The sequence below is a fragment of the Panicum virgatum genome, chromosome 3N (assembly GCF_016808335.1).
Source record: "Panicum virgatum strain AP13 chromosome 3N, P.virgatum_v5, whole genome shotgun sequence".
Classification (NCBI taxonomy): domain Eukaryota; kingdom Viridiplantae; phylum Streptophyta; class Magnoliopsida; order Poales; family Poaceae; genus Panicum; species Panicum virgatum.
The window spans coordinates 52,577,590-52,638,537 of record NC_053147.1 but is presented as its reverse complement, the minus strand read 5'-3'; the positions used below and the strand labels follow the sequence as shown (position 1 = coordinate 52,638,537).

The following is a 60,948-nucleotide window of genomic DNA, read 5'->3' as shown; positions in this document are numbered from 1 at the left end:
TGATGGTTAGCGCACTTGAGCCAGATTAATTCGGGCGGTTCTGCCACACATAAACACTGTGATTGATATGCTTTATTTGAGAGTTTTCACATGTCATGCTTTGCTGGTTAGCACTAGTTTCATGTTTATGATGACTTTGATGATGAATTTCTTTGATAAGCACATATATGATATCATGATCATGTATTTCTTGTTTGCGTCATATTTATAAAATAAATTAAACATGAAATTGCCTAGATTTCTAACACGATGAGGTTCTTTTTTATAGATCCAGGAGGAAGATGAATCGGCCGAACGAAGGTGGAGCATGACGCCCTTGGGTTTAATGGGAAGGTAAGGGCAAGGGTGAAAAGACAGAAGTTGGTGCGTCGCGTTGCAAACGAGTGGAAAGGAAAGTGATGAGTTAGGGACATGGATGGAATTTGACTTGCCTGCACAAAGCGCGAGGAGCTGGCTGCATTGAATACCTATGACGCCCACACAAGAAGGACAAGGACCGTCTGGATTCAAAAACTTCGGACTAGAATTATATTTTATTCTAAAATTGGATGGTATGTGTTGAAACCCTTTTTTGGTACGTGTCTATCTAAAAGTGTGAAGCAGGCAGCCGGTGGAAGCAAGCTGACCCTGGGAAAGAAAGAAGGATGAAACATGTTGGGCCGATGGGCCATGGAGGTGTTGTAGCTGGTGGAGCAGAATTGGGCTGGCAAATCTTGTCAGCGAGTTATCGTGTTAAGTATAGGTTTAATATGTTTTAGAAAATTTATTTTCTTGTGAGTCAAGTTGTAAACTCATCGTGATCGACATGGAGTCCTAGTTTGGGCTATAAATAGCAGACTTATGGGTTTTGTAAATTTGATCAACCACATCCAATACAACCTTTACATTACGCATTTACTTTTCTGTTAGTGACTTCACCAAACCCTAGGTGAAATAGGTTTTCTTTTTACAAGTTCTTCCTAGCAAGTGGGGATGGGGGATGCATCGGCTCCCATCTCCAGTTTGTTGGTAAGTTCCGAGTTGAGTTACGTAAACAAGCCTAAGATTGACGGTGCATCACTTCTTCCTCTATTTATAGTGCTCAAGTTATTGAATATCTTAGATCTTAGGTTTGTTGTGCATTGCTTTTACCTAGATTTAATTCATGAGTTATCAGTAATTGCATAATTATTGTTAGATAATCTGTTTAATCTAGTTCATTTTATGATTTTATCACAAATTGTCCAGCTTAAATTTACTTCCCTATCGGCAGGAATGATTCCATCACTCTAGTCGATTGGATCTACATCTAGGTCTTGTTCTCGAGCTGTGTTGCTTTAACCGCAGCTTGTACCCCTAGTTCAGCTGCCCTTGGCCCATTGTTGATGTATTCCTATCGGAACACCCGCCGATATGTTTCGAAATTTAACGTTTAGCTTCCCATGTTAATTACAGGTGAAATTGACTAGCACTTATACCACGAATGTGGCATCAAGTGGGTTTTGTACTATCGAGTGAAGCAGATCTCCCAGGCTCTAGTGTACGTGAACGTGAAGATCGGATCGACATATTTTTATGTCAACAAATATTTTTACTAGTGATTTCCATATATATTATATGAATTTCTGTAAGAGTAATATGAAGAACATTAAGAAAAAATATTATATAAATAAATTTCCATATATATATGGATTGAGTTCATGAACTTGAATTCCGATAAAAAAATATAATCAAAATGAAAAAGAAATAAATAGAAAGGGCAGAGAAAAAAACCTAGAATTCCGGTTGGTAACACTAACTTGATTAGGACTAAGGGGTGCCTACCACCCCAGATCTGGCAACCCTTTTAATCCCAGCCGATTGGTATTAAACAAAGGTGCTTGTTGTCCCAGCTGGCTGGGACTAGAGGTCCGGATTGGCGGTCCCATGGTGGGGATTAAAAGCGTATATCCTGTTTTGATTGACTAACTGGGACTCGGACCAAGAGCAACTCTAGCAATAGCCCCTACTCAAGATCCCTACTTTCTTGAGTAGAGGCTCTTCCTACTTTTTGGGGCTGTGATTGCTACCATCAACTCCAGCAATACCCCCTAATCCCAACCCTTACTTTTTCTGACATGTCGACCAGAAGCTCCCTGACTGCATGAGGCCGGTGGATCTGGACATGGGCGAGACGCCGCCGCAACGGGTTCCACTTTTCCTTGCCCCCTGGGTGCAAGAGGCTCGCTCCCTTTCCCCTGGTGACGGCCATGCCAAGACCGGGGCCAGGTTCAGAAGCTCTGGCGCCAATCCCATCGACACGAAGGCCACCGCAGGCACGAGGGGACGAAGAGGATCGGTGCCGGCAGCAAGGTCGACAGCTTCTTGGTGTCCAAGATTTGGCAGTGGCCGTGGAACGGCAAAGGGAAGCTGCCCGTGCTCACGTCTGACTACTCGTCGGCGAAGGGCCAGAGGGCTAGCCCTGGTGGAGGGCCAAAAGGACGAGATAGCGCCACGGCTATGGCCGTAGTCGTGGCTGCGTGAGCCAAAGAGGTGGGGATGCGGGCGCCAGCGACGGACAGGTGGGGGAGCGCGAGCGCCAAACAGCGGCGGCGGCGCCGGTTTGGCTGCTCGGGGGCAGCGAGCTCGAACTCGGTCTCGGCGGCGGATTGGCTGGAAGGGATATTTAGATGCCTCTCTACTCTAGGGATTTTAGTAGGGGAATTGTTTTTTTATCCTTAACCCCTACTTTAAAATTAGGGGAGTGGGGTTTTTGATCATTGACTCTTAAAATTAGAGATCCAAATAGAAATACTGTTGGAGTTGTTGGAGTTGCTCAAAAGAGTGCCTACTATCCTAGGTCTGGCAATCTCTTTAGAATCTACTTTAAAAGTAGGGATCTAAGTAAAAACCCTACTGGAGTTGCTCTAAGGGCTGCCTATCACCCTAGGTCTGGCGACGCAATGATGAATCTGCGGGTGACCGTAAACTCACCAACTCACGGTCGACGACCGACCCATTTGACGGACCTCACTCGCTCTCTCTGCTGATCCGATGAGATCTCTCTCCTCTCCCCGCTCTCTTCTCTCTCTTCCTTTTTTCTCCTGGATCTCGGAGCTCCCCATGGCGACCGCGCCTCTTCCATCCCCTTTCCCCTTCCCCCGTCCCCTTCCTTCCCCCTTCCTCTCCTCCATGGCCGGCCTTCCTCCTCCCCATCCCTTTCCTCTGCCTCCCCCTTCCTCTCTCTCTCTCCCTCCCTTCCTCTGCTCCATGGCCGGCCCTCCTCCTCCCCCTCCCTTTTTTCTCTGCTCCATGGCTGGCGGTGGGGGAGGAGAGGTGGGGCGGGGCCCCTCTGCTCCGTGCCCGACGGCGGGGGAGGGGAGGCGCGGCGGGGCTCTCTCTACTCCATGGCCGGCGGCGGGGGAGGAGAGGCGGGCGGGGCCCCTCTGCTCCGTGGCCGGTGGCGGGGGAGGGGAGGCGCGGCGGGCCTCTCTCTGCTCCATGGCCGTGTGGCAGTACCGCCTAAATTAATCCGGCTCAAGTGCGCTAACCATCACCTTAAAGGTAATCCCGGCTAACACGCACTTCAAACGGAGTAATCCGGCAGGGCTGTCGGGTAAAGTCCCGAAGAATCCACCTGAGCGTCGATCGAACCCAAAGCTTACATGTAACCCACACGAAGGTGAGTCCAGAGAGTACAACCAATCACAGATACATTACATGACAGAGTCTTAACTTAATTATTACAAACCAGTTCGAAATCTCTGAAAGGTACTTGAAGTTCGAATTTAAAGTAGTTCAGAGTTCACTGTAGCGGAAAATAAAACGAGTTCTAAACGACGATACATGATGTCATGATGAAGCCCGTACATGACATCACTCGGCATTGCCATCGCTGGCCGGAGTCGTATCCCACTCCACCGACCAACCAGGAGGCAGAGTACACGGCCACGTCAAACTAGCAATCATGTCCTCAAAAGTATCACCTGAAACAAAATTTAGCCACAAGCAAGACTGAGTATACTAATACTCAACAAGGCTTACCCGACTAGAATATAACTAGCCCTCTAACTAGACATGCAAGGCTTTTGGCTTGAGGGGTTTGTCTTTGCCGGGAAGCAATAAAGAGTGAGTCCTTATTCTCCGATTTTAGCTCTCAAGTTCTAGTTTGATTAACCATTCTACATTAGCATCTATCCTAAAGCATACATGGTGAGAAACAATTATTTTCATCATTCAATCATATTTCTCATCATCATTGTTCCACTTCTTACTCTATGTGGTAAAAGGGTTAAGCAGTCTCAATATCCGTGAGAGACGGACGATTCGAATCGAATTTGTTAACCTGGCCAGGCAGACCTAAACACACGCATGAGGAATGCAATCACCCACGCGACTTTTCCCCTTTTTCCCCGGGCATGAAACAGGCCCACCGTCCTAGGGTGCCCTGCACCCGTGCGTGACCATAGACCAGACAGTGGGGAGTATGTTCCACGGCCGGTTCCATCAGGTACTTAAGCTTACCGATTACCATATTCTCGGCATGTGGTTAGTACGTTCAAATGCTTAACCACCACTACCACACACCGCGGCCTTATCCATTTTGACTAAACGGACGGGGTATCACAAGCACAACAACCCCGCCCGTAAACCTTATATTGCAGTGTGTAGCAAGCATTCATCTCCTATGAGCTCGCGAGTGACAGGAAATCACTCGACTTCTACCGAACCATTAGCATAGCCAACTAGCGACCTACACATACTAGTGTTCAAGCATAGGTACCTAGGATCATGCAACTAAGGTTCCAAACAATTCCTGCAACTTAAATGCATAATAAACAGGAATACAAATAGTTGCATAAATTAAAATAGGTAGGACATGCTCCGGGGCTTGCCTTCCTGAGCGGAGCTAGCCTTGGGCTCTTCTGAACTCTGGTTCAGGTCTTCAGTGGCTTCAGTTAGATTCACTTGAGCTTCACGCTGCTCACTCTCGGACTCCGGCACCAACTCGTACGTACCGTCAGGGAGAGTAGTCGAATCTATATGAAATGCATATGCGTGAGTTATATTAGTGATACGAATTAATCAATTCTTTACTATAGAGTTGTAATCCAACACAAACTCAAGATGATTTGCAAAGGATTATGTTACATCATTTTGGACAATCCTTTATAGAGTAATAATCATTATAACTGACTCCACAAAGTAACTAGGGTGGATTGTACCTTTTATCCTTATGCAGCAAAAGAAAGGATTTTTCTCATTTATTACTAGGTTACGCATGTCCTTATCACAAATAATGTTAAACAGAGATTCTGGGTTTGAAATGTTTATGCAAGATACACCTCTGAGTAAAATGCTTACTGTGAAATTTTCAGCCCATTTCATGCAGCCCATTAACCATGAAAAATAAAATAACCAGCTACTGCTAGAAGCAAAAATGAATTTTACAGGTCAAACTGTGAAAGTACTGGTAATGAAATTTTAACTGAGGGTTGTATACCTAAATATAAATTTACCATAAATTATTCAGAATTAAATAAGCATTTTACAGGGCATGAAAAATAGCACAATGCATTGCTGCATGGATCAAAATTAAATTCCACAGACTTTTACAGCAAGTTCCAGAGCCTCATATTTTACCAACATGGTTATAAACTAAATTTTATCCCTTAAAAAAATTATCAGATTTTTCTATGTAAAGAAACTATTTTTCTTGATTTAGTGTAAATATCTCTACTATTAATTAGTTGGACTGGTTTCACCCATCTAAAATTTCTCAAAATTTTTGTACAGTAACTAAACATTAAGTTAAAGGAACTGTAAAAGTTTGAGCTCAGTAAACCAAGTTAAAAGTATGTACAAACAAACTAATTTAAACTAGGCATAAACCAAGTTTTAAATAAACCGATAGCTAGGCATATCAAAAGTCTATGAAACTTTTACAAAAGGTTATACATCTAGCATTTAATCCACTGACCAAAAATGGCTAATATATCATGCTTGTAAATTGAGATCTAATATAAAGTACATTTTCTTTGTATTTTAAATGAAATAAAAACTATTGAGGAAATGAAAAAGTGCATGTAACAAAAGTTGTAGATCTAGCCACAAGGAACTCAGAACAGTTGAGTTTACATTTTTCCGATTTTTCTACGAATTTATATATATTTTGCAAGTTCGCTGTTTTGAAAACAAAAGAAAACCAAAACCGACTCTCGCATATATGCCCCTGGGAGGTTTTGGGGAATTGCAAATAGGTCCCTGCCAGAGTTAACAGGGGAGGGGCGGACCTTGGGGGCCGAAATCCGGCGAGGTCACTCGCCGGCGGCGAAGGGGAAGTGGGGGAATAGAATCAGGGGTTCAAGATGAACACGTAGGTGGTCTCGGTGTGCGCTGGGGCGGGCCGTGGCGCACCGGCCACGGTGAGCAGGGGCAGGCGGCGGGCGGCTGTGGCGGCGGCGGCGCTCCGGCGAGGGAGGGGCGGCGAGGTCCGGCCGGGGAGGTTCACTGGGACATGTGGAAGCGGATGGAGCCTTTCTTTTGGGGAGGGAGCGGCCGGAGCATAGGCCTCCGCGGAGGGGCGGCGGCCATGGCGCGTCGAGCGGCGACGGCCGCGTTCTGTGCCGAGGAGGGGCGCCGGGCAGCAATGGGGGGTTCGTTGAGCTGCCGGGGAAGGTGTGGAAGCTAGCTAGAGCGTGTGCGCGGGTGGAGGAGGGCCGGGAGCAGGGGCTCCACGGTGAGGTGTTTGCGGCGGCAAGGGCGGCCGCGGCCGGTTTCTGGGCAGGGCGCAGGGGAGCGCTCGGCTCTGGGCACGGCTTGGGGCAGCGTGGGAGGAAGGGGAGGGGGCAGGGATGGGTGCGCCTGTGAAATGGGATGGGGAGAGTAGCAGGGACGGGCGCAGGGAGAAGAGACGCCGACGACCGTGCGCATGGTCGTGCGGCAATGGCAGAGGCGGACGACCGCGTGGCGTGCGCGAGCAGGACCGTGGCAGCAGCGCGGGGCGGTCGCTGAGGCGAGCGGTGGCGTGTGCGCGCGCGGCATTGATGGCCGGCCGCGGTCAGCAGCTCAGGCAGCGCACGGCCGGCCCGTTTGGGCGCCACGGCGGCGAGGCGGCGCATCGCCGTGCTCTTGTCGCGGCGTGTGCGTCAACGGGCAGGGCGCGGCGAGGACGGCGTGCGCGCTCAAGTGGGGTGGGGCGTCAGCGGCGCGCGGCCAGGCAGCAGGGCAGCGAGCGGGGCCGGTAGCGGCGCAGCGCGGCAGCGGGCGCACGCGCGGCGTGCTTGAACGCCTGCGCGCGCAGAGAGGGGAGAGTCAGCGAGGGAGAGAGAGAGGAGAGAGAAAAAGGGAGTGGAGAGAGAGAAAAGAAAGTCCACGGTTTGACTTAGCCAAAACTCGAAATTTTCAATGGAAACTCGAAAAATTTTGAACACGAAAGTTGTTCAAAATTCCATTTCCTACAACTTTCCTTTTAGGCAAAAATTCATTTGAGCGATGGTTTGAAAGTTTAAAATTTGAATTCAAGTTTAATGATCCCGCTTGTTTTTCGGGGTTAATTCAAATTTTCATGTTAGAACTTGAAAAACTTTGAACATGAAAGTTGTTTATTTTGTCAAACTCTACAACTTTCATTTTGGGCAAAAGTTCATTTGAGCAAAAGTGCGAGAGTTGACTTTTTGGCGTGTTTAAACTGAATTTCGGCTTTGCAGTAATTGAGAATTTGGGGAGGGTTTAACGTGTCATTGCATGTTAATTGCTTGTTTTATATAGTGCTAAACACTGGAGGTGTTACAGGCCGGCGGCGGGGGAGGGGAGGCGCGGCGGTCCGGCGGCAAGGAGGTGAGGGGTGGCGTGGCGTGGCGGCGGCAGGGACGGGAGGCGCGGCATGGAGGGGAGGCGGCGGGGTGGGGAGGAGGCGCCGCCGCCGCGCCAGATCCAGTTTTTTTTTTTGCAAAAAATTTTCAACAATATTTTTTTGAATTCCTTTGATTTTTTCAGATGAATATTTTTTTAATGATAATAAAATTTTCTTGAATTTTTTCTGCTCTCCAAATTTTTTTTCTTGAATTTTTTTCCGCTCTCCTTTTTTTTGCTTGAAATTTTTTTGGTCTCCAAAATTTTTCGTCAAAAAATTATTTCTCTCCAAAATTTCTCTTACACAAAAATTTCCAAAACCGGAAAACGACAAAAAAATTACTAAAAATGAAAAAAAAACGGTCGGGAGATCGACCGTAGGGAGCCCCTCCCTACGGTCAACCGTAAATTAGCGAGACCCGTCTAGCGACCCCTTTGATCCCAGCAGGTTTGTATCACCCTGTTGTCCCAGTTTGCTGCGACTAAAGGTCCGGATTGGCGGTCCCATGGGGATTAGAAGCCCGTATTAGCTGTTTCGATTGGGTAACCAGACAATAACGATTTCACGTTATTTCACCGGTTACACTTCCATGAATTCCAGCTCGTGAAACTGCCAGACAGACCTTATATTAATTGTTTATAGGATTTTTAGTGTGCGACATGTTAATAGGACTCATTTTTACCATGGAAGGACACAATTTTATTTTTCACAAGATCACATCGGAAATAAACACACTAAGAACTACACACGTACAAGATTTTACTCAGAACAAGGAAATTCAAGGTAGCTAGGTACAGCGCAGACACACATATATATACCAGTACAGACAGAGCTGCCGCTTTATTCTTGGTCAATTTTATTCTGTACTTCACACGACAAACTTGGGAGGCGAGTGGGATCTTGCTCAGTGCTGGCCGGGGAGCTTCTCCTTGATCTTATCCATGAAGCCCTTCTTCTCGTGCGTCCCCTCCGTGGTCGTCCCGTATGTGTCGGTGGTTCCCGTGCGGCCGGGCCCGTAACCGCCGGTCGCCGTGGTGTGGTGCCGGTCGCCGTCCTTGTGGCCGCCCGGGAGCTTCTCCTTGATCTTCTCCATCATGCCCTTATTCTCACCGGTGGCGCCGGTGCCGGTCGACCCAGCATACCCTGTCGTGCCGCCGTACGCTCCGGGGGCCGTCGCGTGCTGGCCCTGGTTGTCCTTGTGCCCTCCGGGCATTTTCTCCTTGATCTTCTCCTTGAGGCCCTTCTTCCTTCGACCGCCCATCCCGTCATCCTCAGATGACTGCAAAGTTAAGATTGTTGTGTTTTGGTTAAAAGAACTCATCAAACATACCGGAACACTGTTTTTTCTCGAACGCGCAGGAGTTCTGCGTGTCAATATATTAAAAAGGAAAACATACAGGAACCAGGTAGATCGATCAGATGTGTACACGGCGGAGTGCAGAAGCACCAAAATTGAAGGAAGGAAGCAAGCAACGCACCGAGCTGGAGCTGGAGGAGCTGCCGGAGCGGCGGAGGATTCCGCCCGTCTTGTGCTCAGCTCCGTGAGGGAACGCGGCGCCGTGGGTTCCAGTCACTCCTTGTGCGCCGTGACCGGTGCCATGGGTCCCCATCCCCGTGGCTCCGGGCACGCCGCCGGTGTGCCCACCGGTGCCGTGCATTCCGAAACCTGGCTGACCAGCGCCGCCATAGCCCCCGACGTCGTGCGTACCGGTGCCGGTGGGGCCATACCCGGCCTGCTGGCCGCCGTATCCCCCGGCGTCGTAGCCGCCGGCGGTGCCCGTGGTGCCGTACCCGCCGGCCTGCCCCTGAATACCGTGGCCACCAGGAATCGGGTTGCCGTACTCGTCGACGGCGCGGGTGGTCGGCTGCCCCTGCTGGTAGTGCGCCATTGCTCTCTCTCTCTCTGGCTTTGTGCGTCACTCTTAAATTTTGGATAACTTTGCTGAGCTCAGTTGTCAAACTTCACAGCTACAGAATCGAGATGGGACAAAGCCGAGGCCGTCTTGGCTTTTTATAGAGTTGTGTGTCGCTGTGTGAGATCAACGTGTTGGGGTCGGCAGTTCGACACGTCGCAAGCTACGTGTGCGCGCATGCAGCAAGTTGGGTGTCTGGCGCATAGGATGCCGAGTGGACGCGTGGGGTGGGGTGGTGGGCTGGCAGGCTGCGTCGTGACCGTATACGTTTTGGGTTCATGTATTCTATATCTGGAAACGGCAACCCCGCGCGGCCGGCGGCCGGCCAAGAGGCGCGGTGGTGCCTCGCGATGGGACTGGACTCTTGGGCATGGAAACTAATGCGAGGACTGCTTGATGAGTAGTACATGACACTTCTTCGTCCAGTAAAAACGGTTGGTTTCGCCTTCAAATTTTCTATATACTATAAAAGTTGAAACAATTAAAACTCTTTCTCACTAAGATTAGGCCTATCGTACCCTTCAAGGAGGTCCCACTTGTCAGCCCAAAGAATTGACGAAAGAGAGTGTAGACCCACGAAATTAATAGAAGAAAAATGTTTCCACCAAAATCCTAATACTTTTTACACCAAACACTTTTACCTACCCACCTTTGTACCCACTTGTTACTTTCCATCGTATAGAGATGAGGCAACCATAATTTTGGTAAGACATCCTAAAATCTCTCCTTTTAATTCCTTATTGTTGTGAGCTGATTAACTCTCTTTTGTTTATCTTGCTTTTGTGTTGTGCGCTGGTTGATTGAGTGCCAAACCTTCCATTTGTCTTGTGCGCTGGTTGATAGAGGACTTTTTGTGCTCCGTCAGGTGCACCGCTCCCACGCTCGACCGAGATTAGCTCGCAGGCAGCCGTTACACTATCGCCGGGCCGCCTTCGCGAGCACCCACTGCAACATGCTGTCGTCGCGATGGCCGACTACCCCAGGCAAGTGCCGACCTTCATCTTTGATCTTGGATTCATTAAATCAACGGTGAGGATGCCACCCCCTCCCCTCTTTGCACATTGGCCATGGTGCATGTTTTCTCCATGGCGTCTAGAGATTTGTCTAGCGATGTTTGTTTTTTGTTTTGCTAACTGCCGTCGAGATCGCTGACCTCCATCTTTGTTCTTTGTTTCATTAAATCAGGGCACTGTCAGGATCCACCTATGTTTCCCATCAGATCCTGACCCCATGTTGCATGTTGTATCAAGGTATTTATTTTCTCCATGGCGTAGGACATCAAGCAACATCGATCATCTAGGGGCTTTATTTAACAATGTTTGTTTTTTAATTTGCTTGCATGCGTCAGGCGATGAATTCTTAAAGCACATATCGGCAAGCTTTTTAGCACCAATCCCCAGGGTATAATTTTTTTTTGTGAAATTAGATGTGTTATTATATGTGCCCAAGCTGTTATCCATCATTCTTGGAGAAGTTCACTGCAGATGTGATGCCTATGAACTTAAGGGTGGTGGTGAATCGGAATGCCGTGACCAGTCGGGTCCAGAAACAGCAATTGAGTTTGCTCTCGCTTTGGTGGAGCGTCTATATGGCAAAGAGAAGATGGAGGAGGTTGATGGGCCTTTGGTAAGCTGTAAGTCATAAAACTCCTCTGTTTCTCTTTATTGTGTTATTCCATTATGCAACAAATGATATTTTTTAGTAGTAGTTCGATGCAATCCAATTACTTTTAAACCATTTGACTTTAAACACATGTCTGGGGCACGTACATATCCACTAGTATACTACAAAGACAGTTTATTTAGATTATAGTAAAATCTATCTAACTAAAACAAGAGAAATTTTACAATGATTGAAAAAATAGAAGCCGTCCATCTGATAAAATTCTACGATGGTGAAGATAGAAAGTATCTAGAAGTACCTAGGATAAAGTACCTGGTACTTCCAAAATATAGGACCAAGTACCAAAAAATGGGACCAAATACTAATTTAAATTAATTTAATTTTTATAAATACTTTTCATAGATGAACGGCTAGAAAAAAGTTCAACGTAAAAATACCTGAAAGTATCTATTGGAACTTTACCATCATTGTAAAAGAACTCTTAAAACAACATCAAATTCCAAAAAATAATTGGAGACAGAAGAGAACAATGCCAATTAAATTTTTAAGTAGACTAGTGGATATGTACGTGCCACATGCACGTGTTTAAAGTCAAATAGTTTAAAAGTAATTGGATTGCATCGAACTACTACTAAAAAATATCACTTGTTGCGTGATGGAATAACACAACAAAGAGAAACAGAGGAGTTTTATGACTTACAGCTTACCAAAGGCCCATCAACCTCCTCCATCTTCTCTCTGCCATATAGACACTCCACCAAAGCGAGAGCAAACTCAATTATTATTTCTGGACCCCGGCTTGACACGGCATTCTGATTCACCACCACTTTTATGTTCATAGGCATCACATCTACAGTGAACTTCTCCACGAATGATGGATAACAGCTTGAGCACATATAATTACACCTCTAATTTCACCAAAAAATATACCCTTTGGCTTTGTGCTAAAAAGCTTGCCGATATGTGCTCTAAGAATTCATCGCCTGACTCATGCAAGCAAATTAAAAAAACCAACATTATTAAATAAAGTCTCTAGACGATCGATATTCCTTGATGCTCTACGCCATGGAGAAAATAAATACCATATGTGGTCTTCCAACTGTTATAGGTTCTGCAATTTTTCATGAGGCATTTTAACTTATAATAAACACTTGATTGGTCACAGTCAGATTCCGGCAGTTTACAAATGACTTTGGGAATGCTTTTGTCAACCCACACACGGAGCACACAGGATAAGTGCAAGCAGATGAACTGAGCTGCAGCTCTTCCTCTTCCTAGTGCATAGTACTACACTGCACACACACACGGAGACTTTCCCTTGCGAAGTCACGTGGTAACAGGACGCGGACTCGGTGATGCCTTAGAACCTCAGAGGACGCACAAGACCTTGGTGGTGTATATGATGGTGTCGCTGCCGTCGGGTAGAAGAAGCCGAAGGTGTGGCCCAGGTCTTCGACGGCGGCCGCGTCGCCCGCGACACTTCGTCCGGAATGATGAAGCCGCCCCATCCTCGACTCGGGTAAAACTGTCTTTCTCGACTCGGGTACCCCATCCCTCCTCGCCCTAGAAAATAGAATCCCCGTGGCGGCGTGTACTATTCTACTCCGTGCGAGAGAGATCTGCTTGAAAGGATTGGCTGCAGCAGCCGCCACAGTAGACGAACAGGATAGTAATTGGGAGCAACTCTAGCGCAGAGCATCTCTCAGCGGCTCATCTCATCGCCTATTCCTGGGCCATGTTTGGTTGGAGGGTGGAAAAATTTTGATCCATGTTTGGTTGGAGGGTGGAAAAGTTTTGATGAGAGAGAAACGATGCTTTGACTACTAATTAGAGATATTAAATAAAGTTTAATTACAAAATTAACTCCACAACTGTTGTACTGTAGCAGTTGCTCTAGTTAATGAGGTCTTTGACCGCATAATTAGAGGATGATTGAGCGCAGGTACTGTAGCATCACTGTAACCAATCATGATGAAGCTTGGCTCATTAGATTCGTCTCGAAAAATTACACCCATTCCTAAAAAGATTTTGTAAATAAATTTTGTTTAGTACTTCAATGCATGCATTCGTTTTTTTTGCAAAAGTTTTCGTAGATTCATCCAAACACGGCCAGCATGACAAACCACTGTAACGCCTATCGGCGACTCTACTGCCAAACCAGTACGGAGCGCTCCTCCGTTTGTCCTTTGGCATTGCGTAGACTGCCCACTAGCGGCCTGACCGGGTCCGCAGCTCGAGTTCGCAGCAGCAGCATACTACAACAGTACCGGACATGCGGCGCGAGGGCGGCACGGCACTGCCGCGCCCGCACGGTCAGGTCGCATGCATCCAGGAGCCCACTCATAACATCGAGTCTCCTGGCTGGTCACTCGTCAGTCCCGCTTTGACCCTATAGTAGGACTCCGACTGGTCTCCTCCTGCCTACTCCCTCCATCCAAATTTTATTCAAAATTTTTATGAATATCATGTATCTTGTTATGACTTATTTTATTATTAAAAATATTCTATTAGTAATTTATTTATTTTACAGTATGTACATAATTTTAAACGACAAATGGTCAAACGTGTTTAAAAGTAAAACAGAATGGTGTTTTTTGACGGAGGGAGGGTGGTAGGAGTAGTAAAACCACAAGGACCCAGTCCATGGCATGGAAACCTCGAAGCGCGCATCGCGGCATTCTGACACGGACGTGTGAGCTAGCCGCCACCATTCGCCATGCCTAAGTCTCTGTTTGGATGAACTAGGACCAGTGATTTTCTAGAACTAGTGATTAGTTCAGTCCAGTTTGGATCCATGGACTAACAACTAGCAATATCTTAATATTTAGACTTATTTGCCCCCTAAGTGACTTGCTATGCATGCGCATGGGTGAGGGACCAGGGGTAATAGGTGTCTTGTTTCCTATCTGGTAGAATCACTAGTCCAAATAGTTGGATTTTATGGACTAGTGAACTAACAACTACTAAAAAATATCATTTTTAATAATCTTCGTGCACATATATGGAGATGTGGCAACATGTTGGTCTCTAGATCCAATTCTCATTAGCTTCAGAATCAAAAACACCAAAGCAAACTGGATACATCTATCCAATTATGTCCATCAATAGCCGTTGTACTAGCCAATTGTCCCTTGAACTTGCCTGTCATGAATGTGCTATCTATTGCTAAATGTAGTTGCCTGTCATGAATGTGCTATCTATTGCTAAATGTAGTCTGCAACCATAGAAACCCGTCTGCGCAAGGTTTTAAAGCAAAGAATAGTTTTTCTAAATCTGATCTTACTATTTGTTATATGATGAACAATAACCACTAAACTACCAGGACAACAGCTCTCAACTTGGGCCTTAAATCGACACAAGTTGTCAAAACTACTGTCCCAATTACCATAGAGTTGTTTCAGTGGTAGATCCTTACCCATATTTACTCTTTTGTAGTTGATACTGACCCTGCGGTCTTCTTTAAGCTTCTGTTGCAACACCTTTTGCTTGATGTCCTACGCCACGGAGAAAATAAATACCTGGATAGAACATGGAACTTGGGGGTTATTATCTGATGGGAAACACAGGTGGATCCTGACAGTTCCCTGATTTAATGAAACAAAGAACAAAGATGGAGGTCAGCGATCTCGACGACAGTTAGCAAAACAAAAAACAAACTTCGCTACACAAGTCCCTGGACGCCATGGAGAAAACATGCACCATGGCCAAGGTGCAACGGGGGGAGGGGGTGGCATCCTCACCGCTGATTTAATGAACGCAAGATCAAAGATGAAGGTCGGCACTTGCCTGGGGCAGTCGGCCATCGCGATGACAATATGTTGCAGTCAAATGGTTTAAAAGTAATTGGATTGCATCGAACTACTACTAAAAAATATCAGTTGTTGTGTGATGGAATAAAAAAACAAAGAGAAACAGAAGAGTTTTATGACTTACATCTTACCAAAGGCCCATCAACCTCCTCCATCTTCTCTTTGCCATATAGACGCTCCACCAAAGCGAGAGCAAACTCAATAGCTATTTCTAGACCCCGGCTGGTCACGGCATTCTGATTCACTACCACCCTTAAGTTCATAGGCATCACATCTGCAGTGAACTTCTCCACGAATGATGGATAACAACTTGGGCACATATAATTACACATCTAATTTCACCAAGAAAATATACCCTGTGGCTTGGTGCTAAAAAGGTTGCCGATATGTGCTCTAAGAATTCATCGCTGACGCATGCAAGCAAATTAAAAAAAACAAACATTGTTAAATAAAGTCCCTAGACGATCGATGTTGCTTGATGTCCAACGCCATGGAGAAAATAAATACCCTATGTGGTCTTCCAACAGTTATAGGTTCTGCAATTTTTCAAGAGGCATTTTAACTTATAATAAACACTTGATTGGTCACAGTCAGATTCCGGCAGTTTACAAATGGCTTTGGGAATGCTTTTGTCAACCCACACACGGAGCACACAGGATAAGTGCAAGCAGATGAATTGAGCTGCAGCTCTTCCTCTTCCTAGTGCATCGTACTACACTGCGCGCGCGCGCGCACACACACACGGAGACTTTCCCTTGGGAAATCACGTGGTAACAGGACGCGGACTCGGTGATGCCTCAGAGCCTCAGAGGACGAGCACGACCTTGGTGGTGTATATGATGGTGTTGTCGCCGTCGGGTCGAAGAAGCCGAAGGTGTGGCCCAGGTCTTCGACGGTGGCCGCGTTGCCCGCGACAGTGACGTTGAGCACCGCGAACTCGTCCGGGCTGATGAAGCCGCCCCATCCTCGACTCGGGTAAAACTGTCTTTCTTGACTCGGGTCCCCCATCCCTCTTCGTCCTAGAAACTAGAATCCCCGTGGTGGCGTGTACTATTCTACTCCGTGCGAGAGAGATTTGCTTGAAAGGTTTGGCTGCAGGAGCCGCCGCAGTAGACGAACAGGACAGTAATTGGGTGCAACTCCAGTGCAGAGCATCTCTCAGCAGCTCATCTCATCGCCTATTCTGAACAGCCTGACAAACCACTGTATCGCCTATCGGCGACTCTCCTGCCAAACCAGTACGGATCGCTCCTCCGTTTGTCCTTTGGCATTGCGTAGACAGCCCACTAGCGGCCTGACCAGGTCCGCAGCTCGAGTTCGCAGTAGCAGCATATTACAACAGTACCGGACATGCGGCGCGAGGGCGGCACGGCACTGCCGCGCCCGCACGGTCAGGTCCCATGCATCCAGGAGCCCACTCGTAACATCGAGTCTCCTGGCTGGTCACGCGTCGGTCCCGCTTTGACCATATAGTAGGACTCCCACTGGTCTCCTCCTGCCTACTCCCTCCATCCAAATTTTTATTCAAATTTTTTATAAATATCATGTATCTTGTTATGACTTATTTTATTATTAAAAATATTCTAATAGTAATTTATTTATTTTACAATATGTACATAATTTTAAACGACAAATGGTCAAACATGTTTAAAAGTAAAAAAGAATGGTGTTTTTTGACGGAGGGAGGGTGGTAGGAGTAGTAAAACCACAAGGACCCAGTCCATGGCATGGAAACCTCGAAGCGCGCATCGCGGTATTCTGACACGGACGTGTGAGCTAGCCGCCACCATTCGCCACGCCTAAGTGTGATGAGGCCATCTCAACTAAACCAGATGTAAATCAAGCGCATGATATGGGATGTCAACCAACCAAGGGAACAAGTGAACATTGGACCAATTACACGAAGCCGAGCTAAGAAACTCCAACAAGAGGTGAACGTGCTACTTTGTGAAATTCATTTTAATATTAATGAGAATTATATACTGCCTAATTCGTGCACATTGTTATTGCTCAGGTTCACTAAGGAGGATGACAAGAACACAGAAGGAGAAGATTATAGAGAAGGGCCACACTCGAACCCGACCAGTGCTGTAGAACAGTCCAAAAGAATCAGTCATAACTCTTGATTCCCAAAAGCTATAATTGTCAATGAGGACATTTTGGAAAGCTTATCAAGTCTACTTTCCAAATGGCATACTTGCAGAGTACTTTGGATTATCCATAAATGAGATCTGAGTACTTTAGTGAAGACTGGTCAGAAGGTCAACAATCTGCCAGACGTTCAACTTCCCATGCAAAACTGTGCCACTGTACAATATTTTGTGCTTCATGCTGCACATGGTTGGAAAGATTATCACATTATCTTTCCAACGCAACAAACCTCATATCATTTAGACTTTCCAATATGGAGTTATGGCCAATTTAGTGAAGATTGCATAGAAGACCAACAGCCACGCAAGGCTCCTCGGGTTTTCAGTTCGTGGTGACTTTTGAGTTACCATAACCCCGGAAACTCCAAGAGTCATTCACACCCAACAAGGAGGGTTGTTTCTTGTATAAGTACTCCATGTATCTTAGAGATGAAGGAAGACTTTGATAATGAAATAGAACCCCTTTTGTTCAGCTGTGTGCTAACAAATTCAGAGAGTGATCTCTACCCCTTTGCTCTTGTGATTTCCCTTGGAATTATAGAAGCGGCCGCTTCATCGGCACCCAATCCGTGCTCCTGCTACTTCGTGCGCAGGTTGCGTAGGTTGGTTCTTTGAGAGTATGATTGGGCGAATCCTTGGTTCAGGCTGCCGTATAGAGACGGTGGTTGACTCCTTGTGCGTGTCGTTAGGTTGCACTAGTTACCCGGCTGCTTGCAGCTAGTTACATTGGCTGAGATTTCAGCTAGTTAGCTTGTTCAAGATCCTGCGTTGTGAAGATCGGGACCGAGACTTATCATCTGGTATCAAGAGCTGTGTTGCCACGGTAGGATTCTTTACCCTTGGCTACATATATTTTTTGTCTTCGTCCTATCCACCATAAAGCTATAAAAAAATTATGTCATAGCCTTTTATCTCAATTTGTTTATCTAGTGAGTTTGGTTAAGTTTCAGTCCATTAGAGTCTTTGTTTAGTTTTTAATCACATCATTCTTTGCGTGTCCTTTTGTGCCTTTCATATCTCTGAAAAAAATTCCCACAAAAAAAAGAGTAAACCACTTCTATCCTTTGCGTAAACTTTTATCCTATCAACATATATAGCTGCTGGTTGCATGAGTTTCTACCTTTAATTTTTGCAAGTATTATATCTGATCTTGTCTTAGTATTGTTAAAAAAAATAGTAAAAAAAAGAGGAAAGAAAAGTTGCAGAAAAAAAATTGTTGTGCTGAGAAAGTTGGAAAAGAAAGAAGGGAGATCAGATTGTTGGTATGCACAAGTGCTGAATTTTCATATCAAGTGTGTAACCAGTTTGCTATCTTCCTTTGGTGCAATTTTTGCTAGGAGATTCCTTGTGAACCATCCATCCCTAGCATAATCCTTATTTGCATCAAGTCTGAAATTTCTTTTGTGCGCGTGTTGCATCCATTACATCAGTCATATCTTGTGATCAGCACTAGGCATTGGATCTCTAATTTGGATTGCTATTTAACTTTACAACGACTAGAATTCAGGTTGCCCCTTGTGTATTACCCTTACCAAGCTCCACATAAAAACCATAGTGTACGGTTTGCTTGATCTTGTATTCGCTCAATTATCACTACTCTTTACCACCACATGGATTACTTCTGTGATCTATAGGAAAACATAAGAGCTTCGGTTGGTAAGAAAAGGTGAGATTGTGAGAGTTCCACATATTATCCTATACCACATATAAGCTTGTTGTTGCATATGCATTAACCATGGCAGGCCGGAGATAGACCAATCTTCCATTCTATGGAAGTACTGATCCGGAAGAGTTTCTTGATTGGCAAGAGAAAATGGAGATTGAACTTGAAGTTCAAGGTTTTCCAGAATCCAAGAAGATAACATGAGCTGTACTTGAGTTTGAAGATTATGCTCTTGATTGGTGGAAGCAATATCCACAGAAGTGTCTCGTCAAGAATTGGAAAGATTTGAAGAAGGCCATGAGAAAAGAATTTGTTTCAAGAAAATATGGGATGATTTTGTTTTGTCGTTTGGAGAATTTGAAGCAAGGTACACTACTACAGAACATCAATGTTGTCCCGGTTGGGAAACCCTTTTTGTCCCGGTTTCCCAACCGGGAACGCCAGGCCGGGACAAATGGGGGTGCTCTTTTGTCCTGGGTCTGGCAACCGGGACAAAAAGCAATACCAACCGGGACTAAAGGGTCTGCCAGTGCCACGTGGCTGGCGCACCATTTTGTCCCGGTTGGTGTTACCAACTGGGACAAAAGGTCTATTTTTTTTCCTGTTTCTCTTTTCTCAATTCTTTTTCTATTTCAATTATACTTTTGCATTTCAATTAAACTTATGTATTGGAATTCAGTGTATAAGATCTCCACTAATATATACATATATATAGTTACTTATATAATATTTATCCTAGATAGTTTCCATATATAAACATATATATTATTGGAGGGCTTAAATATATAATACATACATACTCATAAATAGAAATATAATACAAGCACACACACACACATATATATATATATATTTACATAGGTATATTCGTTCTTAATTACATATATATGCGTATATTATCATATTTGCTGCGATTGTCAATGTGAGATTGTCCATCATAGTAGAATTCGTCTTTTGGATCGAGGACTTGCTCAACAATAAATCTAGACAATTGTTCTTGAATCTCCATAATCTTTTCCTCCGGTATGAGTTTATCGCGCATCTCCTCGACCTATGGAAAAGGGGATAATTAATTTTGACTAATTAAAATACGAGTTCAAACATTAACAAGTTTTTTACTTACTTCCTCCTCCCAATCTGCCAAGGCCCTTCGAGGACCTACCAGACCGTGGATGTTCTCGCATACATAGTATGCGTATAAATTAGTGCCTTGTTTCTGCCTCATACACTTTAAGAGAGAAGAAATTATCAGGTATTTACATGAATATATAATAAAACTAATGAAACATGCAATGAATCATCCAAGTATGTACCGCAACAATATCATTTGCTTGTTATGATGAACGCTTATGTACTTGAACAAGTTTTGGAATATCTCATCGGAATTGTCACGTAAAAGCCTCCAATTACAAGTAATTGGGTCGATGAAGCCGAGGTGAGAGTATCCCTTTCTCCTGCAAGTTTGTATCTCCATTCTACATGATACCGAATAAATCAAGGGATCAGTATGTTGAGATCATGCAAAACAATACGTAAGGAGAGTAAAATACTTACAGAACCCACAAGCCGACCATAGAGATGTCGAGGTTCTCCTGATGGAATAGTTGGTAAACTTCTTCCCAGTTTATCCATATAATGGCCTCCCCCCGTAAGAAATTATCATCTTTAATCTTTGCGCCCTGCATGAAGATGCAATCGGCCATCGCACGCATGTAGTGCTGGTGCAGCTTATACATTTGCGTTGGAAGCACGGACTCTACTTCGGGGGTACAAGAGATTTGCCCAGCTCATACGTCCATTTGACGACCACATCGGCCATTGGAATATCTTCTCCCCGGCAATCTGAGCCGCCGTCAGGTTTGCTTCTTTCAAAAATGTAACAAAGCCTTGTTGCGTCATCTGTCCCACTACGAGAGGCTCTATTGATTGTTTCTTTTGGGCTCCGAGCTGTGGAATGTCGGACGACGACTTTGATTGTCTCTTCTTTTTCTCAGTAGTTTTGATAATTGTGCGGTCGTAGTTAGAAGGGGGATCTCTCAGAATGAATTTTCTCTTATTTGCTTCGCACATTCCCTTAAAAAATTTCAAATCTCCCATATTTATCACTTTCTCGGGCTCTGGCTTTGGTTTCAGCTTGAAGTGCTCTTTAACTCTTTCTTGAGTTATCCGATCGCATTCTTCAAGGCTCATGTCCCAGGGTTTAATAGGAGCCTGCTTGGTTTTTTTCTTCTTTTCCTTCTTCTTTGGAGGCTCCTTAGCCAGTGCAGCTACCTTCTTTGCCGGTGGCTGTTTCTGTTTCTTTGCCGGCGGCGGAGGGGGGTGACCAAGGAGGTGACGGTGACGCTTGAGTGTTCATCGGCACATGAGATGATGGTGATGGAGAATGTGCCGGTGAACCTTGCCGAGACAGTGCTGCCCTTGGGGAGTTTTGCGGAGATGCCGGCCTTGGAGAGGCATGCTGAGATGCCAGTCTTGGTGTTCGATCATCCGACTTTAGGACGATGTAGTGCTTATCCCATAGGATGTAGCCATGAATGGCTTCTGCTAGTGTCCTCTCCCCATCGCCTCCAGGAATATCAAGCTCGAGCGTCTCCCAACCCTGGCACACCTGCTCCACGCCAACTCTTGTGTATCCTACCGGAATTTGCTGCCCGTGGTACACGTTGCCTAGTTAGGTTGGCATGGCGGTACCGTACGCAACAGTGAACATTAAGTTCTTAATGGCAGTCTGCAGGTCACAAGGTGTCCGCTGGGTGATCTCATCCACTGGAAATCGCTGCGGTGCCGTCGCTTCAACTGCGGCTTGGATCACTATTGTCTCAACGGCGACGTCTGTGGAAGCAAAACCGCTTTTCCGCTGAGATAGATGATCGGCAGCGACATTAGGCTCTGCAGGCACCGGTTGCTCTTGCTGTTGCTGGCTCATTGCTATGGCCACTTGGCGTTGAACCTCTTCCTCTAGTCTTTGATCGTGTGACATGAGCCGTTCCTCTAGCCTTCGCAAGTGCTCCTGCTCATCATTCTTTCTTCTTTGCCGACTTCTATAAGATTCAATGTAATCCCTGAACCCATACTTCCACGGAACCACGCCTTTGCCTCTTGTACGGCCCGGATGTTCTGGATTCCCAATGGCATAAGTCAACTCGTCCCTCTCTCTATCCGGCTAGAATGTTCCCTCGGCCGCTGCTTTTATGGCCTCCTGTAGTCAATGGGTCCAAGCTTCCCCTATGACCATAAAACTAGGTCCTTGACCTTTTAGGCTAGTTCATGGTCGCAGGTTGGATGCCTCTATCAAGCAGATCCTGCTCCATCTTCTCCCATTTGGGTATTGCAAGCTTGTAGCCTTCTTGCCCTAGAGTGTGATGGTACACTTTCTTCGAGGCATTATCTTTGGCCTTCTGCACCTTCTGAAGCCCAAGCTCTGAAGACTTGTATTGCACAAATGCATCCCAGTGACCCCTGAGCTTTTCGAGCTCGCCGGTAAACACGGGAGTGGTCCCGGTCTTGATATATTTCTTCGTCAAAATTTTCTTGAATGATTGCAGCTATTCGGCCATCTTGCTCAGGGTCTAGCGCTTGCATATCTCTTCTGATTCAGCTGGAACCGTGAAGTTCTTCTTAAGCTCCCGCCAGCACCATTCTTTCTCTCTCTCGGGTACCGCATCCCGTTCCTCGCTTGGATTGGAAGCTTTCCATAGCCTGAAGCTGATCGGGATGTGGTCCCTAACAATACATCCAGATTGTCTTACGAATTTTTTGGTGGCAGCTTCTGGAGCGATCGGTTCACCATCTGGACCAACTTCCGTTATAATGTACTGCCCTTCCAGTTTCTTTGTCGGGCCTCGCTTCGTCTTTTTCTGCTGCGACGATGATCCAGATGGCTATACAAAAACATTCATATATTTATATAGTATTCATATAGATTCAGATAAAAATATGATTTTGAATACAAGTATAGTTGTGATATGTACATTAGCACTTTGTTCACCAGCAGCATCATCCTGAATGGATGGTGCCTCAATTCCATCACCGGACATATTCAAATATATGTCGGTATTGCTGCCATCATCAGCTTGTTCGGGGGCATCTCCTTGTGCACCACCACCTTCGGCAATAATATTCAACAGGAACTGTTCGTCTTCCGCGTCTGTTTGTTGTCGCGGGTCCATCGTAACTAAAAAAATGAATACAAATAAAACCCTTAAGAAAATTCTCTAAAAAATTCACATATTTGCGAGGATTGGATCGGAATTCATTTACATGGATGAGGTCGAGAAGGGGACTACGTTTGGATCGGACTACGTTTACATGGATGTTTAGATGGCAAATACTCTAACCATTTCCAAGTGGTAACGAGAAGGGGACTACGTTCGGTAACGGTTTGAGTGTTGAACGAGTGAGTGTGTGTGTGTGTGTGTGTGAGCGAGCGTCGGTGAGAAGGAGAGAGCGTCGGTGAATATAAAGAAGTAACATAAATGACACCTTTCAATTAAGAATAAAGAATACATGTAATTAAAGTCTTTGAATGACATAATTAAATAATAAATACATGAAAAATTAAAGTCTATGAATGACATATGTAAATAATGAATACATGATAATTAAAGTCTTTGAATAACATAATTAAATAATAAATACATTATACACTCTCTAATTCTCCAATACATTATACACTCTCTATTTAAATAATCAAAAGCATTTCCTTCTCTATTTCTCTCTAAATTCTCCATAATTCTCACTATATCTTATAACTAAATTCTAGATAATATCAAATAATGGAAACCTTATACCTTAATTAAATTCAACAAAAATATCTCTATAATTAAATTATAGTTAATATTTACTAATAGAAACAAATAATATATATATAATTCTATAGTAAAAGAAAAAAAAGAATGGCCGGCGGCCCATACCACGTCGGGGACAGGGACGGCGCGGCGTCGGCGTCGAGTCGTGCAGGCGGGTGGAGTAGCGTCGAGGCGGCGGCGCGGCGACGTCGAGGCGTAGCCGGCGGCGCGCAGGGGTGGGGGCGGCGGTGTCGAGGGGAGCCGGAGCGGGCCAGGGGAGGCACACACAGGGTGGAGGAGACGTCGGCGAACCTCACCGGCGACTCCAAAGGGGCGGAACGGCGGTGTGGAGGCGGCCCGACAGCACTCAGGCGGCGGAGCTCGGGCGCGCGGCGCTCGAGGGGGGGGGGGGGGACGATGGCGGACGTCGACGGCGCTCGGGGACGGCGGAGCTCGGCACCGACGGCGAGATGGGGCGGCGGAGGTCGGCAGCGCTCGGGGACGGCGGCGGTGGCAAGCAGGAGGCGCGGTGGGAGCTGGGGACGACGGTGGCGCGGCGCAGATCAAGAAAACCGCCAAGTGTTGGGGAAGGGGGGAGGAAGAAGGGAGATATAGGGGTAGGGGAAGGGGGGACAAAAGGGGTGGCCTTTTGTCCCGGGTGAAGCCACCACCCGGGACAAAAGGGCCTTTTGTCCTGGGTCGTGGCTCCACCCGGGACAAAAGGTGTTTTTAGGCGGGTCGGGAAAATTCCCAGCCCGCGGCCCACCTTTAGTCCCGGGTGGATCTACCACCCGGGGCAAAAGGGGCCCGTTTTCCCTCATTCCCGCCAAATCTTTTGTTTGTTTTTGGTTCTTTTTACCTCTCTTTTAAAATAGGCTTTCATTTGTTAATTCAGTTAAAAAAATTATGGTTCCAAAAATTATGGAAAAAATTGCTTATCTCTATATAGACTTGATACACGCAACAAAAATGTTTAATTTTCATTCAAGTTGGTCAACAAAATTTCTAAATTTTTTGAAATCATATTTTTTATGTTGACCATGCAAAAATATATTAGGTGAATAAATTTTTTAAAACTTTTGCTTTTCGACAGAAAGTGGGTTCTATCACGATATTAACTTTTAAAAAGTGAGTTTTACATAAAAATAAGCAATTTCATGACATTAATGAGTAGTGTGTGAGTTTGTGAGATAGTGTATGTGTTAGTGAGAGATTGTGTGTGTGTTAGTGAGAGAGTATAGTGTGTTAATGTGAATGAAATAAATAAAATTAGTTGAGTAATCCATATTATTGTATGAAAATTATACTTGTGTCTGATAATTAAGTGAAAACTATAAAAAATGATATATATATAACACATAAAAGGATAATGGTACAGTACATATATAATAAAAGTATTCAAATTGCCATTACTTTTGTATAGAATAATAGGAAATGATTCAAGTACATGAAAGATTGGCGGTAACAGACTTTCTCTTGACAAATGTCCCTTGATTATGATCACGGCGCAAGTATGGAGCATCATCATTGGCTAGCATGATGCATGGATCAGCATTTACTTCGAAAGGTGAAATGGCAACAAAGTTATTATATTCTTCTGACAAATCTGTCTTGTCCTCCACTCCAAAGATGTTTCTCTTCCCTGATAGAACTATGTGTCGCTTAGGCTCATCCTTTTGCTTGTTGATCCCCTTCTTTGGCTTGCTGGATATGTCTTTAATGTAGAAAACCTAAGCGACATCTGTTGACGCTCACTAACGACCATTTCCGGGCATCAACTTGATCAGAAAATCATGAGAGTTTGCATTTCTTATACGCACTTATATTCAATAAAGTCCCTAAACCACACTTTACCTTCTAGAATATGCAAGTTGTGTTTTTGAGCTAATATGCAGGTTGCAAGCACACTTTGGCCCAACAGAAAAACACAAAAAATATCAGAGTACCGATTCAGGCTCAAATGGACCAAGTGTAGCCCAAGAACCGAAGCAAGACCAATCAAGACAAGCTCTACCTCGGTGTTCAGACCATGCCAGGCCCAGACAAGCCCAACCCCCAGTAGTTGGGGGCGGTTGGCGCCACTGGCAGGCCGGCCGACCCCCTGGTCAGCCGACCGGCCCGTGGGCCCCACAACCTTAAACTTGCTACATGGCAGCATGGCATTGGTCCCCTAAGTCGGTTTACAGAGGATTAGCTGCAGAAACCCCGTGGCTCCTTGCTATAAATACAAGGGGGGGGGGGTAGAGAATGAGAACACACACACACACACACACCTCACATCACTCACCTCTCAAGTTCTCTCTTGCATAGTCTTTAGGCTTAGTGGAGTTTAGGCGAAGTCTAGGAGTTATCGAGTCGCCGGAGTTGCTCGAGAGTCTGGTATGGGTTCACCTCTAGCTCTCTCTTGTAATATTCGGTCGTTTGTAATAGAATTAGACTATGGTTACCGATATCTGCTTGAAGTATATTCTGAGTTATCGGGTATATGCTTCTTGTCATGGTTGCATTATTATTCAATGATTTCATTGCATAATTGCCATGTGCTAGAGATAGTTAGTCTTTTGTTCTTAGAACTCTATCAACTGCATCAGTATTCGTATGATAGCTCTAGTGTGATGTCTGTCCATCCGGAGGGTGGGGGCTCCGCGCGGGACACTAGAGTATCCCTTACTAGTGTAGACATGGTGTCTAGATTAGCTAAGAGTTGCTAGATGTCAACTATACCCTTGGTTTGTAGAGGTAGCCGGCAGGTGGTGACAGCCCTGTCCGAGCCTTTTAGTTATCCTCCACGTTCGGTATGGAGGGTAGGAGGTACATAAAGTCACCGGGGTGTACGGGCTCCTCCCGTTACTTCGATAGTGATCTCCCTATTGTGTAGTTTAATCTCTGACGAGTTAACTAATGAGAAAGTGTAGATATAGCTAGCCTAGCACAGCTGACTTGAGCTTTGACTTTTACCTTGCTCCCGGCCTAGAGTAATCTTTATTCTTTTATCCAAGAGAGTAGTTGTGTGTGTGTCACACTACCTCCTACCATGTTATTATCTTACCCCTGTTTATGCATGAGAATATCCAATCTAGATAGAGCTCACCAACTAATCTATATACTCTCTCACTCATCGCCTTCCCTGCGGAAATATAAATGACACCCCGGTAAACTCCCGAGTAAAATGCTACAGCGGTATTCCGTGCGCTTGCGGATTTATTCGTGGTTCATGAAATACTGCCACCCCACAATTGGCGTCTGCGGGCGTCATCGCCAAGTGATGTTGGTAGGCGCCAACAAGCATTTTTGGTGCCGTTGCCGGGGAAGGCACAGAGTGGAATATATAGACAAAGTTGTGAACAAAATCGAGATTGGTATTCTCATGCTAAACATGTTAACTTGGCTTTGTTTTCTTGTCTTTGTTGATAGAAAACAGGGTAGTGCATGACCGGTTTCGACTTGCCGCAAAACTTTCATTCCGATCCAGAGTCACTTTTGAGGAGGACGCGAGCTTGTCTCGTATCACCTCGGAGATCACTCCCAGTAGTTGATCCAGTCATCGCATCGTCGTCAGCTCCTAGAGCTATGGCCCAGAAGACACTCCGTGATTATTCTGCTCCGTCTGCTAGCCAGGTCCCAACCGGACCTGAGGTTAACACTGGAGGAGAAAATTTCGAGATCAAGACGGGTCTCATTACGATGGTGCAGCCAGCCCATTCTGTGGCAAGGCCAATGAGGATGCCAGCGCTCATCTCCAGTAGTTCCTGGAGCTCTGCAGTACTTTTGTTATCAAGGGTGTATCACAAGATGCAATCCGGCTCCGTCTGTTTCTGTTCTCTCTCTTGGGGAGAGCGAAGCAATGGTTTTATGCTAATAAGGCGGCTGTGGATACTTGGGACAAATGTGCCAAGGCGTTCCTCTCAAAGTTCTTCCCGACGGTCAAAACCAATGCTCTTCGTGGTCGGATTTCGAACTTCCAGCAGGCATCAAATGAGTCAATTCCGGAAGCTTGGGAGAGGCTTCAGGAGTACATTCTGGCATGTCCGCACCATGGAATGGATAATTGGCTCATTCTACAGAACTTCTACAACGGGTTGACACAGTCATCCCGTGATCATGTGGATGCCGCTGCGGGTGGAGCTTTCTTCTCGCTGACCGTTGAAAGAGCTACATCATTGATCGAGAAGATGGTTTCCAACCAAGGTTGGAGCGATGATCGCCTCCAACCATGCCAGCGAGGTATGCACTCCGTCAAGGAGGCTGGCATGCTCGCTATGAAGATTGATCTCCTCCTCAAGAAGTTCGAGGATTATTGCCAAGATAAGGCTCAGATGCAAACACTTCAAGCCTTGGAAGCTCGCATGACGTGTGAGGTCTGTGGGAATGTTGGACATTCAGGCGATAATTGTCCAGAAACCCAAGAAGAAGCTCTATTCCTCAATGGTAGCAATGTGTTTCGTTCACAAGGAGGTCAGGGGTGGAATCAACCACGCCCATATTACCAAGGAGGTAAAGGGAATTCGAATTCTTTCGGTCCTAATCAGCCTACCTTGAGAGATCTTGTCTACGGCCAAGCGAAGATGAGTGAGTCCCTTTAGAAGCAGTTGGCCATTATGGACAAATCTATGGAGACCATCAATGCCAAGATGGACGGATTCTAAACAGTTATGAAAAACTAGCTGTGTTTCAATGAGGCGCTAGAAACTCAATTGGCTCAACTAGCTGCTGCTACACCTGCTGCTGAACTAGGGAAGATTCCGGGGCAACCCGAGTCTACTCTAGAAAGCATGAATGTCATCAATGCTATGTGAAAAGAGCCCCGTAGCAGGACACCCCTCAGCTATGCAGAGAAGCTCACACGCCCAAGAAGAGGTGCGTGGGGCGAGTTAGCAGCCACAATAAGAGAAGATCCCGGAACCCCAGTGATTAGCTGCTCAATCTTTGATTATGAATTTGATCACGCCCTTTGTGACCTTGGAGCCAGCATCAACATCATGCCCAAGGTAACTTTTGAGAAGCTAAGCTATCCATCAATTTTCCCTACCACAATGTGTGTTCAGCTGGCAGACTCCACGATAAGATACCCAAAAGGAGTTGTGGAAAGGTTAATGGTCAAAGTCAAGAACACCTACATATTGGTGGATTTCGTAGTCCTTGATATGGAAGGAGATCTTGGAATCCCGCTCATACTTGGGCGACCATTCCTCAGGGATACAAATGCCAGAATCGATGTGGGGAGAGGAAGAATCAGCCTCCGTATCATGGGAAAGACCATAAAATTTAAGTTCCAAAACAAGAGAGACGTATTCCTGATTCATGAGGATAGCAAGAAACAAGGGCTATGGGCAGAGCCCGGTTGGGATGATCAAGACTACCGCCCCTCTTCCAAGTCAACTTGGGAGGATTGGGAAATTCATACTCCACCAACCGAGCCAGTGGAAGATGATCAGAAGACCCCTAATTTCATCACCAATACAGTATGGGAAGATCTGAAGATCGTCTATCCAGCATCCGAGGATCCTATTCCTGCGGCGCCTACACCACCAAAGAAGACCAAGAAGGTGTGGCGCAAGAAGAAAAAGACGTCATCGACCGCTACTACTTCTCCAGGTACGGACGAAACGACATCAACCTGATCAGGTATGGAGAAAGGTCCTGCTTTTCGACCCTAACCAAGAGCTAGCTTGGGGGAGGTTCCCTCCCCTAAGTCAACTGTATCCCTTTATTTGCTTTCAATAAAATTTGGTAAAAACCTCTAGAAAACAAAACAAAAATTTACTGCTTTATTTCCCTTTTCCATGATGCGCGGTAAGAATGTTTTAACTCCCTTTTGATAAGTTGAAAGGATGAGTTTTGCTTTGCTCTATCATGTCTGCTATGGCTAGTCTGAAAATGAGAGTTCTCTTAAGTTTATATTCGTTGGTTATACAAATATTTTGCCAATAAACCTGAAAGTTCTGTGGGTTGCATGTGCTTGATCCGAGTCTAAGTTGTTGTGAGTTCAGATATGGTAAATAAGGTTATGCAAGCTTGTTCTAGTAATGCTTGAAGTCTGGAGTTGTTTTCAAAAATAAAATTAAAAAGGCAAGTTCCCCAGCGATATGCAATGTCCTACCAAAGCCATATGTCATACTCCATGAAAAACCCTTATACATATGCTGTTTGATGTTCTATTGAGTTTTGTCAAATTGGGTGACCCTATTGAGATACTCTTCAAGCTTTCTCGATCATAAGCACATACACGTCCCATCCATTTACTATATTCCTACACTGGGAATTAGTACTACCATCCATTCCATATTAATTAATGCTCCATGTCTCGGTAATTTCTCTCGTAGAACATGCCTGAAATAAAATAAAAGTTAGATTATGGTTGCCCCAAAAAAAGAAAAGATGGCATGCCAAAGAAGCATGACCCAAAAAAAAGAGGGGGGAGAGAGAAAAAGGGATGACCATGTCTCAAAAAAAAAGAGAGACATGGATGATTCGAGAGAGAAAAAGCCATTACCTCAAGGAGTAAGCCATATACATCCATCCATTCATACACTTGCACCTTTTGATCGAGATTGCATGACTTGTTTCTCCATGGATCCTCTCTTTGACTTTACAATAAATAGAATACAAGTGTGCCCTGTTCTTATCCTACCTTGAGCTCCACAAAGGCTTGTAGTAGTAGGGAAGATCAAAGGCAAATACTACCCTAGTAAGGAAATACAAGATGAGTGCCTCGAGAGAGTTATCCTAGGAGCTTTGCCATGTTTTCAAAAATCTTTCAAAAAAAAGTGTCTCCAGATGGATTGCGGATCCATGAACAAGTAAGTATTCTTTATGCACCATTCTAACTCTCAACAACCCAAGATGAGGAGATAGCTGAAAGCCCCATGAGGGAGTAAGGTAATTGAGCAAAGGTATGCTAACCGACTTATTTAAGCTTGAGGATGAATCTCTTTCCTTCAGACTATGACATGACAGGTAAGGTATGAGTCAAAGTGATTTTCTGATCAACAACCTGATTTGTCCTACTTTGCTCGGGACGAGCAAAGGACAGCTAAGGGGATCTTGTTGACGCTCACTAACGACCATTTCCAAGCGTCAACTTGATCAGAAAATCATGAGAGTTTGCATTTCTTATACGCACTTATATTCAATAAAGTCCCTAAACCACACTTTACCTTCTAGAATATGCAAGTTGTGTTTTTGAGCTAATATACAGATTGCATGCACACTTTGGCCCAACAGAAAAACACAAAAAATATCAGAGTACCGATTCAGGCTCAAATAGACCAAGTGTAGCCCAAGAACCGAAGCAAGACCACTCAAGACAAGCTCTACCTCGGTATTCAGACCAGGCCAGGCCCAGACAAGCCCAACCCCCAGCAGTTGGGGGTGGTTGGCGCCACTGGCAGGCCGGCCGACCCCCTGGTCGGCGCACCGGCCTGTGGGCCCCACCGCCTTAAACTTGCTACGTGGCAGCATGGCATTGGTCCCCTAAGTCGGTTTGCGGAGGATTAGCTGCAGAAACCCCGTGGCTCCCTGCTATAAATACAAGGGGGGGGGTAGAGAATGAGAACACACACACACACACACACACACACACACACACACACGCACAGACACACACACACACACACACACACACCTCACATCACTCACCTCTCAAGTTCTCTCTTGCATAGTCTTTAGGGTTAGTGGAGTTTAGGAGAAGTGTAAGAGTTATCGAGTCGCCGGAGTTGCTCGAGAGTCTGGTATGCGTTCATCTCTAGCTCTCTCTTGTAATATTCGGTCGTTTGTAATAGAATTAGACTATGGTTACCGATATCTGCTTGAAGTATATTCTGAGTTATCGGGTATATGCTTCTTGTCATGGTTGCATTATTATTCAATGATTTCATTGCATAATTGCCCGGTGCTCGAGATAGTTAGTCTTTTGTTCTTAGAACTCTATCAACTGCTCCAGTATTCGTATGATTGCTCTAGTGTGATGTCTGTCCATCCGGAGTGTGGGGGCTCCGCGCGGGACACTAGAGTATCCCTTACTAGTGTAGACATGGTGTTTAGATTAGCTAAGAGTTGCTGGATGTCAACTATACCCACGGTTTGTAGAGGTAGCCGGCAGGTGGTGACAGCCCTGTCCGAGCCTTTTAGTAATCCTCCACGTTCGGTATGGGGGGTAGGAGGTACATAAAGTCGCCGGGGTGTACGGGCTCCTCCCGTTACTTCGATAGCGATCTCCCTATTGTGTAGTTTAATCTCTGACGAGCTAACTAATGAGAAAGTGTAGATATAGCTAGCCTAGCACAGCTGACTTGAGCTCTGACTTTTACCTTGCTCCCGGCCTAGAGTAATCTTTATTGTTTTATCCAAGAGAGTAGTTGTGTGTGTGTCACACTACCTCCTACCATGTTATTATCTTACCCCTATTTATGCATGAGAATATCCAATCTAGATAGAGCCAGGGGCATCCCTAGGGGGGTGCGAGCTGTGCGATCGCACAGGGCCCCCAAATTTGAAGGGCCCTCAAAATATGAAGTATACCTTATGTATAGTAATATAGCAGGCTTTGATTTTTTTTTAATTTGCAGCCAAATTCGTAGCAAAACGAGGTTCAAATTGCACCCAGAAATCACATATCGTATTCCTGATTGTCAATAGTCCGACACCCAGCCTTCCGCTCGGCGGCCGCAGCGTTGTTCGATTCGATCACCGACACCGAAGGCAAGCCCGACACCACTTCGTCTCCTGTCGCACACTGACACTCGTGCCTCGCGGAGGCGGAATGGACTCGCACCTGGCGGTCGCCGTCACGGTGTCGACTTGCCGATAACGGTCTCCAGATGTGAGTTGTGAGATGCCTACAGGCCAGGCCACTCCTAGATGCACTACTACAATATTCTTTTCAGAGGCCGTTAGACGCCGCTGCCGCGCTGTGGTTGCCGCAGACAGCGTCTCAGGCTCAGGGTCAGGGCCTTGGCCCTCCGATCTCCGCCCTCACCGTGCGCCTGCACAATACCAAGACATCGAACCGAGTACAACTATTGTTACTTATTACTATTGTTTAATTTTATTAAGATACTATAGGTCCATCTTAACATTTTGCATTGGGCCCCCAGTTTGGCCGGGACACCCCTGGATAGAGCTCACAAACTAATCTATATACTCTCTCACTCATCGCCTTCCCTGCGGAAATATAAATGACACCCCGGTATACTAAGATAGGTCTTATCTCTAGATAGACTCCTAATTAATAAGATAACTTGCAGAGCTACTAACTTGATCTATTTCGGCGGCCTAAGCGTAGGGCACAGACAGGGGTGAGAAGGGGCCCTACTTACCTTCGACAATCCTACTGCTATGAAAACACCCGAACGTGGTGGACTATGAGGGACGGACAAGGCTGTCACCACTTGCCACCTACCACTGCGGTGCCGTGGGGTGGAACACAACCCAAGGTAACTTCCAAGCCAAAGCATCATGCCTAAACTATCGAGTCACTGACTTCCGCCTCGCGCTAAGGCAAGAAGAAACCCCAAATGGACAGAACTTGCTGCCCACACAGACAAGGGATCCCACAGATCAAAGAGAGTAACTAAGTAGGTAACTTAAGCAAAAAGTAAACTAGCGAGGAACTAGAGACAAGCAAGGAAAACTTACTTGATTATAAGATTCCCCCGAGGTGGGTATAAAGTGGGGTAAGGTCGAGAGAACTCGACTCCGCCCCTTTAGCTCGGCTTCCGCCCAAGTTCTCACCTCACACTCTCCCTATTCTACTAAAGATGAACTGAAATTGTGAGGCACTCAAGCTCCCAAGGTGTGTGTTACAAGTGAGGTGAGGGGGTCCTATATATAGTGTGCCAAGGTCGGTTCTTGACAGTTATGATGGTTAGCGCCAGTTGTACGCAGCAGAGGAGGCAGTGCTTGATCTTCACGTGAAGGCTGGACACCAGGGGCTGCCAAGTGGGGCTGGGCGGCTTGGCCTAGGCCGGCCGGCTTGCACTTGCCACCACGTGGCACTGCCTTTCTGTGGGACGGCTCTGATCTCATCCAGACGTCGGTTCTTCATGCGGTTTCCTCAACTGTCATTGTTTTGGGCCGGCCGGCCTCATTGGGCCCGGGCGGCCTGCCTCTGGTGGCCTCTCGGTCTTCTGTTGCACCGACACGTTCCTCTCTGGCCATAGATCACTGCTCAATTGGGTTTTTGCTGAGTACTTGACCATGGCCCAGGTTGGCTTCTCTTTTGGATATGGGTCCATGCCTTCCGGGTCGAAGTTGTGTATTTCTTGATATAGCCTACTGGACTAGCTTGGATTCTCCCTCTTAGTGACTTTGGTAAAGTTTCATGCCAAGGTTCCACCGAAAGTATGCCGGTCGGCCGGATTCGGGCCTTCCAGTCCAAACAGCATCCGTTTTGGGTCAAATTTGGATATGTCATTCCTGAGATCAAATAAACAGCAAAACTTGAGGAACTCATTAGTAATAATGGGTATGGCATGGTTATGGCCTACATTTCATGAAATCAGGCGGAGCGTTGGCGGCGGAAACCATCGTTACCGACCACCAACACACCCCCATAGCCAGACTTTGCTCGTCCTGAGCAATAAGGTCGAGAGAAGAGCGAAGACTGGTTTCATGAACTCAAACTATGCATAAGAGTTATTTCTTAGCTTTCTTTGCATACCTTGGATTCCAGGTGGCCAACATCTTCACTTCCCTCTATTGACCCTCAGAACTCTTCACCAGAATCTATACAAGTTATCTTTCTTGGAATTTGGAGGGTTTTCAGATTTTCGAAGGAATAAATATTAGCATAGGATGATTATTTGACGAATTCCATAGATGTTGGTATGAGAATGTGTGCAGGTGAATTTGGGCCAAAACTGCAAGTAACGAGCATATTATCCAAGGCATAAATTCCTAGGCCAAGCACAAGCAAGCCCAAAGGCCAAAAGGGCCCACTTGGTAGCTGCACATGAGAGGGAGACTCAGCCCACATGCGTGACACGTCATCGATCCGAAGCAATTCCACCTCGACCTATCAGACGTGAGCAAGAAGATCCATGGACCCACCAGGGCATGCAACCGACATAGTTTCGCGCCAAGTCACCAAGAACCGACCTAAGGGCACACTCATCAGTCACGTGTCTGAATTTGGGGGCGAAAGGCGGTGGCCAGAGGCCAGCCGACCAAGAGGTTGACCGACCTGGCACTGGGCCCTCTCGCCTCCAGCTTCCACGTGTCACTTTCCTATTGGCTCTAGAAGACGGTTTGAGGAGGATTGGCTGCATTCCTGGGGTGGCTCCCTCCTATAAATACAAGGGGAGGGGGTGAGAATAGGAACACACTACAACACCACACCATTCACTCTTCTCTTGAGTTATCACTTGGGTGAGAGTTGTCTTAGGGAGTTTAGGAGCAGAGGTACTCAGGAGGGGCGCCAGTAACGGCGCTCTTCTCCAAATTGTATCTCTACAAGAGTGAGGGAGATAGTTGGGGGATGTACCGGGCTTGTCGGCGCTCTTCTCCGCTTGTACCTCGATGGATGCTTATTCAGTTGTAAGTGTTCGACACTTTCTTTGCTTATTTAGAATTAGAGTTTAGATCGCAAGTTATCATCTCTGCCTTATATTAGATGATGTGTATGCTAGCGAGTAGCATTTGACTCTAGAGTGGGCTCCGGATAGAAAAGGATAACCCTGATCGCCTCTAGAGTTAGTAGGAAAAGGCGTAGACGTGGTGTCTAGGCTGGACTATACCACTCAGTTGTCCGATAGTCCTACGGTTTGTATAGGTAGCCGGCAGGTGGTGACAGCCCTGTTCGAGCCTTTTAGTAATCCTCCACGTTCGGATATCGGATAGAGAACTATTATTGGAGCTATCGGCTTGTTTAAGCCGGTCGATACCTTTAACTCGAAGTATAACGACGACGTGATCTCTTCTTCTAAACATAGATTCTAGATCTTAGAAAGTCCTCTCTTTCCTATCCTCCTAAACCATTGTGTGTGTCCTTGGACAGTCTGAAACCGTAGATAGTGTACTCACATTCCCTAGTAGATACGATACCCTGGAATACTCTTGGGTGAAAGCTACAGCGGTATCCGTGCGCTTGCGGATTTTATTCGTGACGTTACAAAATACCAACAAGCTTTCTGGCGCTGTTGCCGGGGAACGGCAACTACATTATCTTCGGACTCAGTTGTCCTCGTATCTTTTTCCTTTTCTTTCCTTCTACATTTACCCCCGCTACCCTTGGAGCAGCTATCCTTTCCCTAGATCTCTACCCCAATGGGCGAGTTCTTTGAGACATCACCATCTTCCTCATCTAACCATGAACTCGACCCTAGCTTTATAGCCATGGTTCGGAAGCGACCCTTCTCTGGAGAAATTCATGAAGATCCCTATGATCATTTGCTAGAATTTGAGGAACTGTGTTCGGGTTTAGAAATCCTAGGCATGACACAAGAAGCCTTGCGGTGGAAATTGTTCTCCTTCTCTCTTATAGAGAGGGCGGAGCAATGGTACACCCGCACGATAGGAAATATGAGCGGTGATTGGGAGGAGCTTCGAGATGACTTTTGTTACTCGTTCTCTCTCACCAGACGCATAGACTCCCTACCAACCGACATCCTCGATTTTGAGCAATTAGAGAAGGAGTCAATAGGTGCAGCATGGGCAAGATTCTCATGCCTTTTGGCATATATCCCAGACATGTCTATACCCGATGAAGTATCGTTGGAAGTTTTCTACTCGGGTTTAGACATGGAAACTGCCCTAGAGCTTGACGACGCTAGCGGAGGATGGTTCGCACACACAACTCCGGAAGAAGGAAGAGACATCCTAGATAGTTTCTTAGAAGACTCTTTCTTCGCTACCGACCATAGTGAACCCCGCCGAGAGGAATCCGCGTCAAGCCATGAGAGTCTCTCAACACCCGAATCTGAGCCTTCATCTTCCACAGCCCAATATTCATTTGTTGAGCCCTCTCCCGAACCACGAACACCGAAGGAAAAAGAAATTCAACCTTCGGAGTTCTCTTCCCGATTCAAGGATGACCCTTCAGGGAACATCAAAAATACCTCGAATCATCTTAGGCATGAGGAGCCTATGAAATCGATGTGTCTTTATGAGACCCTCGATATAATTTCCCGTCATACACCCGCAATTGATTGGTCGAAGGAGGCAAAGCGTGCTTGCGAAGCGATTCAGATTAGCCCAATCTCTACAACAATCACTTGTTCTATCAAGGGAAAAATCATAGAAGCTCTTCATGACCCTGCTGCTGAGGTTTGCATCTTACCCGAGTGCCTTTTGGACACTCTTGTGGGTAACAAGCCTCTAACCCCAACCGACAAGTACTTTAAAAGTCCATCTAGACTGTACTTTGAATTTCGGGGGATTCCAAGGGACATGCCTATCACCATAGACAATCTCGAGGTGCATTTAGATTTTTATATCTACGATATCCTCGATTTTGATCTTGTCCTAGGCCTCCCGCTAGAAAAACTTCTGGCATCTCATGGGAGCCTCGATGAAAAGCTTAGGGAAACTGGTTCGGCCACTGCTACTCCTCATCTTGAAAATCTTCTGGCCAAGCCACTTCCCGAGCGAAACCGGCTCGAGGAGATGATGCATACATCTCCGTTCATATCATCCGAGCCTGTTCTCTTTGGAGTTCTAGAATCCTCTGAAGAATACGTCCATCATCACCATTGATCGAGTTTGAGCCTCTTTCCGATGGCATAGAATCTGTTGTTCTCGACCCTAATCAAGATACAACTATGATCTTTCACGATGAATCTCTTGAGATGGAGAATCAACGGGCCAAGGAATTTTGTGAGGCGCTGACTCTGGAGTCCAATGAAAATGATTCCTCAAATGAGCATGGGAATTTTACTTTTGACATACCACGTAAACTATGCTCATTCAATGCAGCTCCAGAGTCAGGCATGGTTAGTGCACCATGCACACACGAGGACTACAACCAACTCAAGGTCCTCTTTTGCAAAATCTTTAGACAGTTGGTTGTAGATGTATATGTTTATCGTAAACATTGCAGATTTTGTGGGTGCACCATGGCACTAACCTTGTAGCTAGCTTCAACAATTGGTGGTGAAACAATGACCCACCACCAATGATGGCTACAAGAGTTATCATGGTCGAGCTTATGACCAGAAACAAAGCACTACCGGGAGATAGCCCGGACTATCATTTATTTATTTACTTATTTATTTCCCTTTCAATAAAAGCAAGAGCATATTCTAGGATATAGTTTTCCTTCGGGTATTTCTGGTCACTAACCATTCCAGGGGAAGATCAAAGAGAATGGCAGATAGACAACGCCTACGAACATGTGAGCTACACCGACTACAATGCCTCGATATGTCTTGGTGGAGGAACAATTACTGAAGGAGACTTGAACTCCATACACTTGAAGTTTTGCAAACTCCAAGTGTGGGGGAGGTATGTGAGTGCCCCGAAGTAAGTTTCTTTCTCAAACCATGTCTTGGAATTGGTGTATGTCCTCGCATCTTACTCTATAAAAAAAGAGAGGAATTGCCATGGTGACAACATTGAGTCTTCATCAACAAACCATCATGGTAAGTACTCTCAATGTCCTGCTTTTGACATTAAACAAAGCCCTGCCAGGAGGTCGCCCGAGGATCACCAGGTTCGTGCTCATGCTTATCTCCCTTAAAATAATGCTCAATCATGCTTCGTGCTCCCTTTCTCTATCCTCGTACGCTCTAGTTTGGATGTGTGTCTAGAAATACATTCATAGGCCTTTTAAACCAAGCATGGTGTTTGGGTTAAAATGTCTTCTTCGGTCAAACTGACTTGGTGTCAAGTTTGATTGATGAACCTCAAAGTTAATACTTGTTTAGATATTGGTTGTATATGTGGACTAACCCTTGTAGAAACATCAATTCCAAATGGGAAAGTCGTTGAGCTGAGTTCAAATGGGAAGGTAAGATGAGGTTCTGGATTAATATTGCACAGCATACTCATACTGATGCAATCTTGATATAGCCTTGCTTTGGTAAGTATCATGGTGAGATTAAATTTTAGTTTCAATAAATTTTAGGAGCTCCCTGGTTCTTAAAACCAGTACAACTATTAGTTTGTTTCCATATTTTTGTTTTTGAATAAGCATCAGGTACAAGAACAAGTGTGGGGGAGATCTCTTAGAACTTTCATGCATACACACTCGAGATCTACCACAACACGTGCACAACACCGAACGAACCAGAATGCAAAAAGCCAAGATGAATCAGAGCTAGTATTGGGCAGTGGAACCTCAGGTTTGGCTGACTAGCACTAAGCTCCGATCATCTTCATTGCGACGGTTTGTGCACTCTACCCCTCATACTCTCCCTAACCTATGAGTTTAAATGAAATCTTTGCTTAATCATCAAAATTAAACTCAAGGATATCCTCTGGTTCTATGCTTCTCAATGTTTGGCTTGCATACTTTTTATTCTTTGCTAAACCTGAGCTTGTGAGTCATATCATTAGGGAACCCATAATTGTTAAGTTGTTGACTAGTGAGATATGGTTTGATGGAAGGATCCTTGCTTTCTTTGCTTATGTGTCTGGGAATTTTTTTATCAAAAGAAAACCTCCATAGCCTTACAACTCCACGTGTTTGTCCTACCAAAGTCATATGCTGACCTTCATGATACAAATCTTACACATAAGTGCCTTGTTGTTGCATTGAGTTTTTTTCAAACTTTGTGACCCTAGTGAGATGTCTTTCATACTTGCTTGATCAAGATCATGTGCACTCCACAAGCTAAACTTCTACACTGGAAGTTGGCTACCATATTCCATCCATCCACAAAATAAAACTCCATGTTTAATGATCTCTCTCTCTCTCTCGTATCTTTCAATTGAGGCATGGGCTATAGAAAAGAAAAAGAGAGAAAAGATGGCATGCCCAAGAAGCATGACCAAAAAAAATGTACACATCAATGTCCATGAAAAAAAGAGAAAAAAGATATATATATATATATAGCCGTGTCCTCATGTTATCCAAATAAAGGAGAGAGAGATTCATAAAAGGAGTATGTCATTTCCACCATCCACCTTCCACATATGTGCACAATCTTGATCAGCTTGTGTGATTTGTCATCTCCATGGATCCTTTGTTTGATTTTGCAATATATGTGACACAAGTGCATGCTTCCATTTCTCCTACCTTGAGCTCCGCATAGGCCATCTTTAGAAATAGGGTGAAAAGAGGCAATGCCTTGGTGAGGATATATATATACACAATGAACAACATTAGATCCTATGGAGAAGTAAAGCAATGGTTGATCTTTGCAAAAATATTTCCAAAACCCCAGTCATATAGCAGGAAAGTGGAGGAGACTGAAGTCAACACCGTTCCACTCTTCAACTTCCCAAACAATTCATGGTAGACACATCAAAATTCACAGGTAAGGGTGAAGTTTAGAATAATCTGTATGCAGGTGTCATATCATATGAAGTCAGGTCCGCCTTAGTTCTTGCCTTTACTCGAGGATGAGCAAAGAACTAAGTGTGGGGGATCTTGTTGATGGTCACTAACGACCCATTTTGACCGTCAACTATCGTGCAAAAGTCAATCATCAGAAGGAATAAATGTTAGCATAGGATGATTATTTGATGAATTCCACATATGCTGGTCTGAGAATGTGTGCAGGTGAATTTGGGCCAAAACTACAGGTAATGAGCATATTATCCAAGGCATAAATTCCTGGGCCAAGCACAAGTAAGCCCAAAGGCCAAAAGGGCCCACTTGGCAGCTGCACATGAGAGGGAGACTCAGCCCACATGCGTCACACGTCATCGATCCGAAGCAATTCCACCTCGACCAATCAGACGCTAGCAAGAAGATCCATGGACCCACCAGGGCATGCAACCGACATAGTTTCGCGCCAAGTCACCAAGGGCCCACTCATCAGTCACATGTCCGAATTTGGGGGCGAAAGGCGGTGGCCAGAGGCCGGCCAACCAAGAGGTCGACCGCCCTGGCACTGGGCCCTCTCGCCTCCAGCTTCCACGTGTCACTTCCCTATTGGCTCTAGAAGGCGGTTTGAGGAGGATTGGCAGCATTCCCGTGGTGGCTCCCTCCTATAAATAAAAGGGGAGGGGGGGTGAGAATAGGAACACACCACACACCACACACCACACACCACACCATTCACTCTTCTCTTGAGTTCTCACTTGGGTGAGAGTTGTCTTAGGTAGTTTAGGAGTAGGGTACTCAGGAGGGGCGCCGGTAACGGCGCTCTTCTCCAAATTGTACCTCTATGAGAGTGAGGGAGATAGTCGGGGGATGTGCCGGGCTTGTCGGCGCTCTTCTCCGCTTGTACCTCGACGGATGCTTATTCGGTTGTAAGTGTTCGAGACTTTCTTTGCTTATTGAGAATTAGAGTTTAGATCGCAAATTATCATCTCTGCCTTATATTAGATGATGTGTATGCTAGCGAGTAGCATTTGACTCTAGAGTGGGCTCCGGATAGAAAAGGATAACCATGATCGCCTCTAGAGTTAGTAGGGAAAGGCGTAGACGTGGTGTCTACGCTGGACTATACCACTCAGTTGTCCGATAGTCCCACAGTTTGTAGAGGTAGCCGGCAGGTAGTGACAGCCCTGTTCGGGCCTTTTAGTAATCCTCCACGTTCGGATATCGGATAGAGCACTATTATTGGAGCTATCGGCTTGTTTAAGCCGGTCAATACCTTTAGCTCGAAGTATAACGGCGACGTGATCCCTTCTTCTAAACGGATAGATCCACCAACCGGGATAAAAGGTCCCCCTTTTGTCCTGGTTGGTGCCTCCAACCTGGACAAAAGGCACCTGTCCCCCCCCCGCTGGCCCGGCTAGCCGTTGGACTCGGGACTAAAGTCACCTATTGTCCCGGGCCCAAAGGCAACCGGGACAAATGGCCTGAAACAAAGGCCTGTTCTGTAGTAGTGGTAGTAAATCTGTCCAAGCATATTATGATAAGCTATATTCTTCCTTGCATAGAGCAAATGTTGTCGATGACATGAATGCAATGGAATACTTTGAGAGGGGTCTTAATGATGACATTGCTGCTGCACTTGAGGGAAAGTATTTTAGAAATTTGCAAGATCTTCTAAGTTGTGCAATTAGAGAAGAGAAGAAAATTATGAAGATGCAGCAAGACAAGATCACAAGGCGCATTAATTTGAGCCAAGACTTCTATGCAAAGCTACATTCAGATATATCCTCTGTTGTTGGAGAGAAGTCATCATCAACTCCATGCAAGAAGAGAGGACATGCTGTCTCAAAACTTTCATTATTGGATTCTAGTGCTAAAAGAAGAGAACATAAACAATGCAACTCCAAAAAGAGCTTTGTTGAGCAGCAAGAAGATAGCTTTATGCCTCAAGTTGATGAGAGAAATTATAAGCAAGATCAAGAAGAAAGTTCTGCTGCACATGCCATAGAGGAGTTGAAGGAACATGTTGCAGTTTCACAACATGGAAATCTGAAAATTGTTCTGCAAGAAGCACCATCACAATGCCTGAACCCAAGTGTTGTAGAATTGACAAGTCTTGTGCCTTGTTCTAGCGAACAATTTGGTGAAGTTGTATGCTCCAAACCTGTCCAGAATTTTTCTTTCCAATATGATGGGACTTCAGAGGCAAAATGTGATCAAGAAATTGATAGCACTTCAGATTTTGAAGGTGCATCTAATCTGAATTTGAAGGCTGACCAAAGTGTCAATTTTAGAGCTGATTGTGAGAAGAAATCCATTTCTATTATGCAACCTCATGCAAGTGAGAAATCTGTCCAAGATGAACTTCATCATGCTTCAACGGATCTGCAGTTACAAGCTAATATTGTTCCAAGCTTGAACAAAGTGCCAAGATGTGTTGTGTCATCAGCTACTACTTGTGATGAATTGTTGGACAGTTGTGCTGGAAGTTTGTGCTCTAACATGCCACAAAAAGTTCAGTTTGAAGGCAAGAATAACGCACATGATTCCACATCTTCTGAAGCAAGTTTAGTGTCTTTTGAGAAGGTGAAAGATGACTATATTGATGCAACTATTGCTGTCCCAATGCCAGTGAGAAAGACCACGAATGAAGGCATCTGTTCATATGTTGCTCCACAAGAAGTTGAAGATATTGTGCCTCAAAACCCATGTGAGAATGAGAGCCACATAGCCAAATTGAGTGCGAGTGAAAATAAAAGTGAGATGTGTGATTCCACCAAATGTGAGGTTGAGACCATCAATAATATGAGTGTGAGAGAAACACCACACAAAGTGAGAGAGCTTTATTGCAAAGCATGTGAGGATGATTTTAATACTAACCCACTAATCTCTACTTCTAGTGTTGTCTCTCAAAGTGTGCAGATTTGCAAGGACATTGAGCAAGAAATGTTTGCTCATCACACCACACCACTTGATCAGAGAAGTGAGAAGATTGCTGATGTTAAAAATCAATTTGTTGCTGCCACAAACATGACGCTGAAAGAAGATGGAGGTAAATATTCAGAAGTGCAATCCAATGTACAATCACCAAATCTGAAAGGTATGAAAAATAATCTTGATATGAATTTTTAATACAAATTGGAGGACCATGTGAAATTGATTACTCATGCTGAATTTTTTAATACAATATCTCCTGCTGAATGCGTGTTCTATGTCAAACTTGATGAATGTGTTGATATCAATAAAATGAATGAAAGTGTTCTTAACATATCATCAATGAAATCTTTGAATAATGCTCATAGCTGCAAGTTTACATTCAATTTGATTGTTGAACATGTTGTTGATAAGTTATTGGTATGTGCGATGTGCATAACATGTGACAACCTTGTTGATTTTAAGTTGAATATGCTGAATAACAACTCTTGTGAGCCATATTTTTCTGATATTGAGATGAATAAATTGTTTAATGCTTGCTGTTCGGAACCATTATTCCTTGTTCCATATTTTTCACTAAAAGAAGGGGACCATGCTGAAAGTAGTGCCATTTCTATACCCAAAATGTTTTCGTCCACATCAAGGAGCAATCAGTTTGGAAGGTATACATCTAAAACTTTGAATAAATTGTGCAACAAGAAGTATTGTGACATAAGAAATGCTCCATCACTAAATTTTGAAATGTTCAATGTTGCAATGATGAAATCTGAAATTTTGAATCAATTGTGTTGCTTGAAAGAAATTATTGTTCTCCCATCAACTATGATGTTTCAAGCTCATCCTAATAAAGTGCATAACACATATGCACCATGTTATCATTGTCCACACATGGATGTGGATTACAAAGGAAGAAATGAGGAAGCTGAAATGATTTATTATGGAAATTGTTGTATATATACACCCTATGTTTTTTATAGATTGGTTTCAGATCAACAAAAGCCGATGACGGCTTTTCTTAAAGGGGGGAGGATGATAAGACCATCTCAAGGACTTGAACAAATACTCTCAATATTGAATGTTCATATAAGGTGAAAGCTATATTTAACTCCAAATCTTATTGTTTTCCTTTAGCAAGTCTACTACTTGGTTTGTACGATTACAGGTTAAAGCACCTTGCTATACTCGAAGAAATAAATACAGCTACAACTCCAAAGTTTTACTTCAGCTACAATGATGATTTCAACAACCAAGGTGATGACTATGGTGTTAGCACAACATTCAATGTTGCTGACCTGACACCATACTTTGGCCTGGAAGAATCAGAGTCGAGGATGACTCCTTTTCAAGATGGGGAGGATGATGAGGCCTTCTCAACTAAACCAGATGTAAATCAAGCACATGATGTGGGATATCAACCAACCAAGAGAACAAGTGAACATTGGACCAATTACACGAAGCCAAGCTAAGAAACTACAACAAGAGGTGAACGTGCTACTTTGTGAAATTCATTTTAATATTAATGAGAATTATATACTGCCTAAGTCGTGCACATTGTTATTGCTCAGGTTCACCAAGGAGGATGACAAGAACACAAAAGGAGAAGATTACAGAGAAGGGCCACACTCGAACCCGACCAGTGCTGCAGAACAGTCCGAAAGAATCTGTCATAACTTTTGATTCCAAAAGCTATAATGGTCAATGAGGACAATTTGGAAAGCTTATCAAGTCTACTTTCCAAATGGCATACTTGCAGAGTACTTTGGATTATCCATGAATGAGATTTGAGTACTTTAGTGAAGACTGGTAAGAAGATCAATAGTTTGCCAGACGTTCAACTTCCCATGCAAAACTGTACCATTGTACAATATTTTGTGCTTCATGCTGCACATGGTTGGAAAGCTTATCACATTAGCTTTCCAACGCAACAAACCTCATATCATTTAGACTTCCCAATAAGGAGTTATGGCCGATTTAGTGGAGACTGCATAGAATACCAACAGCCACGCGAGGTTCCTCGGGTTTTCAGTTCGTGGTGATTTTTGAGTTACCATAACTCCAGAAACTCCAAGAGTCATTCACACCCAACAAGAAGGGTTGTTCCTTGTATAAGTACTCCATGTCTCTCAGAGATGAAGGAAGACTTTGATAATGAAATAGAACCCCTTTTGTTCAGCTGTGTGCTAACAAATTCAGAGAGTGATCTCTACCCCTTTGCTCTTGTGATTTCCCTTGGAATTACAGAAGCGGCCGCTTCATCAGCACCCAATCTGTGCTCCTGCTACTTCGTGTGCAGGTTGCGTAGGTTGGTTCTTTGAGAGTGTGATTGGGCGAATCCTTGGTTCAGGCTGCCGTGATTGGTTTTAGGTCATTCTCAGTGCATAGTTTCCTAGCACAGTTACCTATACGGAAATCTAGATAATTGTGCTAAATAGGTTTCATGGTGATGAAACTCTCCTCACATCTTATGAAACTCTATCTTTCTCTCTTCTTGCCATGTCAGCAAAAGTGATGATATTTAATGTCATAAAATGCTCCATAAACTCCCATTGAGACTTGCTTTAGGGGTACACATAATCCTTTTAGTTCCGACCGTACCACAAAAAATCCGGAGATCAGGGCACAAGTTGGGAAACGCGTTTTACAAAGTCATTAATAACTCTTCTTTTCTTTTTTTTTAAATAAGTCTTCTTTTCTGCTTCACACGATTCCTCTCATCACTTTATCTGGGACTTGCTTGCTAACACATATGACTGAGAGACAATGTTTCCACACAGTCATGTGATGTCCAGATGCTGGAAATTTGTGTTTGTAATCTTATCAACTAATCGTGCCATCACAGATGAGAGACAATAATGTGTCCACACAGTCATGTGACGGCTAGTGTGGTGTTGTTTGATTCATTATTCTAATCTAGAAGCAGGAAGAGTGAGGAGATATTATATTAACTGGTATATATGGGCGTATAGGGAGTGTTTTCCTTTACCCTTTTCTTGTAAATAGCTAAATCAATGCATAAGCAAGCATTGATGGTCAAGTTACTTTGTTAAGCATGGTTCTTCTCATAGAAACGCAAAGGACAAACAAATACACTAACTCCAGTTATATATACCTAGGGATCGACTAATATATATATATATATATATATAACATAGTACGTGTGGCAGCCTGGCAGCAAATTGTAGACGCTTTCCTTGTTTTTCTCATTCCGACAGTCCAGATCCATGCAAATCCTTTTCTACTATAATTTGGCTTTTCTTTTCTTTTCTTTTGATGCTTTTTCTCTATCCATTTAAATGTATATCATCAGTAACGTAGAGAATCAAGAAACAACACCTGGCACCCTTATAGCCAGGGTTGAGTGATCTTTCATATATATAACCGATACTGTTTGTGTTACAAAAACACAACAAAACCAAGATATACACAAATCTATACATCATGATGTGAAACTTCAAAAAGTTCATCTTCATCCTGCTAACATAGAAATGGCCACTATTGAGCTTTTTCTGGGACACGCAGGGAGGTGAGCTCATACAGGTTTCTGAAAGGAATCGGGTGCTCGTAGACTAAGAGGGGGAGGGGGTGAATTAGGCAAACTAAAAACCTTAACCTCAAGCCCCAACTATTTGCACATAAAATAAACTAAGTCATACTATCTAGATGTGCAACTAGTGTTCTTCTAGTGTGAAAATTCTCATCCCAAAAGAGTAATGCAACCTATGGCCAATCCTATCAAGATTCTATTTTATGAAAGTAAAGGCACACAAGATTGCAATAAGTAAATGCGGAAGTTTAAATAGGGATGAGAGAGAGCAAACTCTTGACACAAGATTTATCCTGTGGTTCGGTTAGGCACTAAGCCACACCTACATCCACGTTGTTGAAGCACTCTATCAAGAGTATCGCTTCTCGGCCACCAAGTCTCTTCCGGGACTCTCCTTGCATTGCCACCAAGGCTTGAAAGTCACCACGGTCACCTTGGCCCAGGATTCCACTAAGGAGCTTCTCCATTAAGGATGGGGGTCTCCACGTCCCCCGCACAAAGAGTGTCTTCACCGCTCCACACCAAGCCGGAGGGTCGAAGACATTGCCGGCGAGCCACCAAGACTTCAAGGAGCCGGCACACCGAGTACGAGATATGGTTCTCTTCTAGAACCAAGGCACAAGGCACAAACCTTGCTCACTCACTCACTCAAGAGCTAAACTAGTACTAAACCTAAGGATGTGATCAATTTGCTCTTTGGTTGGCTTGGAGATGTTCTTGGATTTGTGTGGGACTTCTCTGAACTCCAGTAAACTTCAAATGACCGGGGGAACCCATATATATAGCCCTCCAAGTTAAACTAGCCGTTTAGAGCCGTTAATCCTTTTTCTGCGTAGGGCGTTGGATAATCCGACGGTGCTCTGACCAAGGGCGTTGGATCATCCGACCACTCTGTGTCCTTAGGTAACCATTGGGTCTTCTGACTGCTGATGTAGTAGGCATCGGATAGTCCGACGCAATACTCCAATGGTGCGTCGGATCATCCGGTCCTGAAGACTTTGCTCCTTCTGCGCCTGTAATGCTGATGTCATTAGTCCGACGCTTTTGTCCGACGTGGCGTCCGATCATCCGGTGCTGAAGGCTTTTCTGCTGCGCCCTTGACATGCTCTCTAGATGTTGATCCGACCATTAGTCCGACGGGGTCCTTGCTTGTGTCGGATCATCCGGTTGCACTTGAACCCAGAACCCAGAACCTATCAGAATTGATCCGACCAAAGGCGTCAGATAGTCCGACGATGGGGGTGTCGGTTAGTCCGACGCTGCTCTCTTATGGGCGTCGGATTATCCGGTCTCACTGAGTTTTTCTGATTTCTTCTTTGCATTTGTCCAATTCGTCGCAATAGTCATTTGGACACTTCAAATGTATTCTCTCTGCTTTTTCAGTGCGACTAAAGTGTCTCTACGGTGGTTTGGACGTCTCGTCGGTGAATTGGACATCTCGATGATGAATTGGACGTCTCGACGGTGTATTGGACGTCTCGGATATGATTTGGACTCTATCCAAGGGACCTAAAGAATCCTACAAATATGATCTTGTAAAACTCGTTAGTCCCATTAATTACGTTGTCACTCGATCACTAAAATCACTCGAAATGGACTAAGTGGGGCCATGTTCATTACAGTTTCTTTCTCCCATACAACCTTTCCCAACGACAGTCCCATGGGCCTGTGTGATAATGCGAATCCCACCGCCGAAGGAGGTGTACAGATTGTGGTCTCTGTCAAGCTGGCCGACAGAAATCAGGATACCCTCAAGTCCTTCAACATGGCGGACATTGGGGATATGGAAAGGACCCCACTTTAAGGTTCCAAGACCGACAACATTCAGGAATTTCCCGTTTGCTATTCCAATCCTGCGGGGTATTTTCAAACTGCTGTAGTCATTCAGCATTCTATCTTTGCCAACCACATGCACGCTTGCACCAGAGGCCACCTCGAAAGGAGCATTGAAATTCACCAGCTCGAAAGGAGCATTGAAATCTTCAGCAGGGTCTGTGTTTAGGGCACAACCCCTGCTCCGTCTTGCACCAACCAGTAAATAAGCCAATTTGAAGAAGCGGTGTATATTGGAAGATAGTGCCCCCCTGCTGCTCCTGTGGGATTGGCGCAAGAAGCAATTAGAATTACTATAAGGAGTGCCAGATTTGCCAGCGACTAGCATACCTGGGGTTCTATACTAAGTGTGATTATATTAATGCAATTACATTTAACCACAAAAATTAACTGCAGCCATTGCTTTTTAAATGCATTACATTTCCTGTATCAAAGCAATAACACCCTTGATGCAGTTCAGGATCCCCTTTCAAAAGGAAGGTAGAATAAATTAGCCAACAAATTTCAAACTGACATTTCAATAATAGATAGAAGGCTGCTAAATTAGTGCACAATCAAGCATTGATTGATGCTAGTAGGATGCGGTTTTATAGTATAAATAATAACAAGCATGCAAGGCATTACAGGTAGCCAAAGTTTTACCATCTGAGAGCCATTGTCAACAAGACACTAAGAATCCAGAGTCGCTCTTAAGAAGAGTTCGGCCTCATGTCGTACCTCTTCAGCTTACACTCTCAGCATCAGAACCAGTCATTAGTGCATCATCCGCTTCCATCTCCATGGCTCAGAAGACTCTTCGGGATTTCTCTGCTCCTTCTGCCAACAATGTCCCTGTCAGGCTTGATGTCAGTACTGGGGGAGAAAATTTCGAGATCAAGGCAGGCTTAATTATGATGGTGCAGGCCAGCCCTTTCTGTGGCAAGGCCAATGAGGATGCCAGCACTCACCTTCAGCAATTCCTGGAGCTTTGCAGCACTTCTGTTATCAAGGGACTTCCGCAGTGGTTCTATGCTAACAGAAGTTTAGTGAGCACTTGGGATAATTGTACCAAGGCATTCATCGTGAAGTTCTTCCCAACAAGCAAAACCAATGCCCTACGAGGGAGAATTTCAAGTTTTCAGCAAGCATCCAATGAGACAATTCCTGAAGATTGGGAGCGACTTCAGGAGTACATCCAAGCATGACTGCACCACGGAATGGATAATTGGCTCATATTACAGAGTTTCTACAATGGGCTGACTTAGACAGCCCGTGATCATGTTGACGCTGCTGCTGGTGGAGCTTCCTTCTCTCTGACTCCTGAAAGATCTATATCTTTGATAGAGAAGATGGTTTCCAACCAAGATTGGAGTGATGATCGACTCCAATCACGTCAGCGACGCATGCATTCCGTCAAGGAAGCCGACATGCTAGCTGCCAAGATTGATCTCCTCCTCAAGAAATTTGAGGGATATCCACAAGATAAGGCTCCAATGCATACACTTCAAGCCTTGGATGCTCGGATGACATGTGAGGTCTGTGGAAATACTGGACAATTGGGCAATGACTGCCCGAAAACTCCAAAAGAAGCCATGTTCATCAACAACAATGGGTTTCATCCATAAGGAGGTCAGGGGTGGAATCAGCCACGTCCATTTTATCAAATAGGCAATGGAAATTCAAATTTCAATCCCAATCAGCCTACCTTGAGGGATTTAGTCTATGGTCGGACAAAGATTAATGACACAATTCAGAAGAAGTTGGCCGCCAATGATAAATCCCTGGAGACCATTCAGGCCAAGTTGGATGGGTTCTCCACTGCTGTGAAGAATCAGCTGAGCTTCAATAAAGCCTTTGAAACACAATTGGCTCATCTGGCTGCTGCCCTACCTACTGCTATCGATAGCATCAATGCGGTGACCACGAGGGGAGGGAAAACCACTCGTGATCCACCTTATCCTAGCACCGACAGCAAGAAGAAGGCAGATGATACATAGCCTTACTTCTCCTCATTGGTGAAAATTCCTACCAAGGCCAAATGTGTTCTATGATATAAACTTTCCACACATGCTGCTTGTTTTTGTATTGAGGTTTATCAAGCTTTGTTGACCCATGTTGAGAAATTTATCATGCACTCAAGATCAAGATCACGTACACTCCCCCAAATAAATGCACTACTCCTACACTAGGAGTAGACGCAAAACATTTCTTTAATTAGATCCACCCAAAAATATTCTACTCCTACACTGGTAGTGAACAAAAATATGCTTGTTAGGTTCCATCAAAATAAATGCTGTGAATCCTTATTGATATCTCTCTCAAAAGTTTTGCTACGAAAAGAGGCATGAGGCAATCAAAAAAAGAGGAGTAGAAAGAAAGTAAGAATAAAAGAAAGAAAAGTGAGAAAGAAAAGAAAAGAAAAGAGAGAAAGATGAGAATAAAGATAGACCATGTTCTCACAAAAATTTTCCAAGTGCCAATGAAGAGAGAGATATCTTTTAATGAGCATAGTAGAATTACATTAGCTACCAAATACTCCACCTAGACCCACACACATGGACATCTTGATCTAAGAGTATGACATATTTCTCTAATGGGTCCATTGTTTGACTTAGCAATGCATTAGTCTTTCCCTACCTAGAGCTCCACATATGCCTATTAGAAGTAGGAAAGAAAGGCAAATTATCAAAGCTTTGGTTAGGGTGAAAACACCATTGAGCGGTTTGAGAGTACCATTCGAGGAGGAGTTCGAGCTATATTTTCATTTGCAAAAATTATAAAAACTCCAAGTATGCTTCATAGTTGGGTAGTGATACCTGGGTGTCTAAGCCGTTCCCCTTCTCAACCGCTCAAGGTGACATGGTAGACACTTCAAAAATCCACAGGTATGAGGAATGACATGGAATAACATTTATGCTAGCATCACATCATCTGAAGTCATGCTTCATAGTTACATATGACTTTGCTCGAGGACGAGCAAAGAATAAGTGTGGGGGAGCTTGTTGAAGGTCCTTGAGTGCAAAATTAGACCGTCAACTTTTGCAACATTTCATAACATTCCATTAACCAAACTTAGTTGCAGGGCTTATAGCTAATCAATTCCACAAGTTTTGGTGAATTGTGATTTGCAGGCACCCATACGTGAAATAAGATGAAAACATAAACAAGACACAACACAGATGCATAAAAGATCCAATCCTGCGTCACACTTACAAGAAGGGCCCATTTGACAGAGAAAACCGACCTACAAAGCCCCGGCACCGACATACACAAGATGGGGCCCCACCTGGCAGTGTCCAGGACGAAAGGAGGCGCGAGAGGTGGCACCCGGGGGCCGGCTGAACCCCGAGGTCACCCAGCCCCATGCTGGTGCCAACTGGCCCGAGCTTTGGCAGGAAGATCATCCTTATCCTCCTGAAGACGGTGCCCAATGTTTCCATATTTAATTCTAGCGGGAACCGACCTCCTTGGGCTATAATAGGGGTCTCCCTCACCCCTCACAACACACACCACCAAGGAGCAACACCACCATTCCAAAGATGTAGTAGTGTAGTACTAGCTAGAGTTGGGAGTTAGGGAGAGTAGTACAAGGTTTTGGAAGAGCCCTCGGCGGTCTGGCAAATCTTGTTTCGGCCCCTATGTAAGACTCAATTGCTTTATATTTATCTTCTCTATTTACTGAATTGTCTTCATGGTTATCTATTTCATACCTTAGTGCGTTAGTTAAGCATGGTTAAGTGTAGTGTTTATATGTTGGCACGAGATCTCTGTTCGACCGAATGCTTTGGTTTTCATATGTGGCTAGAGTAGTAATCGATAGTGTAGACATGGTGTCTATACTATCGGTTACCTGAGGTTGCGCCCAATCACACGGATAGTTGTGGTAGCCCCGGAGGTGACAGCTCTGACCAGGCCTTTGTATTCCACCATGTTTAGATTAGTGTTTTCGTAGGGCCGTTGGCGGCCTGACTCCGATCACCCCTTCCCTGTCTTTTCGAGGATCGGAAAGGTACCGTCGCCGCGATGTGCCAACGTGTGATTGCTATGTTTGACCTTTGCTTAGTTAACCCCTTTGGTGTGAACTAGAGCAGAACCGCGGTAATGGAGAAGTAAATAGGACCTTGACCTCTCTCGTTGACCTCCTAGCTTTGCTTGTCTGCTCTGCTATCTTATCATGGAGTTCTCCTGTGTCTGTCACTTATACAAAACTCTATTCCATCTTATACCCCATATCAGTCTAGTCGGTATACTAGCTAGTATTTACATGATGGCTATTTATCAACTTCTTTAACCATTGCTTCCCTGAGGATAAATACGATACTCTGGAATACTCTTGAGTGAAAGATACAATGGCATCCGTTCGCTTGCGGATTTATCTATTTGCGTTAACAAATGCCAAAAGAGATCTTAAGGCTCCAGGAGCTGACGGCATGCCAGCTTTATTCTACAAACAATTCTGGGACATTGTTGGGAGTGATGTTACAAAGGAGGTACAAAATTGCTTACATGCAGGGGAGATGCCACAGGGATGGAATGACACTACTGTTGTGTTAATACCAAAAGTGGAAAATGCAGAAAAAGTTAAAGATCTGAGGCCTATTGTTGGTATTTCTTAACGATCACAGATAAGATCCACAAGCGCATGGAAGATACCGTTGTAGCACTTCACCCTGAGAGTATTCAAGGTATCGTATTTTCTCAGGGAATGGAGGTGTAACGATCTTCTAGCTAGTGTACCCTTGAAGAACAAGAAGTAGGAGAGCTTTGGGTAGTGTGGTTTATCTAAAGATAAGGATCAAGGTAAGGTAGACTTAGGCTTTCACTTGTTTACTTCGGGCACCGGTCTGACCCAGGTACTGTTAGGGACCTCCGGCTTGTAGCTCTACGCCGTACTCGGACAGGGGGGAGTGCACTAACCACGAAGCAGCTTCGTAGCTGACCGACGGGGCTGTCACCACCCGCGGTCTACCCCGCAATACTATGGAGTACGAGGCAAACAAAGGTAATCTAGGGCCTAGACACCATGTCTAATCCTTCTATTACTACTCCAGCGGTGTACAGGGTTGCTTGTCTTTATCAGGGGCCCTCTACCAGAGCATCCGTTGCGAGAACGGATGATGAACCCGTAAACGAATGAATAACTTAAGAAAACTGAACCGAGAACTTAACAGAAGATGAACTCTGGATGCTTACTCAAGTGATTTGTATCTGTCAAACTACAAGACAAAGAGAGGCCGACACGACCGGCTATTCTCTGATCCTCCACCTCGCACACTCCCTACTCTAATGATACAAGTGGAGTCCTACTACTACTTCTCCTCCTTGTGTATGTGAATGAGAAAGAGTGGAATGGTGAATGCCTTGAGAAGGGTGAGTGGAGGCCCTTTTATAGCTTGAAAGGTCGGTTCCTGCCATCCTTAAATATGGAAACATTGATAACCGCCTTTGAGAGGATAAGGGAGAATCACCGGCCAAGACGCACCTGGACTGGCTGGTTCGGCCGGCCCCACTTGGCCACCTTTGGCCACCGCCTTTGGCTGGGTGACACACACGTGGGTCCTCTTCTGTGTACATCGGTGCCGGGGCTTTGTACGTCGGTTTATTCTGTGCATTTGTATTGCGTCTTTTGCTCATTTCATCCTTATTTCACGTATGGATGCCTGCAAACCAAGAATCACCAAAACTCGTGGAAATGGTTAGAATTAAGTGTTGGAAATATGCCCTAGAGGCAATCATATTTTCTTGTATTCATGATTAATAAAGTGTTCCTTGAATATCCATGGATGACAACTTGTATTGATTAATGCTTATGTGAAGTATTTGTGAATCTCTTTACTTGTATGGATATTCTAAAATGTTCCTAGTCGGAGTTTATGTGATGACACACATGAATATTAGACTAGCACATGTATTAGTTGATTGACTATGTTTCACAAGTCATGGACATGGGGATGTCAAACTAATAATGTGGGCTCATGTGAGACATGAGACTGAACTGACCCAACACGAGATGATGACTTCTCATTACACAATATGTACGCTGTGTCCTAAGACCTGAGATCGTCGTATGTACTCAAGATGTGAACCGACTTACTTAGGAGCCATCAAACACTACACCATAAAAGGGTAGTCATAAAGGTGGCTTTCGGGTCTGTCAAGAAGCATGCTGTGAGACATAGTCGGTCAAGATGAGATTTGCCCCTCTCTACAAGAGAGAGATATCTCTGGGCCCCTCGAGTAATTCGGAACAGGAAATGTATGGTCATGCTGGGGTTAAGAGTTAACCAAGTATTCTGAATCATAGGATCGAGAAAGAGTGGTCGGCTTCAAGCTAGACCAAATATCGTGAGGCAAAGGGAACCGCATGTATATGATATTGTGACGGCTCGTCTAATATGATCTTTGCGTGTGTATAGGAGTTGACATGTCTTGCTAGAGGCCGCTGTCTACTATTGAGCCGAGTAAGAGTACTCGGGTCATGTTTATTCGTATGTGAACCCATAGGGTCACACTTAAGGGAAAGAAGCCTGATTAGGATGAGATCCGAATTATTCTGTGCTTAGGTGCACTAAGGGGCCTTTCAGGCCCAAAAAAGGGGCGCCCATGGTGGGGCCTAAGGCAACCCACCTAAGGGGCCATATAAACAGAAAGGGGGGCGCCAAAAAACCCTAGCCTCGCACTGTCACCCATATGAACAGTACCTCGAACAGTATCGCCACGCGCTACAGTACCACGTGTGAACAGTAGCACCCCCTCCTGTTCCTCCTCGTGCATCGGCCCTAGGTTGTTCTCGCGGATCTAGCAATCCGGAGTACGACCCTTCTTCCCGTACGTGTGGACTTCGTGGATGTGCTGCGCTTGCTGCACAAGGATGAGCCATTCATGAGGTGGTTTACGCAACTGTACTGCCGGCTTCTATCTGTACTACACCGACGCGCTACAGAAGTTCCGCAACCGCACATCTAGTGGTAATCCCATGATCTATAACTGCAGTAATCCTGGTTTATGCGGTAGAAAATTTTTGTTTTTGCTACCCTATATTCCTACATTAAGTCCTATAGCTATGTTTGGTGATTGAATGTTATGAAAAGATGCAGGAGTTGACGGTTTTATTTTTGACATAAGGACCGTCAACACCTATCAGTCTGTGCAATGTGGTATACAAAATTGCAGCTAATGTTCTTTCAAACCGACTAAAATTAATCCTTCCTGAGGTAATTGCACTAAACCAAAGTGCCTTTGGGCCTGGCCGACTGATAACAGATAATATCCTTCTTGCCTATGAAATTACCCACTTCCTGCAAACAAAAAGATATGGCGCGGATGACTATGCTGCCGTAAAACTAGACATGAGCAAGGCTTATGACCGAGTAGAGTGGTCTTTTTTTGGAGAAAATGATGATGAAAATGGGTTTTGCAAGGAGATGGGTGGATATTATAATGAAATATGTTACTACAGTCTCTTATCGTATCAAGATAAATGGTGAACTTACTCAGGAGATTTTATCAGGCTGTGGTTTGCGACCGGGAGACCCACTCTCTCCTTATTTGTTCCTGATCAGTGCTGAGGGGTTTTCTGCCTTGCTGAATGCGGCTTAAGCAAATGGGTTTTTATCAGGCGTCAAAATCTGTCAACAGGCACCGAGCATCAACCACCTTTTGTTTGCGGATGACTCACTGCTACTTCTGAAAATTGATGATCAAAGTGCACATTATCTGCAAAATATTCTAACCTTGTATGATCTCGGGGTAGACAATCAATAAAGACAAATCCTCGATAATGTTTAGTAAGAATGCTAAGGCAGCACACAAACATCAATTGATGGTTGGTCTGGACATCACAACAGAGGCAAGAAATGATAAGTATTTGGGTCTACCAGTCTATATGGGAAAATCAAAAGCAAAAACCTTCACGTACTTGAAAGAAAGAGTGTGGAAAAGAGTCTATATGGGAAGGAGAAGTTGCTTTCCAAAGCTGGAAAGGAGATACTGATAAAAGCCATAGCGCAAGCAATTCCTACTTTCGCAATGTCCTATTTTGATCTCACCAAAACCTTATGTGATGATATCAGCAGGATTGTTTGCAGGTACTGGTGGTCACAAGAAGAAAAAGAGAATAAGATGCATTGGTTGTCATGGTATCTTTTATGCCAAAGAAAGAAGAAAGGGGGGCTCGGCTTTAGGGATCTCCACCTTTTTAATTTGGCTATGTTAGCAAGGCGAGGATGGAGACTTCTTCTAAATCCAGAATCCCTCTGCGCTCAGGTCCTAAGAGCAAAGTATTATCAGAAATGCCATTTATTAGACGCGACTGAAGGCCCGGGTATTTCTTACTCTTGGAGAAGCATTGTTCGCGGTTTACAAGCATTAAAGAAGGGTTTAATTTAGAGAGTTGGCGATGGATCACAGATAAATATTTGGTCAGATCCTTGGGTACCTAATGTTGTTACTAGAAGGCCAATCACACCTCGAGGTCACACTATCTTGTCAAAGGTTTCAGAACTAATTGACCCAATAACAGGGGATTGGGACAAAACGCTAGTACAAGATGTGTTCTGGGAAGAAGATGTGAAGCATATTTTAGCAATCCCAGTGAACTGTAACATGGATGATTCTCTAGCTTGGCACTATGACACGAAAGTGATCTTCTTGTTAGGTTGATCTCCTTCCTAATAGGCCCAACGGCCTATTAGGCCCTTAATCCGCGCCCTGATCGGGGGCGCCCAACCCTTAATGGTTGGTGGGCCCCCGCTGCACAGCGCCAAAATAAAAAGGGGGTGAGGGGCCGGGGCACAGAACACGAGGTTCGTCGCGCCGCCAGTACCCTCTCCCACATCCTAAACCCTAGCCGATCTAGAGGGGCGCTGGAGCAGCGGGAATCCCCACCACTGCCATCGACGCTGGTTCATCTGCGTCGACGTCACCGTTCTCGACTCCGACGCCACGTCCACGACGCCTCTGCATTGCTCGTCGCCGCCATTGAGCGGATCTCCATCAACGAACCTGTGATGGCCGGGCCAAGCTCTTCTGCAGGCACCGAAGGTTCTCAATCTCGCTCCTCTCTCTCTTTTCTCTGTGTTAGTGTTGTAGATCTAGGACTTTGTTGTACTCAGATCAAGGAAAGAAAGACAAATCATCACTGATCCGTGCTCTAGTGTGATCCTAATCATAACAATGGTATCAGTCGCCTTGCTAGCGCATAGATCTAGTAGGGGAAAGCATGATTCAACCTTGAATCGAAAGCAAATCAAAAGAAAAGGTCGATTTCGAATCAAATCGCACAGCAAACCCTAACCCTAGAGCATAGGGCGGTGGGTACTCACCTGCATTGCCCCACAGCCGGCCGCCCTCGTGCGGAACAGACCTGCGCAGCCCGCTTCGTCGGGGCGCGGCACAGGATGCTCCGCCGCTCGCCGCCGGGACACCGGGGTGCACACGCGCGGGCTCGAAAGCGAGGCGCCATCCATGGCGAGCTCGACGGCAGCGCACTCACCCACCGGCGAGCACGCGTGCCGGCGAGCAAGCCACGGTGGCGCCGCCCTGCCCGCTCCGCCCGGCCACCGTGGCCAGTGGCCGTCGCCTCCGTTGCGTGGAGAGAGAAAGGGTAGGGAAAGAATGAACTAGGGTTTGAGGGACGCTGCGTCGTCGTTGGTTTTGATCCGCCGAACCGCGCGGGCGACCGTCCGATCAAGATCGACGGTCGAGATCGCGCCTCGCCTCCTGGGTTGGCAGGCGGCCCATTCGGGCGGGGGAGGGGACGCCGCGGCGGGCCGATTCGGCGGCCCGGCCGTTGGCTGTCGGGCCTCGGGCCCAAGGAAAGGTGGCCGAGCAGGCCGCGGGCCGGTTTGCTTCTGGGCCGCCTGAACAGTGCCTAGTTTTATTGTTTTTTCTATTTTTCCAGAAGCAATTTCAATAGTTTTTTGAATGGTTTTGATTATAGTTTGATCTCTATTCAATTTTGCACCAACGTGTTTATTGTTTAGAGATAAAAGTTTATAGTTTTGCTTCTGGAAATAGAAATTCCTACATGTTTCCGCTGCTCAGATTATATAGTTGCTTTTATACTTTAATTCGAACCAACGAGACAATTAAAGTTTAAGAGCATGGTTAAAAGCTTATTTTAAGGATTATGGTATTGTTAATTTTCTGACCAACGTTGTTAATTACAATACTGTAATTTCATAGTTTTTGTGCATTTATTTCTATTTCTGCCCAACGGTGATATAGATTTAATTGCATAAACAGTTGTATGTTCTATTTTTGACCAACGTTGGAATTATTACATACAATTGTTGTCATTATGTTCTCACTATTTTTGGAAATTTTCAGCGTGGATGAACTTGATGGGATTCATCAGTCACATCCCGACTCTAAAAGGAGACAACTATGGCGAATGGATCAAGAAGGTTGATCTTGCCTTCGTCTGTGGAGAGGTGGATGAGATGATCACTACTCCAAAGCCCACTGAGCCACCGGCTCCAGTGAGAGGGGAATCTGACACTGATGCTGAGTGGCAGGAAAAGCAAAGGGACTATTGTGGCGGAACCACCCAAAACTACTGGGCCCGGGTGCACTGATCTTTGTTGCTAAGCAACTCTGACCCAAATTGGCACTCACCCGGTAGTTCCTCGAGTGAAGCCTCGATAAAAGCCATGCTATTCCAGGATCAGCAGACAACACTCACACGAAGGTGAGCCCAGAGATTACAACACAAACCATTTCATACATCTCAGAGTGATTGCAGCGGAAAGGAAAATTTATTACAAACCATGTTCCGAGTAGTAAAGTACTACAGAGTTCCAACTACTCAATTTATTCAAGTCTCATGTTCAGCGGAAGCAGTAAAGATAACTAGCGAGATCACGTGACGCATCGATAAAGCCCGTACGAATGCGTCACTCAGCGGGAGGGTGATTAGCACCAGCTGAAGGGCCATCCCACTCAACAGACCAACCCGGAGGCAGAGTACAAGGCCAAGTAAGACTCGCAAACAGATCTTCGAAGTTAGTACCTGAAAAACAGTGCCACAAGCAAGGCTGAGTATACTAATACTCAGCAAGACTGACCCGTCTCCGGATATAACATAGTGCGATAACTAGACATGCAAGGCTTTTTGGTTGGTGGGGTTTGCTTGCCAAAAATGCCACTAAATGTTGATCCTTATTTTCAGATTTTATTTAGCCATCTTCTAGTTAGATTAACCATTCTAAGTTTGCATCCAACTCTACCCAAACATGGTAGAGCAATCATTTAATCAACCAGCAGTATTATCATCATCATGTTCCACTTGTTACTCTATGTGACCGAAATCATTAAGCAATCTCATGCCGTGAGAGGCGGACGATTCCGAATCGAATTTCAACCTGGCCAGGGGAACCTAGACCACACGCATGGGGATTGACTTCGCTCCCGCCCACGCTACTTTTCCCCTTTCTTTCCAGTCCGTGGATCAGGGTCACCCTCCCCGACTACAGAGTCCGACCACTCTGCACCCGTACGTCACGACAAAAATATAAACCCTACTTCTACCAAGAGGGTGAATGGTCGTTCCACTCGCCGGTCCAATCAGGTACTTAAGCTTACCGATTACCATATTTCTCGGTATGTGGCTAGTACTTTCAAACGCTTAACGAAATGAGCCACACACCGCGACCTTAGCCATTTTTGACTATACCAGCGGGGTATCACAACTACACAACCCCGCCCGTTGTCCTTACATTTCAACAGGAATTAAAGTCAGTACAATTCCTATTTGCTCGCGAGAGGCAGGAAACCACTCGACTTCTACCGTACCTATTTAGCATGGCAACTAGTCGATAAAGAGATCCGGTATCAAACATAGGTTCCTAGGGATCATGCATCTAAGGTTTTCGATCAATGCCTAGAAAACTTAAATGCAGAAAACAAAATATTACAATACATTAATAAATAGATAGCAGAATGATAATTCGGAAAAAGAGTGGGATTATGCTCCGGGGCTTGCCTTCTTGGGCACTGTCAGGCAGCAAAGCCTCTGGGGCTTGGCCCAGGCCTTGAGACAAGTTAGTACAGTTCAGATTAACCTCCTGCTCCGCACAAGAGTCCGCGGGCACCAATTCGTAGTCACCGCCCGCGAGATTAACCGTTTCTATATGCAATGCAAGATTATGAGTTATTCATGGATAACAATTTCTTTCCTTCACGATAAAGTGGTAGTCCAACAAAAGTGACTTAAGTGATGATTTCAACAGTTTATTTCATGGGCAGTCATTTATAGAGTAGTAAACCTAACTACGTTTCTTCATGAATGAGTGGGGGTTTTAGTTTTCATTTTTCAATTTCAACACATAACATGCTTCCATTATTTCTTAACAACACAATTATTAATGAGCTATTGATGAGAAACTAAAGTAACATAGATCCAAACTTAAGCACTCATGGTATAATTTTCAGCCATTGACCATAAAGCATTTACCACTACTATTCATGTAAGTA

At 45.0% G+C, this 60,948-nt stretch overlaps 1 protein-coding gene and 1 non-coding gene across 2 annotated transcripts; both read right to left on the bottom strand.

Moving 5' to 3' along the window:
- Positions 1–8,488: 8,488 nt before the first annotated feature.
- On the bottom strand, positions 8,489–10,045 carry LOC120666151 (dehydrin DHN1-like). Its single transcript, XM_039945937.1, has 2 exons — positions 9,292–10,045; positions 8,489–9,092 (listed from the first exon to the last, which is right to left on the bottom strand). Exons 1-2 carry the CDS (start codon positions 9,700–9,702, stop codon positions 8,718–8,720), a joined length of 786 nt encoding a protein of 261 aa, XP_039801871.1. The 5' UTR covers positions 9,703–10,045; the 3' UTR covers positions 8,489–8,717.
- A 17,648-nt stretch (positions 10,046–27,693) lies between these two features.
- Positions 27,694–27,800, bottom strand: LOC120668224. Its single transcript, XR_005672322.1, has one exon. It is a non-coding gene; the product is annotated as a small nucleolar RNA R71 (small nucleolar RNA).
- Positions 27,801–60,948: the final 33,148 nt, after the last annotated feature.

Coding starts and splice junctions, on each gene's coding strand:
- LOC120666151 (XM_039945937.1), bottom strand. CDS start 9,702: ATGGCGCACTACCAGCAGGGGCAGCCGACCACCCGCGCCGTCGACGAG. Junction 9,093..9,291: donor GCTCCTCCAGCTCCAGCTCG/GTGCGTTGCTTG, acceptor TTAACTTTGCAG/TCATCTGAGGATGACGGGAT.